Genomic DNA, 71,120 nt, shown 5'->3' with positions numbered 1-71,120 from the left:
AAAATTTTGAGTTTTAATGATAAAGACAAAATAAAGGGTAAAGTGAATTATACCAGGATTGACTTTTTAGTGTAAAAATGTGATTTTTCGTTAAAGTAAACAATACAGTGGGCTTTTCGTTAAAGCTCCCGAAGTAAATATGGGGTGCATATAGAAAATGTAAGGTGTATATTAAGAATGTGGGGTGTGAGGATATTATGGGAAAGTAAATGGGGTGTATTAAGATAATTTTTAATTAAAAAAGCAAATATGTGGTGTATTAAGTATGTGAAATTTATTCAACAATTTTGTGAGGTGTTAATATAATAAGCCAAAAAAAAATTGTTTGATAGACCATATATACTCCTAGTACTACTGTTTAAACGTTAACCTGGGCCCTTACCAACCCATAATAATTCAAGGGCCCAACAGGACTTGTAGGCCTCTTTGGTTTCTTCTCCTTTTTTAGTCTGCAATAACTTTCAAAAGTTAATATTAACAGGTAACTCCCTAAAGAGAGATTATACTTACACACTTAAAATTACTTCTCCACACTTTTTTAATTTTTCTTATCAAGTGTTAGTTGTGAGTATAAAATATTAAAAAATTAAAAAACTATGGGATAAGTAATTTGAAATGTGTGAATATAATATCTTTTCCCAAAATAACGCTACTCCACTCGTTATAATTAACAAGTTTTTTTTTTTCTTAACAAATTGTGATGATCTAAATCGATGTGTTTGGTCAAAGTTGGAGAAATCTTCTGTATGGACATTCCAACCAAAAACATAAGATCCTCATGTATCATAGTCTCACACACACTTGTGGGATGTATAGAAAATAAGGAAAATTAATAAAAATGGCTTGAAAACTTTGAGTTTTAATGATAATGACAAAATAAAGGGTAAAGTGAATTATACCATGATTGACTTTTTAGTGTAAAAATGTGGTTTTTCGTTAAAGTAAACAATACAGTAGGCTTTTCGTTAAAGCTCCCGAAGTAAATATGGGGTGCATATAGAAACTGTAAGGTGTATATTAAGAATGTGGGGTGTGAGGGTATTATGGGGAAGTATATGGAGTGTATTAAGATAATTTTTAATTAAAAAAGCAAATATGAGGTGTATTAAGTATGTGAAATTTATTCAACAATTTGTGAGGTGTTAATATAATAAGCCAAAAAAAAATTATTTGATAGACCATATATACTCCTAGTACTACTGTTGAAACGTTAACCAGGGCCCTCACCAACCCATAATAATTCAAGGGCCCAACAGGACTTGTAGGCCTCCTTGGTTTCTTCTCCTTTTTTAGTCCGCAGTAACCTCCAAAAGTTAATATTAACATGTAACTCCCTAAAGGGAGATTATACTTACACACTTAAAATTACTTCTCCACACTTTTTTAATTTTTTTTATCAAGTGTTAGTTGTGAGTAGAAAATATTAAAATATTAAAAAACTATGGGATAAGTAATTTGAAATGTGTGAATATAATATCTCTTCCCAAAATAATGTTGCTCCACTCCTTATAATTAACAGGTTTTTTTTTTTTTTAACAAATTGTGATGATCTAAATCGACGTGTTTGGTCAAAGTTGGAGAAAACTTCCGTGCGGACATTCCAACCAAAAACATAAGATCCTCATGTATCATAGTCTCACGCACACTTATGGGCACGTCTCAAGAGCATTCTGTGTTTGAGCTGTAGTCAACCATGTCATCCGCAAGCCAACTCCTACAAAAACATAAATATTTGCTATATTTTTATCTCACACAATCCCATATTAATTTCAACTCATTCAAAACTTACCGTAATAAAAAAGCTTATCGAAATTCATCTCGAGAAGTTGATAAATTTTCAGATGGGTGGCGAAACCCTGGTGAATTGCTTTGTCCAACAAAAATAAGTGAGGCGGCAAATTATTCCAAGTCCTCCCTCCCCAATGTAGCTAGCTTTTTTTGCCTTAAACGCAACCAAACCCAGAACCCATCAAATCACTGAGCCAGATTCATCGACCTTACAGCCCTTCCTCTCCTAGCTGCTAAGACACCTGGCTGAGCATTGGCCCGCACTTACAAAAAGATCGTGGGGTTTCATTTAATACAGCAGGTCATCTTTTTGTCAACTTTTTTGACAGAAAGTGTGTTCAGTTTCTAATGAGAGTTCGAAATTACTCTATTTTTTAAGCTATTGTAAAGTTTAAATTTTTTTTTTTTAATAATAATATGTCCCTTTCTTTTTGTACTTATTAAGATAGTTAAAGTTTAATTATAAAACTAATTACTAATATAAGAAGTAACTCAACTTATTTATAAGCTTATGCAATGTCTTTTTATTTTTCCATTAATATGAACTTCATTCTTAACATGCTTCTACATATGTGCCGAATTTTTAACATAACATGTGGACAACACAACGGGAGGATGAAGAGCGCGTGTAACCGTTTGGCTTCATACAAAAGACAACATACTCTGATACCATGAAGAGATTTAAAATTACACCCTAAAATTAGTTGGCAATATAAAAAATGTCACATCTCAGACTCGACTCCGCCGTAGCACGATATTGTCCGCTTTGGGCCCCGTCCACACCCTCATGGTTTTATTTCTGAAAACTCACACAAGAACTTTCTAGTGGGTCACCCATCCAGGGATTGCTCTTGCCCAAGCTCACTTAACTTCGGAGTTCTGATGGAATCCGAAGCTAGTGAGTTCCCAAAAAGCCTCATGCTATATGGAGGTAGGCATGTACATATAAGGCACATCACTCCCTCTCCGTTGGTCGATGTGGGATGTTACAATCCACCCCCTTAGGGGCCCAACATCCTCGTCGACATACTCCCATCACACGACATAGTGACTCTGATACCATTTTGTCACATCTCAGTCTCGACTCCGCCATAGCACGATATTGTCTGCTTTGAGCCCCCGCCACGCCTTCACGGTTTTGTTTTTAGGAACTCACACAAGAACTACCCAGTAGGTCACCCATCCTGGGATTGCTCTCGTCTGAGCTCTCTTAACTTTGGAGTTCTAATGAAATCTGAAGTCAGTAAACTCTCAAAAGGTCTCATGCTATATGGAGGTGGGTATGTACATATAAGGCATATCACCCCCTCTTCGTTGGTCAATGTGGGACGTTACAGTAAATTCTATCACATTCCAGTCCCGACTTCACCGTAGCACGATATTGTCCGTTTTGGGCCCCCACCACGCCATCACGGTTTTGTTTCTGGGAACTCACATGAGAACTTTCCAGTGGGTCACCCATCTTAGGACTGCTCTTGCCCAAACTCGCTTAACTTCAAAGTTCCGATGGAACCCGAAGCAGTGAGTTCCCAAAAGGCCTCGTGCTATATGGAGGTGAACATGTATATATAAGGCACATCACCTCCTTTCCATTGATCGTTGCAGGATGTTACAATCCACCCCGTTAGGGGCTCGACATCCTAGTCGGCGCACTTGCACTACACGACATAGTGGCTCTGACACTATTCTGTCACATCTTAGACCGACTTCACCGTAACACTATATTGTCTGCTTTGGGCCCTAGCCACACGTTCACAGTTTTGTTTCTGAGAACTCACACGAGAACTTCCTAGTGAGTCACCCATTCTAGAACCGTTCTGGCCCAAACTCGCTTAACTTCAGAGTTTCGATGGAACTCAAAGCTAGTGAGTTTCCAAAAGGCCTCGTGCTATATGAAGCGGATATGTACATATAAGACACATCACTACCTATCAGTTGATCGATGTGGGATGTTACAAAAAATAACTCAACTTATTTATAAACTTAAGCAAAATCCATCATATTATAGAATTCATAACATTTTTTACCCATTCCACACCAAATATGTATTATTATCATTTTATTAAAAAAAGAAGTCTATGTCAACAAAAAATGTGTCACTGTGGACCCTGCCTCTGTACAAATATGGATCCTCCCTGCGAATTTAATAGGCCTACCATGTTAGGAATTGGAATAGAAAGATGGGGAGAGAGAGAGAGATAGCAATAATGGTGGTGGTGTGCATAGGAGGGGCTTTAGGGTTCAGCCTTGACTCAGATGTTCCGTGTTCGTCCGGTACGGGACAACATCCCCTCCCACTCTCCTCTACACCAGTGGTCTCACCTATTTACCCCAAAACCCACGTACTTTTCCAAATATCACATTTCTGCCACTCTAGCTTGTTGCTCGAGACTTGACACATAATTTTGTGTAAACTGACCAATTGTCCATAACCAACAACATTGATAATGTCATTCAACTTGCATCTTATCAAATGTATAACATAATAAGTATAATAACTTTACCACGAAAGCATTGGAGACGTTAAAAGTGGAACAAGTCAATATAAATTATATTTAATTTTGTCAATTCTCATGTGTCAAAACTTTTGTATTCTTTAACGTACTCTCTCGTATGAGACCACCATATAGTGTACCACATGTATAGTTAGTTTTGGATTGGTCATTTAAGCAGAAAAGAAATGGCAAAGTCATACAATTCCGCATTGGACCACTACTAATCACACGGAAATTATTTCATAGCTTGCATGGTTTTTTTTATCAAAAAGCCTTCCGTTTCTTGTATCCTTCAACATGTAATATCACGCTTACAAATAGAAGAATTGTGTGTTAGGAGTTGTATCTAGATGAGTTCCAATAACGTTCAGATACTGTGAGACGTATTTTTTGGGTCTGTTTGGCAATGCATCAAGCCACTCGCTCAAGCTGTTATGTTCAAGTTTTTATTGCTACACACCCTTCCACTGTCTCAATGGCATTGTAGTGAATATGACTTTTAACTATGACTCTTATCGTCTCCATGACAATCATGCAGGGCCTTACAAGGGTCCCGTCACTCTCCACCCTTTAACCAAAAAATAAACAAATCCAAATAAATCTCTCGCTCTCTCTTTGATCTTTTGGGGACCGTGTTTCTGACTCAGACCGTCCCTTCCCACACGCTCGCAAGTAAAAACTGCAAAAACAATAAAAGCATCTCCCCCTCCTTCCCTCCCTTCCTGAATTTTCAATCTCCCTACTCACTCTTTGTTTGCATCATCATATAAAACCCTCCCCCAGATAGCCCAGTTGCTAACCTGCGGACCTCCACCCCAGGCGATGGGGGTACTGCGCCACCGCCACAACCACCATTATATAAGGCTATCAACTGTCATCACGGCCTTCACTTTTCTCTTGTTCACCTCAGCCTCATCGGCCGTAACCAGTCAAACCCAACTCGGTAAGCAACTCAGCACACCACCAAAACAACTAATTGCCAACCTCCTTTTGTGTTTTGACTCGTTCAGTAGTGACTCAGTTCTGTTGAGCTTGAGCTCGTGATGGTGAATTGAATTTTTCAGGTGGTGGGCTTCATCATCAAAGTGAAGCTGGGCCAGCACTGGAGCGAGTCGTGACCCACCAGAAGAGTCGACTGGGTTCATCGCCACCGAGTTGCAGATCCAAGTGCGGGAGGTGCTCGCCGTGTAAGGCAGTGCACGTCCCCATCCAACCAGGTGTCTCTATACCTCTCGAGTACTACCCCGAAGCTTGGCGCTGCAAGTGTGGCAACCATCTCTTCATGCCCTAGCAGATTAATTAAATTAAAACCTTTTGTAAGTTAATTTAATTTAATTACACTAGCAGTATATAGTACAGTCCAATTTCATTAGCTTTTAAAAATCTGGTAGTATAATTGTTGTCGTTGGTAATCTTTTTTTCCCCAGTATTTGGTCACTGACTGCATATACTGATTATTATTTTTTTGCTAAACGTGCGGAACAAGTGAAGTGTGGGAATGTAACATTTATATTTTTGCTCTTTTTATTAAGTTTGCATTAATGCAAGTTAAATTATTATGGGACAGAATTAAAGTCCAGGGCATGTAATTAACTGATCACATCATATATGACACGTGTCTTTTATTTTCTAATATAAGTAAAAAAACATAATTGATACGTCACCTTTTAAAGTCCATTTTTTCTAATATATTTTCACTTATTACAACACGTAATAATTTGTAGACATCATAAGCTTATTTTTTATTTCTCTCTCAAGTTTAGAGTACAAATATTTCATTGTGCCTGAAACAAAGACATCTTTATATATGCACAAGTGAAGGTACACTTGACAAAAAAATTCTCTTTACTTGTATAATAACACATGATGTACCGTTCCATCTTCTGGGTACATTTAAAAATATCTCCTACCCGGGGATAAAGGGATTTGTTTTTTTATTTTTTCTCGAAAAGCTCTGAGTTCTCTCTCTCTTTTATTTTTCCTTAAATTTGTTTTCTTGTCTGTAAGATTTTTTAGTATGTTCCAGAGTAAATGATAGAATAACTAAATTGGCAAAGTTTTGGAGCATAGAATAGCCCAGATATTAATAAAATTTTGCTGAAATATATTTGAATATATACGGGATTTACAGCTGGGCCTTTTTCACATATTGCAAAAGTTTGATTGCATTTTAGTTTGATTTTAGGTAGTGAAAATTGGAAAAAAAGAGGAGTTACAGTAGTACTCAGCTTTATTTTGTTTTTGTTTGTTTGTTTGTTTGTTTGTTTTTTGTTTTGGAGGGGGATTTTATTGTTTTTCCTCTATGGAGTGTTTAATTATTATTTTGCTATTTAAGTGGATGGGTTTCCCTCCTCAACGCTTCTTACTACGGCTGGATGTTTACTGAACGTGATTGCATTCCCTGAAATCTGAATAGTACTGAGATTGTTTTGATACAGCAATGAATTATTGCTTTTTGTTTGTACAACAGCAAGGGGGAACTATTGTTTTTGTATTCCGACGGCTATTTAACGTTTAATTTACTGATACTTTTCTTTTAAATGTCGAAAAAAAGTCCAAATTCAAAACTCTTTTTTTTTTTTTTTTGTTAAAATAAAAATTATAGGAGCATACGAATCAGACATGGGTTTTCATTGCATCATATGATGAAGCTTGTTTATTAGAGACAATTGCATGGGAAGGAGAGCAACTGATGAGCAGGAATATTGTGACATAAGATATTAAAATGGATGAGACACTGTTTGTTTGTTGAACATGTCACAGACTCAGCAGTTACTACATTAACGTGCTCACCAAATTCTGTCCATCAAATAATCTTCTTCCCCGTACATTAGTTTAGAGAAAAAAAATATAAATTGTATTAGAAATAAAACTACAATCCCGGCCTTCTCTAAACCTCATTGGCATTTTAGCAATTCAACATTTATCAATTTAGTGAAGCTGACAAATTTAGTATCATTAACATTATTAATTGTTTATATCATTTTAAAATTTACATCCATAGACACTAATAACATTATACATGACTGTTGATGTTTTATAAATCCACAAACATCAACGGCCACCAACACAGTACCCAAATTACCTTTCGATTTCTGTGTATAAAGTTAAAGACTGGTATATATGATCTCTTTATCTGTTGAGGGGATATGCATACGACAGCATGAGGGTAAAATCGTTTTCTTCTCCGTACCTGCATATTTATTTTGTTGCCAAATTACGTTGTCTTCACTCACACTCCATATATGGATAAAATAAAATTAATTACTCCCTTGGAAGTTAGATGCATTGGTTGTTACTTATTCCACTTTCATGTCTTGGTCGTCTTTGGCCAAGCTGGTCAACCCTAGTTTGTTAATTGCAGAGCCTGCAGATCTCGACAGCTGCTGCTTCTGCTTCACATGTGTGCGTGCCCTCTAGGTCTCTGCCACGTATGCATTGCCAAATTTTCAATATTTTTCTGAGAAGTAATAATTTTCCCGATCCCATGCGCCCATGCACGGCTATACCAGCCTATAGGTCTTTCTGGATAAATAGAAAATAAATTGATGATTATCCCATTGTTGCATGCATGTTTGCGTTGTATAGTTGACTTTGTTGGAGTTTTGAGCCTCCTCTCACGTCTAGGAACTCAAGTTCCTAAGAGCAACTCCAGCGTAGGAGTTTGATCGGGGGACAGGTCAGGAAAAAGGGCCTGAAAGCCCGGTGTGATTGCTCCAGCATGGGGAGTTCAAGGGATAGTGGAGGCCCGAGCACCAGGCCTATGAGGAATTACCAGCCCACGAGCCCGAAGTGGATTTGACATCATCCAGGCGTTAGCCCAATTTTTTATTTTTTTCTGTCAGGCGCATGCACCTCACCCGCGCATGGGGGTGCGTCACCCGACACGGTTTCAACACCTACTGTTGGGAAGCCATGTCTATTGGATCTCAACGGCTATATAAAGTAGACCGTTCAATTTGCAGAGGTAAAAAAAATAAAAAAATCTTATTTAATATCAACCGTTGGATCTGAGATCAACGGTTGATATTATTCTCCTTTATAAATAAATTTAAAAAAAAATAGTTTTAAAATTCAGAAATGTTATCGTTGTGCCACGTGGCACAATCTGGAGTGTTGGAATTCAATTGTTTTTTTTAAATTCAACGGCAGAGCTTAATTCATTGAATAAAAAAAATTTAAAAATTGTAAAAAATGAATAAAAATCTGAAATTTTTTTTATGACAAGTGGCGGAACGAGAACGATTAAAAATCCTATCCGAAATTACAAATAAAATTATTTTGTATTATTTTATAACGTTTCGAATAATGACACGTGGCGCAACGAGAACGATTAAAAATCTTATCCGAAATTACAAATAAAATTATTTCGTATTATTTTATAAAATAAAAAAAAATACTAATATTTTATTTTCTATTGTCAGGGCTATTGAAGTGCAATGGTGGAGATGCAAAAGGTGATCACTGTTCATTAAAGGCAGTTACTGTTCACTGGGTGGATAACATACCTGGGGGGTTCCGACGCTGGAACAGCTTTATAGGTCTTTATTTTGGGTTAGTGACCTTTATTGGTGATTAGGTATTGGACTATTTGAAATGAGAATTGAGGTTTGGGCCATTAATTGTGCGGATTAGGTTGATGATTATACTATAATATTGATATTATATTAATATTAATATTAATTAATCAAGACAAGGGCCTTGGTTGGGGCACTTGGGGCCTAAGAAGTTAAAATTAATCAGAGTTCATTAATTTTACAGAGAGTAAACACACAAAGCAATTTGCCAAAATTCTATAGTCCAATGTGGATTGTAGGATTAGATAGTTGTATCATGGTCGGGTAGACGTCATCGAACCACAAGCACAAGAGTGGGACGGAAATAGTATTCGAATGACATAACTTTTGTGCTAGCCTCTATCTGTGATTTAATCAAGTTAGTATCATTTAATTATTGTAATTATTTTTGTTATTTCATTCTGTGTTGCAAGTATTTTTCGTTAATAAAGAATTAGTATTTCAATTTCTGTTGTTTTTATTATTTTTTGAATTGTTCTCCAACAGACTTGATGTTTAGTTACATATCATCAATTTATAGTTTCGTCAATTTTAATAACTAATTAAAATATGATCTCAAACTTCTTTCTAGGGGAAAATGATCCTTTCCAGATTCTCTTTGCGAAGATCCGAGGGATCAATCAATCAATCATATCCGTTTATCGTATATTGTGAGGTCAGAAATCATTTTAAATTTAAAATTTAAAATTGAATATAAATAGTACCTAACAAAAACTAATCGAACGATATACGATGAGCAGACGTGATTGCTTGATCCACCGGATCTCCACAAAGAAGGGTTTTTCCTGCCATTGTTTTTTTTTTTTTTTTTTTGAGGGGAAGAGAGAGGGGGGGGGGGGTAGTTCTTGCTAGGGCAGCATGTAGGTCGTGAAGTTCCTCAATATATTATTTCCTACGAGGTCTTATAGTCGGAGAATTTAAGAATTTCACATCGACAAATCTATAAAGTTAAGTGGTTAAACTTTTAATTCGATCAAAAGCTTTTAAAGTAAATGTTGAAAACTGAAATAGAAAGGAACGAAGTTACCCGAAAAATGTAGTAGCCTTGAGTGGTGAATGATTATTGGGATAAATCGTGGAATAAGTCGCTCTCTTTAAAACGTTTCGCAACTCTGCCCAAAGTGTGCAAGCAGTTCACAAACACCACGTCATCTCCAGGATAAAACAACCAATAATCTTCTTCTTTTGATAAGATTCTTCCTTGCACACCGGAAGAACCTTCGAACTCACACCTTTTCGAAATGTTGCTTTTTAAATCAATATATGTAAAACTTTTTTTTCTTCTTTTGCACTTCTACTATGCGCATCACTTATGTATTTATATATATATATATATATATATATATATATTTTATATATATATATATAAAGAGATGTTGAGGGGGTAATTGGGATTGCAAAACCGTAGCAAATCAAAACGGACAAATCATAAAAGCCACAACGGGACAAAATCAAAGCATAAGTAAATTCAAACTGAAAAAGAAAACAAAACGGGACGATTGCATGTTTCATATTTAGGGGAGATAACTCCTTAGGCCAAAATTAATTGACTTTTAATATCGGTAATAAAACAAAACATAAATATATTTAAATAAAAACATAACTACTCTAACAGTAAAACTCTTAGATCTACATTGTAACTTGTAGGCAGATAGTAAGATCCAAGTTTTAGGCAATATCGAAATGCTTAGTAATAATTTATTTGACTATAAATTCGAATCTTGATCCAGTTGTTCTTCTTAGACTCGAAAAAATATTAAAGAGTAAAAGAAATTGCAATGAAAATAGCGATTTGACCACATATGAACATAATATGTAATGTTCGATGGATCAGTTTCGTCCAACCCAAACATGTAACCCGAGAAAACAATGATGTCGTTTGGTGCTCCTCTTGTTAGCCGTTTACAGCCAAAACCAGCACAAATATGTACGAGCAAAGCCGTACATTACGCTGAATCCACTGTTGCACGAGGTTCCTCCCTCCTCGCATTATGTTATGGACAATTGCTTTTTTACAATTCTATTTCCAATTAGATGAATGCAATTAAGTTTGTAGATAAAATTTACAAATTAATTGATTTATCATTAATAGAAATAAATATGTTTATTAATACTTAAATATTAACTTATTCATCAATTTTCATATTATTTAATTTACAAAATTTAATCATCTTAACATATTATATTTTTAATTATTCACAGGTAAATAAAAAAAGCGAGCTTATTATTAATATTATATTTTAGCTGGATTAGGTGAGACATTTTGACAAGGAGGACGGGGAGGTGGGGAAGGTGGCTCCAACTTATACATTGAAATTAGCCAAAAGACCTACCGCTACTGGTCTGGTCTATCACCTCTGAGGACAGTGAGGTCCCGTCACCCGTCAGTTTGCCCATGCTCACGCACATGATGTATATTCACTCACTTTCTTTTGTTTGTCTGGGTTTCTGCGGCAGGAGAGAGAGAGGTATATTGCCTTTCACATACTATTTTATTTGTTACATATATTTTTTTTAGTTTTTAATTATGGAATCAAATAAATTAAACAAAAGTTTATAAAAGGTTAAATTAGGTGTGTGTGAATAACATTTTTTCCTTAGTAATACATAGGGTTAGATACTACTGGTTTTTTTTTTTTCTAATTAAAATTGAAATAATATTTAGGTACTCACTAATAAGCATTCTATATACTTAATTTTTCATTTTGAAGCAAAAATATTTAACATATGTTTTACTGTTCAAAAAATTAATAGACATTAATTCATTTTTCTTTAAGCTTTAAAAATAAAAAACGTGTAACATTTTTAATAAAGCCAAATAAAAACGTGAGCATTAAGTATTAAAACAGTTTGTCTAGATAAATGTTAACAAAAAAACGAAAATCTTAGAATAATGTTAGGAAGATCAAATTTTTAAACTAAATATGTAAATTAAATAAAATGTCACCGATAATAAATAAGATGTTAATCAATACTTAAATAATAATTCAATCATCAATAGCCACATCATTTACTTTACAAAAATTAATTTAAAATTTTGATCTTCTTAAAATTATCTATAATGTTAATTCCAATCTAATTTCTACCGTAAAAGAAATACATTTGTAGAAGCTAGGGTTGTCCTCTATGGTCTTTTTATTTTTTAATACATTGATATTTTGACACTAGAAAGAGGAAGATTTTAGCAAAATCATATAATGAGCAACCTAATTTAGTATCGAATTTTTCATATACAAAATTTGAACCTAATACTTCTTATTTTTAAGTGAAGAATAATACTATCAGACTGTAATACTGAGTAGTTTGCCCTCTATGTTAAAATTGGAACAAAGAGCAAAGAGAGAGTTTTTGGACCCAGCTTCTCTACCCTCCCAATTCCCATACATTGTCATTCTTTCCTATTTTGTGTGGTCACGGTTAAACTACGTTAATATTTTATATAGATTTTCTTATAAAGATAATAAGACAAAAAATAATAATGATATAAAATATTGATGTTATTTAACCGTGATCGCACAAATAAGAAGAGATGGAGTGTATGAAAACTGAAAGCTCAGAGAAGCCAGTTCTCATGTTTTTACCTGCTATTACACGTTCACCTGCTTTTCCTCTTCCAATGTGGCAAATTTCTGCTGCCGGTAGATTTCACACGCATGCAGAATCCAAGCCGCCCGTTCATTGTAGCATCTAATAGTATTACTAAAGACTTTCGGAGAGAGAGAAAGTGAAGTGATATATTGATTTGACATAAAATGAATGGAGTAGGTGGTATAGACGTCTGTTGACTAATTGATTTAACATATATCATACCTACTTTAATAAAACTTGTCTGAATGAATAATAAGGGAGTAAGGGCCGTAAGGCCATCTTCAACGAAATCTGGACAGAGAGCTCGTTTTAATCTTTTGATCCTTAAAGATATTAATATTTTAATAAACAATATAGGATTATATTTGCTTTAATCTCCAATTAAGGGCCAAAAGGCCATATAGCTCATTTTAGTTATGTCACAAAAATTGTCTTTAATCGACAGTCAAAAGACTAAACATAATTTATTATTTAAATTTAAAAACTGCAACAACTTAAATTTAAAAATAACTTGAATTTAAAAACTACAATTTATATTTAAAAACTACAACTTAAATTTAAAAACAACAAATTAAATTTAAAAACTACAAATTAAATTTAAAAACAACATTAACTTAAATTTAAAAACTACAATAACTTAAATTTAATATCCATAATCAACATCATCTTCATCATCCGCCATCGTAGGAGTATAGTTAGACGTAAACAACTGATGTCGGGTCATAATTAGAATTTAGTCAATGATGAATGAATAGTTTAGGTATTTATAGGGAAAAAAATTAGAATTTATAAGAATTTAAAAATAAAAAAAAGGGCCAAAAAAAAACCAAAAAATAAAATAAAAAAGAATCCAACGGTAACTGGTGTCAGCTAGCCGTTGGATTCAAAAATTTGTTTAAGCATTCCTATCGGATATAACCGACATGATTAATAACAAGGTTATCGATTATATTCAACATGAATTATTACATATCTAGCCAGCCCCTTGGTTCTTTCAGATTCTGTGAGGCCCATAAACCATCTGGCCTAACCCTAAATTGGAGACGATTTTTGTCACATCCTGGGCTCGATTCCACCGTAGCACGATATTGTCCACTTTGGGCCCCGATCACACCTTCACGGTTTTGTTTTTGGGAACTCACACGAGAACTTCTTAGTGGGTCACCCATCATGGGATGACTCTCGCGCTACTCGCTTAACTTTGAAGTTCCAATGGAACCCGAAGCCAGTGAGCTCCCAAAATGCCTCGTGCTAAGTAGAAATGAGAATATACATATAAGGCTTACAGGATCCACTCCCCTGGACGATGTGGGATGTTATAGTTTTCGGGCTATTTTCGGCCCTCTGGATCATTCGGTTGGAGATGGTCTATGTACACTGCCTTTTCACACCCATATATACATTCTCTTAGTTTACGGTCGTTGGATTGACTGGATTAAAAAAGATCAAACAATAGAAATTGATAAGTGATATATAATGCCATCTTCAACTCAAGGCTGGCCAAAGGGCTCGTTTTAGTCCTTTGATCCTCCAAGAAATTAATAATTTAATGAACAATGTAGGGCCATATATCTCCAACCGAATGCTGAACAGATGGCTCATTTTAGCCCTCTAGCCCTCCAAGATATTAATATTTTAATGAACAGTACATGACCATATTTGCCTCCATATCCAACCGAGGGCCATAGGGCTCATTTTAGCCCTGTCACAAAAAACCGTCTCTAACCAAAGGCAAAGGGCCATAGGACCAAACATCATTTATTATTTAAAAACTACAACTTAAATTCAAATCAAACGGCTAAGTGATGTCAACTAGCTGTTGGATTTGAATTTTTTTTTTTGCTATAAATAGGGTGAATATTGGGTTATAATTCAGATAACTTTGAATTCAATTTATTTCAATTCAATCTCTTTCAATTCAAATTTGTAATGAATTCTAACTTTGGATCCTTTTCGGATTCCAACTGGGGGTCCTCATCCAATTCCAAATTGGAAGAAAAATGGGCGCAAATGAGACGAGAAGATGAGGAGTCTTATGAAGAAGTTTGAGTAAGGCGCAACAAACAAAACAGAGCATTAGCCATTGTTATGCCCATGGTGTGTCAGCTAACTGAGGAACAACCTCAATAGGGTGGCTCTGTTGCTGGTCGCTCTTACAAACCTGAAGAACTATCCCACCAGATGGCAATGAGGCTTCTGCGAAAGGTTGAAAAAGCCAACTGTTATGTTAGAGGCGGTTGCCTCAGATGACACATGGATCTGCCATGCTTTCTTTGGAGTCCCTGGATCCCAAAATGACAATACAATTCATGGGCGTTCACCCTTCTTCAATCGCCTGACGGAAGGTAAACCACCTTAATTTTACTACTACATCAACGACCGTCAATACAATATAAGGTATTACTTGGCAGATGACATCTACCCAAAGTGGACGACAATTGTCCAAGCAATTCCAAACCCTAGGAATGACGTGGAAAAGTTGTTTACCTTACACCAAGAGGCATACCGGAAAGAAAGCTTTCAGTATTCTACAAGGACAGTAGAAGATCATCAACGAACCGGCAAGTGGGTGGAGTTGAGAAAATTTGGACTCCATCATGATGTCTTGCATCATATTACATAATATGATAGTGGAGGATGAGCAAGACGGGTATATTGATGGAAAGTCCGATGATCATCAAGAAGATCCAAATAGGTCAAGAAAGGCTCATGCAAAAATATATGATGGGCCTAATTAGCCTTGCAATCCAAGAACTGGTATTATCTCTATAAATAAGTACACAAGACACTATAGAATGATACGTTCCCATGCCACAAACAAATACCTACAACAGGATCTTGTTGCACATTTTTGAGCCAAAAATAGCATGGAATAAGCGTTTAAGCTTTATGTTGTTAAATAAAAATGTTGTTTAAGTTTCATGTTGTTAAATGTTTTATTTTTATTTTTTATGTTGTATAATTTTTATGTTGGTTAATGTTATTTTATGTTGTTTCATATTACTTAATTTAATTTCATGTTGTATAATGGCTTAGGAAGTTATAGGAAAAAAATATAATTTAAAAAATATATGAAACAAATTTTGTAAAATAGAAGTTATAGGAAAAAAATGTGTAAAAAAAATAAATAAATAAAACTGTAAAAATAAAACAACAAAAAAATAACGGCTAGCTGACATCAGCTAGCTTAGCTGACGTCAGCTAGCTGTTGCATTTGAAATTTGGCTTAGAATTCCTGTTGGTTAAATATATTCCTGTCGGTTATATTCGACACAAAAGCTAGAATTTCTGGCCTAGCCCAGGGCTGGTTAGATTAGGCTAGTGGTTGGCCCTTTGGCCCTTTCAGATTACATAGGGCCCACAAGCCCTCTGGCTTAACCCTAGGTTGGAGACGATTTTCGGGCTATTTTCGACCCTCTAGATCCTTTGGTTGGAGATAGCCTTACCATTTCCAACCGAGGGCCAAACGTATAGTATGTCTGAGTCTGCAAGCCTTGATAATCTTGAACAATTCTGTGACATAATTGTTCAGGTTTACAAAGACGAGTACCTCTGCGAGCCAAATCAAGAAGATCTTAATTGGCTCCTTTGCAAAGCTGAAGACCGTGTGTTTCCGGGCATGATAGGGTCATTAGACTGCATGCATTGGGATTGGAAGAACTATCCCACCGGATGGCAATGAGGCTTTAGCGGAAGGTCGAGAAAGCCAACTGTTATGTTAGAGGCGGTTGCCTCATATGACACATGGAGTTGGCATGCTTTCTTTGGATATATCCCAAAATGACATTACAGTTCTTGGGCGTTCACCCATCTTTAATCGCCTGATGGAAGGTAGAGCACCTCAACTTAACTACTATATCAACGACCGTCAATACAATATAGGGTATTATTTGGCAGATGACATCTACTCAAAGTGGGCGACACTTGTCCAAGCAATTCCAAACCCTAGGAATGACACGAAAAAGTTGTTTACCTTACACCAAGAGGCATACTAGAAAGATGTTGAGAAAGCTTTCGGTATTCTACAAGCATGGTAGAAGATCATCAATGAACTGGCAAAAGGGTGGAGTCAAGAAAATTTGGACGTCATCATGATGTCTTACATCATATTACACAATCTGATAGTGGATGATGAACGAGATGGGTGTCACATCTCGGGCTCGACTCCACCGTAGCACGATATTGTCGACTTTAGGCCCTTACCACACCTTCATGATTTTGTTTCTAGGAACTCACACGAGAACTTTCTAATGGGTCATCCATCATGAGACTGTTTTCGTGCGCTACTTGCTTAACTTCGGAGTTCCGATGAACTCCGAAGCCAATGAGCTCCCAAAAAGTCTCGTGCTAAGTAGAGATGAGAATATACATATAAGACTTACAGGATCCACTCCCTTGGACAATGTGGGATGTTACATGGATATATTGATGGAGAGTCCGATAACGACCAAGAAAATCCAAATAGGTCAAGAATGGCTTATGGAAAAATATATGATGGGCCTAATTTGCCTTTCAATCCAAGAACTGGTAGTATCTCTATAAATGAGTACATGAGGATCTATAGAATAATACGTTCTTGTGCCACAAACAACTACCTATAACAGGATCTTGTTGCACATCTTTGGCCCAAAAGAAGCATGTAGTAGGCGTTCAAGTTTTATGTTGTTAAATGTTTTTAAAAATGTTGTTTAAGTTTCATGTTGTTAAATGTTTTTTTTATATTGTATAATTTTTGTATTGGTTAATGTTATTTAATGTTGTTTCATATTGTTTAATGTTGTTACATGCTACTTGATTTAATTTAATGTTGTATAATGGCTTAGGAAGTCATAGGAAAAAAATGGAATTTAAAAAAAATATGAAACAAATTTTGTAAAATAGAAGTTATAGGAAAAAAATAGAATTTAAAAAAAAATATGAAACAAATTTTGTGAAATAGAAGTTATAGGAACAAATGGATTTAAAAAAAAAAAAAAAGGAAACAAATTTTGTAAAATAGAAGTTATAGGAAAAAAATAGAATTTAAAAAAAATATGAGACAAATTTTGTAAAATAGAAGTTATAGGAAAAAATGGAATTTAAAAAAAAATATGAAACAAATTTTTTAAAATATAAGTTATAGGAAAAAAAAATAGAATTTAAAAAAATATGAAAATTTTTTTGTAAAATAGAAGTTATAGAAAAAAATGGAAGTTATAGGAAAAAAATTTGTAGATAAAAATAAATAAATAAAACTGTAACAAAAACAAAAAAAATTCAAAAATTATGGTTAGCTGACGTCAGTTAGCCGTTTTATTCAAAATTTTCCGTGCTATTTGTGTCGGTTATAACCGACACTATTTCTTTTATTTCTATTAGTTATAACCGACAGCAAAACCAACAGTTTTTTAAAAAAAAATTCCAACCATCCCGAGGTTGGTTGCATGTGGTCAGCCCTCTATTGGAAACGGTTTTTGGGCTATTTTCGGCCCTCTGGACCTTTCGGTTGGAGATGGCCTTACCATCTCCAATCGAGGGCCATAGGGCTCGTTTTAACCCTATCACAAAAACCATCTCCAACCGAGAGCTAAATGGTCATAAGGCCAAACATAATTCATTATTTAAAAACTACAACTTAAATTCAAACATAATTTATGTTGTTAAATGTTTTTAAAAATGTTGTTTATGTTTCATGTTGTTAAATGTTTTATTTTTATGTTGTTTAATGTTATTTAATGTTGTTTAATATTGTTTAATGTTGTTTCATGTTACTTAATGTTTTGAAATGTTTAATGGTTTAGGAAGTTACAGGAAAAAAAAAGAATATGTACAATTTTTAAAAAAAAATTAAAAAAAAAACTGTAAAAATAAAAATAAATAAATAACGGCTAGTTGACGTCAGCAGCTAGCCGTTGCAATTTGAATTTTAACCCGGTCCAGGGCCGGCTGGTTGGCTGGTTTGGGATGTCCGGTTAGCCATTTGGTCCTTTTTTGTCCAATGGAGCCCACAAGCCCTTTGGCCTGACCCTCGGTTGGAGATTGTTTTCGGGCTATTTTCGGCCCTCTAACCCTCTAGACCCTTTGGTTGAAGATGGCCTACGGCCATCTCCAACCGAGGGCTTGTTTTAGCCATTTGGCCTTCTAAGATATTAATATTTTAATGAACAGTACAATGCCATATTTGCCTCCATCTCCCACCGAGGACTAAATGGCCAAACATAATTTATTATTTAAATTTACAAACTACAACAACTTAAATATTCAAATCCAACAACTTAAATTTAAAAACAACAACGGTAACTGGCCCAAAAAACCAAAAAAATTAGAACTTAAATTTAATGAATGGTTTATGTATTTATAGAAAAAAAAATTTGGCCCAAAAAAAAACAAAAAAAAAAAAAATTGCTAGTCAACTAGCTATTGGATTCAAATTTTTGTTTAAACATTCCTGTCAGTTATATCCGACAGGATTTTTTGAATTTCTGGCTAGACATGCAGCCAGCTCTTTGGCCCTTCCAGATTCCATTGTGCCCACTAACCATTTGACCTAGAACTCGGTTGGAGATGGCTTTCTGATTATTTTTTATCATTTAACCATCTGAATGCTTCGGTTGGAGATGGTCTAAAAAATAAAAAATAGTATATGAATATCACACACCTCTCACAAAAGCACACTTTGCCATTTACTATTTCAACACTAAATTTTCATTTCTCTTCTCACCCATATATCATCAAAACATTTCCATCCCACGTCTATTTCTAACCCACGTCTCTCTTCTTAACTGTACATAACCCTACCCCGAGATGCTTGTGCACCCATTATGAGTGTAAATTGATCATTTCACTCTTTAAAATAATTGAAAAATTAAAAAGTCAAACAATTTTTTTATAATAATAAAATAACAAAAAAGAAAGGCAGGGGCACAAACATTAGGTTTTTTTTTTTTATTATTTTTTTTATTAAAAAAATGGAAAAAGAAAGGCAGGGGCACAAACGGTAGGGTATGGAAAATTGATTGTATTTGATGGATATTTGTATAGAATGTCAAAAAACAGACAATAGGAAAAATTGACTAAAAAAGGGGTTGCATTTTTGCTTACTACACCATTTGGTAATGTTCATCATTCTATTTATTGTTACTGGATAAGTGAGCTTAAATTTTGAAATTTGTTATCTCTTCACTTATAAGTAAGAGGTCTTAGGTTCGATTTTCGTCAAAAATGAATTTTAACCACTTTATTTCTGGCCCATTGTGAGGTTTAGCTCACCCTCTTTACTTAGTGTAAATAATATCATTTGTTCAAAAAAAAAATTGAGATTTATTTTTATTCATTACTCATCCAACAATACTAAATATGGTGGCTGTACATCACTATTATTTGACAGTAGTGAACAAAAATATTGTTTAAAAAAAAATCTTAGTTCTTGTCTGTAAACTAGGCTGAAAAGACAAGCATACCCTTATATATATTTTTAAATGTTTGTGATTATATCATCTTCTATATATAAAGAGAACCCAAAAGTGAATAGTTTTTGGTGTCACAAGTTTCAACAAAAATATTTGGACAAAAATGCCCCTCAAACAAAAAACTTCAAAAGCAACCCAATGTAATACATCAAATAATGCAGGGGTATTTTATCATTTTAATGGCATTTTTAATAATTATTTTTTTTGTACAATTTTTTATTTATTTTTAAATTAGTACCTTATAATAAGTTAGCAATAACGTGATTCAATCAGCTATTTATTAAATATTATCTTCTCTATTTTTAAACACGTTCAAAACATCTTAAGAAACGTGTAATGCTAGTTATAAAAATGGTTTTTCGCACGTGGATAATAATGTGATTAAATTAGTTGTCAAATGATTGTTTTTTTTTTTTAACAAACGATATTATCTTCTTAATGTAATGGGGAGGGGGTGAGCTTAACTTCACAATGGGCTAGCAATAATGTGATTCATTCAGTTGTTTATTAAATATTATTTTCTCTATTCTTAATGTAAATTTTATAGAGACTGATTTTATTATGTGGATTCAAATGTTTTAATTGGTTTATGAGGCATTTTATTAGCATGATCTAAGAGTATTCATTTACTTCAAATATTTGACTTTCCTTTTGTCAATTTACACATATAAATACATTTAAAACATGTAAATCACACGTAATACTTTGTTATACAAAAAATGCCTTCTGCACGCTCGTGAGAGCGTGCATGAAGGCTAGTTTTTATAAATACATTTTACGTTCTCTCTTTTCCACTCATAGATCATGTGTATTTTGTTAGTGGTATTGTCAAGAAAACTCTTTTTATCAACCGAAAAAATGCTAATTACTATATGGTATTTTAATCTAAAATAATTTAATAAAAAGTTAAATATATAAGAGCGATATTGTAATATGCATGCGAGTCGTGACAAAAGTTGTAATTTTATCTATTAAAGAAGTTTGAAGCAAAATTGGAAGTCATAGGAAATTTGACAGTTTAGTCTCGCTTGAGCCTTAGGTTTTATCCCTAGATGGCAGCTGCAACATTAGAGCAAGTCCACCCTTAACAAATGAGCTAGGCCATAGCCCAATTTCCCCCTAGCTCTCCCACCCCCAACCACCAAAATCCACTCCATCCCATCCAATTAGCTGGTCCAAGGTGGAGGTCAGCTTTGAGCCCAGCACAAAATAGACTGAGCAAGAAACCAGCCTACATGATGCCAAGTTGATGTTAGCATAATGTCAGCCATGTGAATAATTTTTTTTTTTTTACTGGCGCATGTTCGTGACAGCGCACAAAGGGGGTGGCCTGCACTGCAAGCGCATTAACTAGGATGTGGGACTTGGGCCACATGGTGCAACGATGGCCGTTGGATTTCCAACAAGTAGTTTTCTAGACTGTTGGATTTCTAGTAAAAAAAAAATTGAATTTGAAATCTAAGGGCTAGTGACGTGGCAAAATATGGACCGTTTGATTTCTAGATCAAAGGTCTATGTTTTTCAGCCAAAAAATTAAAAAAAATAGGAAAATGTCATAAATCTTACCGTTGGTCATGTGCTCAATTTTGGGCTGTTGGATTTCAATTTTTTTGAAATTCAACGGTCCAGATTATTTTACTTAATAAAACTTGTTAAAAAATACAGGAAAAATAAACTTAAATTTATTTTTTCTATAAATACCTAACCATCATCTTCCACCCTACACCATATTTCAATATTTTCAACACTTTCAACCAAAATTTCCATACACCTTTGTGCGCAAAAAAAATGGCTAATTGGACGCTCATCGAAGATGTTACGAAGTGTATGAATTAGGATGGAGGTAGGGTTTATATGGAGTAGGATGGATGAATTAGGATTCTGAGCTAGTTTGAGTTTGGTGTATGAATTAAGATGGATGTAGGGTTTATATGGACAAAAAAAACGAAAGGATGAGGTTGTGGATAATGTCATGTGGCACTACGTGATTGGTTAAAAATATTTTCAAAATCTTATTGGAAATCTATCCACAAAAATAGTACTTTCGGATAATGACACATAGCGTGACAAGATTGGTTAAAAATCTTATTCGAAATGAAAAATAAAATTATTATTTTAAAAAAATATCTAATACAAATTGACTAGGCAATTTAGTTTAGAAGTGGAGATGCACTTAGACAGTTACTATTCATTGCAGTCAATTACTAATGATTTGGGTGGATTGAATTGACTCTTGACTAGAGAGGTTTTTAGGGATGAAGTTGCTTTTACATTGCTATAAAGGTAATGAGGACTTACAAGACTTGGGCATCACGTAACCCCGCCCTTAAGTACAGACAAAACCCATGTGGGTTCCAGTAACCATATTGTACTACAAATTTCTCTTATTTTCTCTTATTTTCTCCATACCTCCATCTTCACTTTTCTGATTGCAAAGAAATGCGGCGGTGCATTCTGGGTTTTAGGTTTGTGGTTCACCCCTCTCTCTGTCCAGATAAGAAAGTCGAGGCATTCTGGGTTTAGGTTTGTTGGTTTCTTTCTCTCCACCTTCACCTTTCTCTCCCTGTTTATCATATTGCAAACAAAGTCTTGCCATTTACATGCATGGTTAGTTATGTTGCTAGAGAATAAGAGGCGTAATTAATTTTGCTTAGCTCTAACTGAATCTAAAAATTGTTTTGTATACAAAGTGCAGTGCTTGGTTTCATTAAAACACTACAAGAAAAATGAGCTATGGGTACAAAATAAAGGACACAATTGAGAATTTTGTGTCTGTTTGACCATCAAAAGACTGAAACAGTTCCCATTTCATAAAGGGCATCATTGATTGTGCCTATTGTAAAAAAAAATAGGCACAAATACATTATCTGACAGCTTTATTTAAAAAAATGGCTCTAATATATTATTTGTGCCCATAGTTTACTTCTAAAGACACAATTCTTTGTTCTTTATTATTTTTTTTCAAAAACTTGTGGTCCACATCCATCCAACACTCTCTTTTCCACTTAACTCACCCACTTCTATCCAACTCTCTCTCTCCCCCCTTAACCCACTGACACCCTTCGTAATTATCCCCACTATCACTCCCCCTTAGCCCGCCCTCAACCATCCAACTCTATCTCTCTCTTCCCCTAACCCACGACACCCTTCGTAGATCATACTCCCCTCAACCCACCCACATCCATCCATCTCTCTCTCTCTCTCTCTCTCTCTCTCTCTCTTCCTCTCCCCTTAACCCACACACATCCTTCATATTTATCTCTTTCATATTTCCTTATTTTTAGTTCTGGCTCTTCCCTCTCTCTTCTCTCTAAAACGACCAAGCCGGACTCGCCGGCCAAGTTTCGACCAAAACTGGGTCTCGACCCAATAGAGAAAACTGATCCTCTCATAGTGAGCTTCCTATCTATGTAAGTGGGTTTCTTCAATTTTAACTTTTAGATGTGAAAAATTATTGAGATTTAGGACTAATTCGGTTTTAACTTGGCATGTTGAAGATTTGGTTAGTGGTTTTGTTTGGGAGATTGAATTCAAGCTGAACTGTAAGAAAGTGGTTCAAATTCTTGGATTTAGGTAAGAACCCGAGAAACCCTAACCCTAAACGTAGCCTTCTTTCGATTTCTAAGAGCTTGGCTTGTTTTTTGTGTGTTTTTATGTGAATTATTTGAAGGGTGGTGATTTTATATATGAAAATCTGAACTTTTTGCCTGGAATTTAAGTAGGTACAATTGTATGGAGGAATTGGTTAGAAGAGATTGTATGTGTACCAGATCTGGGTTTTTTCAAGCCGCACCAGATCTGAATTAGTGTTCTTTTTGCGGCTTGAGTTTATATATTTTCAGATATGAGTTATTTATTATTGTTTATTTTCTGTATGCACGTCACAGTTTACTCACTTGGAGACTCGCTCCTATCGTACACAATTTTCATGTACCTCCCTGTCTCTCTTGTTCTATCAATTTTTGTAGTTCTACATTTGTGTGTTCTGTTTGTTGATTAAATTTAATGAATTAGATCGATGGTTTTAATTTTTTAATACTAGTCATTGACTTTGGCAATGAGAGGTCCAAATGCTGCATATATCATCCAGATTAGTTCGTCTGTGGAGCAAATGGAAAGATAATGTCATAACAATGTTGTATTGTTTTCTTGGATGGAGAGTTGATTGCCCTGTTTTTATGTGTTTGGTAATGCAGATACGAGAATGTAACTGTGGTGGAGAATATAGAGAAGATGGTAGGATCTTATCTTCCAGCAGATAAGGGCAGTTTTGTGGTTTTGACATTTAAGATATTTAAGTAGGGTTTCTCTTGCAATTGTAGAATTTGTTAATTTTGGAAGCATGAATTAAATGTTTGGGATTAACTTACAATGCTTCCTATCAAAACCAATTAAAACCATTTTCTGAATCTAATGTTACAATGTTGTGCACTCTCATTGATAAGCAGATTTTCATTATGATGAATTTTCAGTCTTTCTCAAAATCTCCATAACTAAAATTCATGTGGCATTCGGTGTGAATTTTGTCGGATTTGTCTCATTGCATTGTATTGATTTCTTGTATTGTTACCATGCCCGTCAAATTTTCCTTTTTATTCCTAACTGTTTTCACTTTCAAGGAAAAGAGGTTTCTTGTTTGATGCCTTGCAGGAGAGCTGTGGTTTTGACAATTGGGGCAAATAAACATCACTTATGAAGTATGTTTGTTACTTGTTTCATTATTAGCAAATGAACATAAATTTAATTTGTTATCTTCATTTAACTTCTTGATGATCACATTATGTTGATAATAAAAGGTGAAGATCGGATTTGAGTTTTCACTCCCTAAAACACTACGATGTCTAATAAGGAGTACGTTTCTTACTGGATGATTTTATTGTTAGAAATGAACATATGTTATTGTCATGTTGTAGCTTCTTAACTGTTTATACACAACTAATAGTGGGGAAGGATTTTAGAGGGATGGACTATATATTACATTGGTACAGCCTACAAGTACCCACTTGAGGGCTTTGTTGCAAGTTTTTAGTTGTAGTTAAGTGTTTAGGTTGCTCTTAGGAGAGACTGAACAGTGAGGAAACGTGCAGTCTTAAGAAACTAAACAGCTCCATGAATCTTATCTTTCCGTATGGAAACATGGAAGACTTCACTAAAGCTAAAAATTAGATTTGAAAATACTTATTTATTAGCTTGTGCGTTGTAGAGCCTATAAGGTTCTTAGCAGTTTCTAGCTTTCTTAGAAATTAATGTCATAACAATGATTGTCCAAACTTCTATTGTTTTGTACATCTTGTTTGCTGGTAATGATGGTTTTACTGCTTAATTTAGTTGCATATTTTGTTCACTGTAATTTGGTATAACAAAGTAGCAATGCATCACTGCTATTGAGTTCTTAATGCCGATTGAAAGTTTTGGTCCTTGAACATGACTGGAAATAGGTCCTTTCTTTTTTTATTTTTTTAATTTCATTTTCACTTTCATTTGGATTTCAGGAGGATGTGATTGCACCATCCACCAAGTTGGAAAAAGAGGTGAATCTTTGATATGGCAGATCTGGAACTCTTACGTATTGATTTTAACCAACTCCTTTTTAGGTGTAATTTTGGACTTATTTTGTTTTGAAGTCGACTATATTTGTTTTGGCTTCTGATGAGGTGCAAGGCTTGCTGGGGAAGATGCATTTGTCCAAAAATGTCTGCTTTCAAGTTCTTTTTGCATTAGAGATGAAATATGTAACATTACAATATGTGTTTCTGAGATTGAGAATGTGTTGTAGGCTTTCTACATTTTATGAAAATTTAAAAAAATAATAATAATTACAGTTTTTTCAATTTTGATTTTTTTTTAATATTTAATTCTTGTTGGCACAATTATAATATAAGTGTCAATATGGCTGGAAAAGGTCTTCTGATAAAGTTGTCAGAAACAGGCACAAATAATGGTCCATTTGTGCCTGCATCTTTGAGCACCAAACAGTGTATTGTGCCCTTTTAGCAATGGTGACGCCCATAGAGGGCACAGATAAAAACTTAGTAGCTGCACTGTTGCTATTGGTCTATGGGCACATGTCTTGGTGCTCTTTGGCCTCAAAGGGCACATAATTTATTGTGTGCAGTGCCCATATTTTTTGTAGTGAAACATTTATGCATAAAAGATAATAGAAAAATGCCCTTTCATTTGAACTACGTTTTTGTTCATCTTTTCTTGTGTTCCTTTTATGTGTCAGTTCTTGACACTGTTTATAACAAAGAAAGGGTTTGTTGATTAGTTATGAATGTCAGAATACACATTTTTCACATTCTCGAGCAACTCTTTGTATTACTTTCTTTTTAGCCATTTTTTCATTTGTGAATTTTTAATTTTTAATCACCTATGCTAATATTTCTACCAAGCATAAGTTCTATTACAAGTCACCGTATTTTAAGAAAGTAAGGGTTTCTTGATTAGTTATATATGCCTGAACTTACGCTTGGTAAAAATATTAGTATAGGTGATAAAAAAAAATTAAAAATTCACAGATGAAAAAATGGCAAAAAAGAAAGTAATACAAAGAGTTGCTAGAGAATGTGAAAAATGTGTATTCTGACATACATAACTAATCAACAAACCCTTTATTTCTTATAAACACTATCAAGAACTGAGTCATAAAAGGAACACAAGAAAAGATGGAAGAAAATGCAGTTCAAATGAAATGGCCTTTTTCTATTATCTTTTCTGCAGAAATGTTTTAATGAAACCAAGCACTGCACTCTCTGTATACAAAGCAATTTTTAGATTCAGTTAGAGCTAAGCAAAATTAATTACACCTCTTATTCTCTAGGAGCATAACTAACTATGCATGTAAATGGCAAGACTTTGATTGCAATCTGATAAGGAGAGAGACGTGAAGGTGGAGAGAAAGAAACCAACGAACCTAAACCTAGAATGTCTCCACTTTCTTTGCAATCTAGACAGAGAGAGGGGTGAACCACAAACATAAAACACAGAATGCACCGCCGCGTTTCTTTGCAATCAGAAAAGTGAAGGCGGAGATATGGAGAAAATTTGAGAAAACTGTAGTACAGTATTGTTGCCGGGACCCACATGGGTTTGGTTTGTAATGGAGGGCAGGGGTTGCGTGATGCCCAAGTCCTGTTAGTCCTCATTACCATTTTAGCAATGTAATATTTCGAAATGTAACTTGATGTAAATGGGTGTTGGCAGTAGAAATTTTTCAGTGTACTAGAAACGCAAGTTATTATATTACATGTCATTATATTAATCGTAGAAAATACACATCTTTTAACTTGTATCATGGCATGTGATGATGTACTGAATTGTGTTTTCGTTATACTGAAAAATCTTTTCGTCTATCCAAAAGTAACCGAATCTAAAACTTAATTAAGAGGAGCGGGAAACTTGATTAAGAGGGGAAACTTGGAACAAATCCACTTCTAGCTGAAATTGTGGTCTTGTTATTGTCATGTGCGTTTAAGTTATGAATTTATCTACTCGACTTATCAATCTATAATTTCTCCTTTTCTTTTTATTGTTTTTTACGTTGTGGAATACATCTTATTTTCCCTACAACAAAATAAAAGTGCAAGTTTCTTTTCTTGGTTAGCTTACAACTTGCTTTGCAATTCGTTTGAGAATGTGAAGAATTATGGTTTGGAATAATGATGTTGGTGAGCACTTCCAGAATTTTATCAAAAATTCAAATTCTTTCCTTCTTGAAAAATCTTGAAAGTATTTTATGAGAAAGAACTTACGATTAATGTATTTCTCTATAAAACATTAAAACACTATTTCAGAATCAAAAAAACACTTTGATAATATAAAAGTCAATTAGTTAAAATGATTCACTTTTAATATTTGGTCACTTTTTTTTTATATATATTTACAACATATCCACGACATCAAAGGACACAACTATGATATAACGATGAAATACTCAAAGTAAATTATTTTAGCAACTGAATGTCAGAAGTTGATTATTTCAACCAAAAACTCTATATAAAACAACCCACATATGGAAAAGTGACACACAAGACCATTAGGGGTGGTTCGGGTCCGGATCCCAAACCAATTCCTTTCGGGACGGAATTTCAAAAACCGAAATCGAACCAAAATTTCGGTATTCCCAAAAATTTTAGGTATGGTTCAAGAAAATTAAAAAAGCTTAAAAAATGAAGATATACTACCTATACAATCAATAACCATTTGAGCAAAATACAAAATTAAAGCATGAAACACAAAAATCAATTAAATTTATACAAACAAAACTTAAAAAAGTAAAGGGTATGCGGAACTAATTAAACATGAAGGAGAGAACGAGTCGAGACAAGAGAGAGAGGCAACGTGAGACAGTGAGAGTGAGGTGACTCGGGTGAGATCAAGAGAGTAAGGGTAATGAATGAACGGTTAAGATTAAATCTCTACCAAATTCAACGGTCCACGTAATTTCTAAACCTAATTTAAAATTAAATATATGCTTCGGTTCGATTTGGGATTGCCAAACGAATGCATATGGGATCCCGAATCCCCTACCGAACTATTCGGGTACCGAACAGTTTAGGACTTTTGGTTCAGGAAGTTTTCAGTTCGGTTCGGGATTTTTGATATTTTTTTCACGAGCAGAAGGCAGCTCTAATTACTACTCAATAATTACAATTTTTCAAGCACATCTTATTATGCTATATATGCTACTCATGCTTAACTTCGTCTTTAATTTCACCTCTAATTTATTGGTTTGGTTTTTGTTTTTGTTGGGATTTTTACATTATAGGACGCATGCTAATTTAAATTCAGCATAATAATCTTCATTTTGTTGGTGAACTGAATCATTTCAGCACTAGCCTGAGGTTACGTTAGTAAATGCACCAATGCGTTTTTTGGGCTGTCCGGAAGTGGTTTTAAATAGAAACGATTTCAGTAAGCACTTGTTATTTTCGTTATTAACTTCAAGGTGCTTCTTCTACAAACGAATTCAATTAGAAATACTTTTGATGTATGTGCTTATTTTAGAAAAGAACTTCAGACGGGCCCATTTTCGGCCAATTTTGACTTTAGGCTTCCTCTATTATTATTTTTTTTACTGAAAATGTGACTTTACCCCTTCAAACTCAATTTTTTTTACATAAAACCCACAATAATATATTTTTCTAACAAAAACCCAATGACTAGGCTCCATCTAAGCAAATTACCTAATTGAGATTGTGTGTCATATTTAATATTATTTGGATTCCCCAAATTACCCTCAGTTAAGTCATTATAGCAGTTTATGTTGATATCAAAATTAAAATGGAAAGCTTTTTTAATTTTCTTGTAACGTGTGTAATGGCTTTGAAATTTTAGTTGACGTAGGAATAAAAATTCAAAACGTTTTGAATTCAACAATAAATTTTCAGATTAATATACCCTATTGCGATTTAATAAAAACCATGCTTTTGTTTTCTTTAAAACAAAAAGGGGTAAAAAATGATGTGTCTAGTATGTTTTGTTTTATTTTTCGAACATCAATGTACCTATTTTTTTTGTTTTGAAAAGATTAGTGTACCTACTTAGTACTAATAGTTTTGGTCATTTTGAAAAATAATGCACCTGTTATTAAATTCTTGAATCTGGAAAATATAGGTAAATTAATTTATGTAGGTAAATTAGTATTAGATTTCATACATGTTTATCATGGATCCTGAGCCTCTATTAGGTGGCATATTGTTAATATTTCTCATATAAAATGTATTTATCATTTAAATTAGTGAATCTACAAAATATAGGTAAATTAATTTGTATAGGTAAATTAGTATAATATTTCATACATGTTTGTCATGCATCCCGAGCCTCTATTAGTAGGCATATTATTGGTATTTCTCATATAAATATACTTATTAGGCAAACTATTGATGTTTCTCATATAAAATATATTTTATTATTTACATTAGTGAATCTACAAACTATAGGTAAATTAGTATAATATTTCATACATGTTTATCATGCATTCTGAGCCTTGATTAGTAGGCATATTATCGATATTTCTCATATAAATACACTTATTAGGCATACTATTGATATTTCTTAGATAAATATACTTATTATTTAATCAACAAAATATAGGTAAATTTGTTGGTATAATATATTAACAGTATAGGAGCTTGTTGCTCATCATAATTAGGGTGAGTTATGATAACCTTTATTGACTTAATTAGGGAGTTGTGGCATAAGTTGTAAATATATTGTAACAATAGGTCACTTATTTGCTTACATGTCAGTTTGTTTGAAAATTGGGTTTTATTTAGAGATTTAAATTTATATGGGTTTTTGTTTATGAAATGTAATTTGTCTGGGTTTATCTCTAAAGAACCCTTTTTTTTATGAAGAACTCTACATATGCGTCTTTGTTGATTTATTCGGTTAAGGATTCAGTGATACTCCGTGGGAACTGGCACCCAACAATCTGGTTCTTTCGTTGAGATTCTAAATCAGAGATTACAAAACTGTCTATGTTTCAATTGATCTTCTTCAAACAGGTTTACATTGGTCCAAAATCTCAAGTGGCCTTGAGGGTTGGTTTTTGGGTTAGGCTATGAATGTTTGAAAAAAAAAAAAAAAAGTTGTTACAATATTCTAGCTACAGACATTTGTCTAAACTAATGGAAAGAAAATTTGAACCGCTTACGCAACATAAACGATATGAGAGCATGAATGAATTCTTTACTTTCATTTGTTTCAAAAATAAAATGATTTCTTTATGATGAAAGAAAAACGATCCACTTTTCAAATGCCATGTAATTGTAAACCACAAAAGAACTAGCTGTCCAAATTACCCCATGGCGCACCCAACAAAAGAAAAAGAAAATCAGTTGTTGTATAGGGGAGAACATTGCTCGCAGAGTTTCCTTGCACGCTGGTGATGCAGCTCCACACCAGCAGCCTTTTCATCGATCACTTGTTCGTCCCCACGCAACATTCTTCAGATAAAATTTCTTCGTCTACAGCAGCTGAGTCGTGTATCAAGTAGCTCAAGATTCTTGTGGCTATTCAGTATAGTTTCCAAGCACCGTACGACAGGAAGACTGACAGAATCAGTAGACGCTTTAGATGCGGAAAGCTTTCAGCCATATATGACGCTGCTACGTCGTCCATCATTTGGTATAGGCCGAGTTCATTTATAAATTAGCAATGCATTGAGAGATCCTCTAGACAGATGGGATCGACATGTACTGCTCTCAAATTCTTACAATAAGGTATCGCCCCTGTGATACAAAGATCAGGAGGACCCTCAGCACTATACCTGAACTCTTTGGGTACATTCAAGTATTCCAGTAACGGTGCTCTGCAACGTCGTCAAATTAGCAAACAGCATGTTGTTCTGCAAGCAATAACACAAACCAAGTTCGAAAAATGAAAAGGATTTTCATAATTGTAAAAGAAGAAAGGAAAAAGTAATTGGCCGTACCTTTCAGCAATCCAAGTGAGGAGTTGCTGACTGAGAATTGCCTTGGGCAGATAAAGTTTTTTCCAATACCAGTGCGTTCGCCATTTAAACACAATCCTAAGAAAATCGAACAAACGTCTCGGAGAATCGAATTCCACAACTAAATCCATGAAACGTAGATCCATCGCACTATTAGGAGTAACCACATCAAGGAATGCCATCAGCCATGATTGGCACAAACAGCAGACACTGAAACCATAGAACCCTCTCCAGGATACTCACCAAATTAAGTATCATGTGGCATCTCATTCCACGATCATAACGCTGTTGAATTTGCTCTCACGATTGTATCATTATCATTCCTCTTCCTCACTTTTGCATGGCAGTCAGACTGTTGAAATATAAGTGCTTTTAGCTGAATAAATTTGTATTTAGTTTCAATTTACAAATTTAAATGTGAGCCATTGGATTACATTCCAATTGGACAACTAAGATGTAATCTTAGAGTTAGTGATTTGTGTTGACACATGTAACTATCTTATAGGGTAGATTGCATAAATGGTTGGATTTGAGTTTTGTATCATAGAGAGAGAATCTCTCTCTCTAACGGTAATATACCTCTCGCACGTTTTGTGTGAGGTGTGAATGAATGAATGAAGGCAACTTTCTGTGAGAACCTTCTCTTTGCACCTTTCTGAGATTTTTCCAAAAATCATCATCACCCTTTTCAATTCATTCCTTACCACAGAGATCATAGTCTCTGAGATTCTAACATGGCCTCAGAGCTAGGTTTGGTTGCTTAACACTGGGCGATTGAATTTGTGAAGGAACAATTTAAAATTTGAAGAAATTGATTGTGAGATCTGTGTCTAACATGGCAGGATCTGGTGGTGGTGAGCTGAGAGCACCGATCTTCACCAGCGAGAATTATAAGTTATGGAGCATAAGGATGAAGACTATTTTCAAGTCTCATGGATTATGGGAGTTTGTTGGAAAAAGAGTAGAGTGCTCAGATTCGAAGAGAGTTGATGAATCTGATGCAAAGAAGAAGGAGAAGGAGGAATCGAGTGATACTCCAACTCTCACGGAGAAGCTCATGAAAGATGCTAAGGCGCTTGGGTTGATTCAGGGAGTAGTTTTCGATGAGATCTTCCCTCGGATCTCTCACGAAGAAACCTTTAAGGGAGCTTGAGATATCTTGATGCAAGAATTTCATGGCGACAAACAGGTTAGAAGTGTTAAATTACAAGGTCTTCGTGAAGAATTTAAATATACCAAGATGAGAGATGATGAGTCCCTATCTGTTTATCTTACAGAATTGTTTGGTCTGATAAATCAAATGAGAAGTTATGGAGATGAACTGTCTAGAGAGAGGATTGTGCAGAAAATGTTGATTAGTTTACCCTCTGCGTATGATCCTATATGCTCTGTGTTGAACACTCAAAGGATATAGATGTGATTGAAGTTCAAAAGGTAATTGCCTCATTGAAAAGTTTTGCACAGAGATTGGAGAGACATAATAAGAACAAGACTGAGAAAGCATTTGCAAGTCTAAGTGTGAATCCCAAACCTGCCAATTCTTCTGGAAATCAAGGCAATCGATACTAGAAGAATTGGAAACCAAAATTTAAAAAGTGGGATCAAAAGCCTGCTTATCAATCTGGGAAGCAAATTGCAGCTGTAGAAGGTGGTAGAAACCCTTGTAGGTACTGTGATAAATACCATTATGGAGAATGTTTTCTTAAAGGCAAACCTAAGTGTCATTGTTGTGGGAAAATTGGTCATATTGCAAGGTACTGCAATAATAAGAAAGGTGCTCAAGGTGTTCAGCATCTAAATTTTGCAACTCAGGTTCTTCCCACACCAACCATGTTCTATGTAAATAATGCAGTTGACAAGAAGTCTATTGAAGATGTATGGTATGTGGATAGTGGTTGTAGTAACCACATGACTGGCAGAGAAGATGTGCTAGTTGATATCGACAGAAGCATAACTGCAAAAGTAGAAATGGGAATTGGACAATTGGTTGATGTTATTGGAAAAGGAAGTTTGATGGTGGACACTAAGATGGGAATGAGGTATATCAAAGAAGTAATGCTTGTCTCAGGTCTCAAGGAGAATCTACTAAGTGGTAGATGATGGAGCATGGATACTTTCTGATTTTTGGAGATAAAAAGGCTGAAATTTATGATGATTGCTCTCTCTCTTTAATCTGGTTGCTAAAGTACCAATGAGAGGAAACAGAAGTTTTCCTTTGAAACTTCACACATATTTGCATTTTGCATTAAAAGCAAGTGTGAGTAAGTTAACTTTGATCTGGCATAGAAGAATAGAGCATCTGAATGTCAATAGTTTGAAGCTGTTACAAGAGAAAGAAATAGTGCTTGGGTTGCCAGAAATTAAGAACGCCAATGAAGTGTGTGAAGGGTGCATTCTTAGGAAACATTGCAAAGATTATTTTCCAAGAGAGACAACAAGTAGGGCCAATATTCCACTGGAATTGGTACACATTGATGTTTGTGGACCAATGCAAACTGTTGCAAAGGCTAGAAATAGATACTTCCTCACTTTTATAGATGATTGTACTCGGATGTGTTGGGTTTACTTTATGAGATACAAATCTGAGGTGTTCAATGTCTTTAAGAAGTTTAAGGCTATTGTTGAACTGCAAAGTGGGTATAAGTTGAAGAAACTGAGAAGTGACAGAGGATGAGAGTATACATCCATTGAGTTCAACAGGTTCTGTGAAGAAATGGGAATGGAAAGGCAACTCAATGTGGCATACTCACCACAGTAGAATGGAATGGCTGAAAGGAAGAACAAGACCATTGTGGAGATGGCTAAGTGTATGATGTTTGAGAAGAAGATACCACTGGAGTTTTGGGTTGAGGCAGTTAACATTGTAGTATATGTCTTAAATAGGTGTCCAACTAAGGCTTTGGACAAGAAAACTCTATTTGAAGCCTATAGTGGAAGAAGGCCAGGAATTAAGCATTTAAGGCTGTTTAGTTCTCTGTGCTATGCACATGTCCCAGAACAAAGACATAAGCTTGACTTGTCTAGCACAATGTGTGTGTTTCTAGGGTATGGAAGATGTGAGAAAGGTTACAAGTTGTATAACATTGAATCTGAAAAGGTGATTATATCCAGAGATGTAGTATTCAATAAGGAAGCAAGTTGGGATTGGAGTACATAGAACGAATGTAGTATTTCAGTGCCACTCACTGAGATGTTTACTGAGAAAGAAAATGAGGCTAGTGAATCAAGCTTAACTCGAGCTGAGATGTCAGAAATGGATGGTGAGGCACTAAGAAGCATTGATGAAACATAAGTCAGAAGTGGTACTATTGGACAAAGTGAAAGTTCAGGTCCACAGGATTTCGATCATACTCCACTGAAATATAAAAGCATTGCAGAAATGTATGAAAGATGCAATTTGTGCATTATTGAACTTGAAACTTTTGAAGAAGTTGTTAAGGATGAAGCATGGCAGAAAGCAATGGAGAGTGAAATTGCAATGATAGAGAAGAATAATACTTGGAAGTTGGTTAGTAGACCATCTGATAAACCAGTAATTGGTGTTAAATGGGTTTACAAAACCAAGTTAAACCTTGATGGCTCAGTGCAGAAAAACAAAGCCAGATTGGTTGCAAAGGGATACTCTCAAAAGCTTGGAATAGATTTCAATGAGACTTTTGCACCAGTTGCTAAGCTTGATACAATCAGAACATTGGTTGCATTGGCTGCACAGAAAGGGTGGAAATTGTTCCAATTAGATGTGAAATCAGCTTTTTTGAATGGAGTATTGCATGAAGAAATGTATGTTGATCAACCTCCTGGATTTGTGATCAAGAACAAGGAAGATGGAGTTTACAAACTCAAGAAGGCATTATATGGTCTTAAGCAAGCTTCAAGAGCTTGGTATAAAGAGATCAACTCTTACTTCACTAAAGCTGGTTTTCAAATGAGTCCTAGTGAAGCAACACTATATGTAAATATTGCATAAAGTGGAATACTCATTGTTTCTTTGTATATGGATGATATCATATACACTGGAAGTTCACAAGAGTTGATGATGAAGTTCAAAACTGAGATGATAAAACAGTATGAAATGATTGACCTTGGGATGCTGCACCACTTCTTGGGTTTAGGTGTGATACAAACTGACAATTGCATTTTCTTGCACCAGAAGAAATATACAAAGACACTACTGGATAAATTTGGTCTCAAAGAATGCAAATCAGTTGCTACTCCTCTTGCAGTGAATGAAAAGTTGTCTAAGTCAGATGGAAGTGAACAAGCTGATGAAAGATTATATAGGCAGATAGTTGGAAGGGAAAGGGAAATAAGCACACTTGATTATGGTATAGCATATGAGAAAGGGAAAGAAGCAATGCTTATTGGCTACTGTGATAGTGATTGGTCAGGAAGCGAGGATGATATGAAAAGCACATCTGGATATGCATTTAATCTTGGTTCAGGTGTATTTTCTTGGGCATCAATCAATTAAAGCAGTGTTGCACTATCCACCGCAGAGGCTAAATATGTTAGTATAGCAGAAGCCACTGCACAAACAATTTGGCTGAGATTTGTTCTCTCAGATTTTGGTGCAGAATAGGTTGATGCTACACCAATTCTATGCGATAATACCTCAGCTATGGCCATAACCAAGTATCATGTGCATCATCATAAGACAAGGCATATAAACAAGAGATTTCATTTCATCCGAGATGCTTTGCAAGATGGAGAGATCGATTTACTGTATTGCAAGACTGAAGAGCAAACTGCAGATATTTTTACCAAGGCATTGGCCAGGGATCAGTTCGAATACCTGAGAAGAAAGCTTGGAGTAATCTCAACTAAACACTTAGAACGCAGTGTTGAAATATAAGTGTTTGTAGCTGAATAAATTTGTATTTAGTTTCAATTTCCAGATTTAAATATGAGCCATTGGATTACATTCCAATTGGATAGCTAAGATGTAATCTTAGAGTTAGTGATTTGTGTTGACACATGTAACTATCTTGTAGGGTAGATTGCATGAATGGTTGGATTTGAGTTTTGTATCATAGAGAGAGAATCTCTCTCTCTAAAACGGTAATATACCTCTCGCAAGTTTTGTGTGAGGTGTGAATGAATGAATGAAGGCAACTTTCTGTGAGAACCTTCTCTTTGCACCTCTCTGAGATTTTTCCAGAAATCATCATCACCATTTTCGATTCATTCCTTACCACAGAGATCGTAGTCTTTGAGATTCTAACACAGACATCGTAACTCGCTGCATGACCGTTGAACGTATCAAAGTTACCATCATATTTTTCAAACTGAGATGGAAATTACTTGGACTTTCACATCTTGAAGGCTTTCTTTCGATATTAAACCCAAATAGTCTAATTGCAGTGCCATGGTTACCTGCAATTTCACAGCTTGAAAACTTTCTTTCGATATTTATGTACAGTGGAATTTTGTTGGGTCGTATGGAGAGCCTTTCACAAACCCAAGTAGTCACATCGTCATTGTCACATATCTCCATCATATTGCACAACCCCAAGTTTGTCCTGTACTCATAAAATACTTGATCTCACAGTTTCTCGCATTAAAACCTAATCGTTGTGGTATTATATGCACCAACTCTTCATAAGTAACGTTCTCGATCGGACACAACCTTTGATTTCACTTGACCATCAATGTATTTGGTGTCAACCCATCTACCATTGAAATTCAATACATCACCAAACCTAATCATTTTCTGAAAAAAATACAACAAAAATAATCAGTAATAAACAAATTTCATATAACCAACGAATGATGCTAATAACAAATTTTACGTACGTCTAGAAGGATACAAAGAATGCACAATTTGAAAATTAGCTTCATCCCCTTCGTCTTTTCCCTTTTTTTAGGACTACACACTAATTACTAACCAATTTAGAGAGATTGATCAAAGGTTAATACGTTATATTAAAAGTTGACCACCAATTGTTCAAAGGTTAATATGTTTCACTTTGAAAACATATTAATAAAAAATAAATTAAAAGTTAATGTCGCATTTTTAGAGTATATTAACAAGGACGATCAAACGTTACTTCAAGCTGTAAATTGAGCTTCTAAATTACGCCGAGCCGCTGCCTTTTGTCCTCGTCACTACACTTCTAAATTGAACGAACAAAAAATCGACCTCGAATATAATACTGTCGTGCATGCATTTTCCTCGAGGCTGCAAGTGTAATATTATAACAACAATTATGTCAAGGTCTCGACCCAATCCTCCCCACCCAACCTTTCTCAGCTTTGCTAGGGCTCCCCTCCTATACATAACACAAACTTCCCCCATCGTTAAATTCTCTATTCTTTCAACTCAATTATGAGGCCCTATTTCTCCAGAACCTTAATTCTTAAGGTTCGTCGGCTTAATAAGCTACCCGTACGTAGCTGGAATGGGAAATTGTTTGAGACGCAATCAGGCGATGGTATGGGCAGGAGCCTGGGTCAGGATCAACGGCAATGATGATCATGCAGGGTCTCTCCAGTTACGAATTGTAAATTATTGATCTCCTTCACATTACATTCTCGGAGATGTAAAATTAGATGTAAATGTGGTTTTTACATCACAAATTTGGAACTCTTCATTAGAAATGCCCTAATTATTAGTCTAATATGAAGAGGGCACTCGAACTTGGTCGCTTAAAGAGGAATACAACATTAGTTACTTCTTATTCGGACTCATCTCCACAACTTCTCTATCCGATTATATTTCAAGAACACTGAACCTCCCAATGGTGAGCAGAGCTGCATTTCTCTTTTTTTTTCTTTATTTTTTGTTTTCTTTTGAGCATGATATCTTGTTCCCAAATTAGTTGTCGACCTTGTGGTCGTCAATAGCTCTTAACTCTTGCACTGTTAAAGAGGCCTTGATGTCTGCATTTGATGCGGATAATACGGGGGATGATGGATTTCTTTACATAGCGTGCACTGGAAAAGAGAAAGAAGTCTACGAATAATCTGATGTGTTACCAGTCAGATTATTACTTCGTAGTCGGTTGGTGGACATACGTCTGTTCTTAATTTGTGCCTCTATGTAGAGGACTGGGAACAGAGCTGCTGCAAGGAGTGATGTAATTCCTGGCAGGGTCAATAGGAGCTGTACTGAAAAGCTAGCAAGCAAATTAACTCATCGGAAGGAAAAAAAGGAGCGATGTAATTCCTGGCAGGGTCAAAATCTGTTGATATTTTGTTGCTCTACTGCGTTGGTATAGAAATTGCAATGCTAGTGGTTGCAAAAGGTTCTTTTCCGTGGCACTTATATTTTTGATGTTAATGTCTTTTTGTTTTTGGATGAAATGTTTTAAGCTGTAGACATGGTCAAGAAGACTCGTACTTACAAAATTAGGACCAGAGGTTCTTAATACGTCATGGATTATTGTTTTGCTATTTCAGATGACTCGAGAAAGGAAGATCTAAAAACCAAACGTTTATGGATCCTTCTTCTCTATAAGAATTGAACGAGCCAAGTTCGACCTAATACCTTAACCATGTAATTTCTCCAACATTATTTTCTATTGCCACATCAAGGTGACAGGATACGAACCTGTGGCCCTCTGTACCCAAAACAGATGCGCTAACCATGCAAAGAATCTGACGGCAAAAGATAGCTAGTTTTGTTGTCGATGCTTCCTGATGGTTTGTTTTTTTATTATTATTATTTTTTTTTTTTTTTTTCTGTAGTTGCATACCACTATATTCGCAAGAGTAAGAAGTAACTAATGTTGTATTCCTCTTTAAGCGACCAAGTTCGAGTGCCCTCTTCGTTTTAGACTAATTAGGGCATTTCTAATGGAGAGTTGCAAATTTGTGATGTAAAACCACATTTACATCTAATTTTACATTTCTGAGAATGTTAACATGAAGGATTTTGCTCCAATGAAAAAGATGTAACCCAATTTCCAAAAACGTAAAAGAAAGATGCCAATATACGTTTCTATTTACATCTTCCATTAAAGATCAATTTACAATCTGAAATTAGAGAGCTTTCCAGCTAAGAAAAAAATATACATGCTCTTATAATATCAGCTACAAGGCGCAATAGAGAATAATCGCATCACTTAAATTCATCCATCATGGGTTTAACCATAACCTAAACATCAACAAAAACATACAAGAAATGCCAAGGAGACTCTTAAAAGTGGAACTTTCCATATGAACTCTCTGCCGGCTTATCTTTGTGGCAGAGTTCTCGTGCCAACATCATAAAGCAATGTACCAAACAGATAAGGTGGCGGAGAGTCCCGCTTTGAAAGTCTCCTTAGCATTTCTCAAGACATAAATACAGAGATTTTAAAATGTTTCATGTTTTTAAGCTCGAAATTAAGTGAATAAGATACCCAAGAATTAGACATAAACCGACTACCAAAACAACTAACTAAATTTTCAATTCAATGCCATGCATATTTTTTTTAGTACATCGATATTTTTACACTAAGGGGAGGGGGAGTTCGGCAAAGCCACACAATGGGCAACCTAATTTGGTATTGAATTCACCATCCACGAGATTTGAACCTAATACCTCTCACTTTCAAATAAAGAGGAATACCATCAGACTGTAAAATCGAATTCGCCATACATTTAATTTCAAATGATATCATTCATCTCCCGATCAGTTTTTAAGTCTTAAACTATATATAGAAAATACCTAATAAGAGTTGGCAACAGAACATTTCACATTGAAGTCGCAATGCCATTGATTCTCAAAGATCAGTTTCGAGTCTTAAAACTACATACCATCTAAGCAGCTCAGATCATTGGCTCAGAGCTCTTCAGCTGGTCCAGCCTCCTCTCCCTTTTCCACTGTATGTGGTTCGAACAAACCCGTCTTTGTCCCTGCCAGGAGCTATGTCACTCCTTGCAGCAGCTCTATTAGCGTTAGTCTTCCTCCTGACCCTGCGAGGAATTATGCCACTCCTTGCAGCACCGACCACGTGTTTCTGTTTTCCGGTGTAGGTCCTGTGAAGAAATTTATCTTCATCCTTAATCTCCGCATCATTTTCAAACATCAAGGTCTCTGCAATGGTGCAAGAATCAAGGAAAACACAACCATCAATAATTTGGGAACAACATATTGCTTAATAAACAAGAAAAGAAATTGCAGCTTTGCTCACCAGAGGCAGGTTTAGTGTTTTTGAACAAGACAAAAATACGCTGTCCGACTTCAAACTTGACAAATGCTCCGAGACGCATATCACCACGGACATAGTATCTGCAGTCGGAGGCACAGGATAGGTGATAAAACCGTGTGAGAACCCATTCACTTAACAAGTGTGTTTTCCCTTCTGTATGCATAGGAAATTTGACAGTTTACTCTTGCTTGAACCCTAAGTTTTATCCCTACCTGGCAGCTGCAATGTTCCTTCAGAGACATTCGATAAAAGTATACCTCGTTGCAGTATAATTGTAGCTTTAGTGATTAAGAGCATTTACTCGTACGCCAACCAAAATAATCGAGGTCGTATTATGTTGAACCTCCCTAGCTAACGTCACTTTTACAAATGGAAGTCAATTATTTAGAAGTGGGATCTTTCATTTTCAGTCATATAAAAAGGGTACCATTGTAAGTCCAACACTTTTGTTCTACTCTATATATCCATATACCAAACTTTAATTAATTCAACGGAAGACAATTTTTTTCAATTACGATGTCGCCTCGCGCTGATGATATAATCACACGTGAAAATAACACTCTGTAACTGTAACCCAAGTTTTTCGTTTAAAAGAAATTAAATTGAAGGAAGGATAATACAAGTTGTATTTTCTCATGTAACCCTGTCCGTTTTAATTATTATATTTGACAATGAGGAAGATGTCGAACCTTGGAACCTCTCCAAACAAAGAGTAACTTCAATCAATCAAAGATGTGGATAAAAATTTACACGTCTTTTATTTCATGGGCACGAAACACCATCGTGGAGGTGTACCCATGCCATGTAAATTCTCCTTCAAACAATTAGGGAAGACAAATCCATGTAAATCCTCCTTCAAACAACTTCAGTTTCTTATGGGCAAAATAGTGAATGACATGCAACCAGAGAAGTTTACTTGAACCACAACCAAAATAGAAGAAACCACGACCTATAAGTTTCTTCATTCCTGCTATCATGACAACATTCGACAGTCGCTTGCGAAACCACAAATGCAATCCAAGTATACAAGATGGACAGTAAATAGTTGCTCATGATAAACTTGATTTGAGACCATAAACCTACAAGTGAAGAAAATTTCGAGACTTAAACTTCGATCATTGATGCTGGAATCCTTCTGATCATTCTGTCTCAATTGGTTCCTCTTCATCATTATCGTTCTCATCTTCAATTTTTTCTGCATCCGTGGTTTTTGCCTCACTATCGTAAGTTGCTGCTGGAACGGGTAGAGATGGTAACACTTCTACCACCATATCTACTAGATCTTGAATTTTATCTCCTAGACGGTTATCGATATCCTCTATCATCTGTGAGACACCATAAAGAAATTAACAAAGCAAATTTGCAAGTAAGTTGACAAGTTCCATAAATTACAATAAAGCAGGAACGTTACACTAGTTTCTCTTAGTTTACAAGTAGGAAAATTATACTAGGAGCCTATATGGCACAGAGGCAATGGCGATCTTATGTCATTACACAAAGAAGGAGCCTACATTTACTATGTTTTCATGGGTGACTGGTGTCTTTAGTAAATTGGTGGATTTATTGAGAGAAAAGGGCGGTGGTGTACGACTTTGTAGCTGTTCTGCTCAGCCTTACTGTCATGGTGTGGGTTTGATTTTCAAAATTTGCACGTGGCATTGTTAAGCCTGAAAAGGCTTCGTTATTCGAAAATGGTAGCTCTCTTTTGAGGTCATTGCACAAAGGAACATCAAGACAAAATGCATTCGTGCGGGCTCATGCTTAACTGCAATAATATTTACTACATGTCGTGAACCAAAATGATATATGAGAAAACAAAAGATAATGTGTATGCACCAAGAACATGGTAATCCAACAAGGTGTTCATAGATTCTCTAAGCACAGACAACAAGAAGAGAAAACGCACTAGACCATTCCACAATTTGGGAAGACACTAATTCATCATAAACAGTAGACACTGAATAAATCCATGAATTCTCAATTATCACGTTAGCGAATAAGGCAGCTTTGTTTTGATCCCAAGTCTTGAAAAGTTCAACCTTAATGAAAACGCCATGGTAACATTGTTAACTCAGTTGTACACAGAGTTGATAATTTTCTGATATCAATGGTCACAAATAATTATTTCAGGTTGACAGACTACAGAATGGAGAAATAAAATACGCGGTACCCAGCCAATGATTTACCGTACTTACATAATGTGAATCAGTAAATTCATGTCAAGCAATAGAAAGCATAGCATTCTGCTCATAATTTTTCTCTGCGCAAGATATAGTGTTCCTAATTTTTTTTCCCTAGCCCACTTATATGCGGTTCCTATTCCACCCACAATGCAGGGTACAAAGACAAATGCAATTAGCTGCAGATACGGTGTGATCACATAAACCCGATACACGAAACAACAGGCATCATGATAATATACACAAATCATAATATAAATGAAACAGAAACCATCAAGAAAGAAGCATCACAGTCATTACTAGAATCAATGAGATACGTAAGAGAAACAGATTATCAATCAAAGTAGTATAACACACCGGGAAGATTCCAACGACGTTATATGGCCTAGAGTTGATGATATTGAGCACCTCAGCTTCTGCAAGGTCATATTCCTTACACTTCTCCTTGAACTCATGAATACTCTCTCTTGTCTGAGTACAAGCAGGAGTCGCAACCAAGTAATCAAAAACCTAAGCAAGGGAAATAAACAACACATCATTTCTCACAACAATACTGATAAAAAAGGGAATGGGTGGTGGAAATATAAATATCATTACTACCTTATACTCAGATGGCGCTACATTAGCAAGAACCCGTGCTAGATGTTTTGAAGCCCCTTTGGACTTTAGAAAGTTGAGCACATCAAAATTGGTAAGCACACCGGAATTGGCCTGTAAACTGCAAAAAATTGTTTAAATGTGGAATTTATAACACCACCAGCATTAAGAAAATAATAATACGAAACTTCTACAAAAGCCTTAAAAACGGACTTTCATATAAACTAACCTAATTAGAAATAAGTAAAAAGTTAAAGACATACATCTTCATCCCCCTAAAATCAGAGCTTGAGGCTGACAAAAAATTGTAATAACAGAGCGCTCCGATACCCACAACAAGCCAGCCGGTGTTAATCTATTTCAGCAAAAAGAAGAAGCTGACGGCGAGATGAGAGACTGACGGCCGAGAGAGTCGCGGGTCACCGCTGGGAATGAGCGACAGAGTTTGAGAGAGTGATTGAAGACCGAGAGAGAGAGAGAGAGGAGGCTGCTGCGCGACGCGAACTGGGAAAACGGGAGAGAGCAGAGAGGAATCCGCGGACAGGGTTAGGGACTTGGGTTGGACTGCACGGTAGAAGTGGAGTCGGTGTAGAACGATGCCCTTTAGAATGGGTTTATAAATTGATAAAATAATTACAAAACGACATCGTTTTGAAGAACTTCGGTTCAGTATGGTTCGGTTTCCAAACCCTAGAAACTGAAACCGACCCAACCAAATTCGATTCGGTTCAATTTTTTCAGCCTTAGTTTAGTTTTCGACCCCATTTTTCTGATTTCCAGTTTTTTCAACCCACCCCTAATGGGTCGGGCCTTAAGAAATATAAATTCATTAAGTTATTGTTAGAGATCCATCTAACAAATTTTAACTCAATCAGCACACACTCGTTTTGTGACACCTAGTCTCCATCAAGTTACGATTTTACTTAATGAGGTTTTGAGTTCGAATTTCATGTAGGGATTTATAAATTTGTTGGTTAACTTTCCATTTGAGATTTCAAGTTCAATTCTCCATCTCCCACAATATTGCTTTATCTAAATCAAAAATTTGAATCTCATGAACCACAATTATTTGACAAAAAATAAAATTGAGCTCAATTGCATAACCATAATTATTTGGTGTATCTATATGCATTGTCACTTTTACTTAATATAAGTAATATCCTACTTTAAACTAATCTAAATTGTAGGAAGAAAAATTCAAACTTGAGTGCATATAAGGGAGTACGTCCGCTCCAACTAACATGACTACGTCTGGTCAAGTCTCTGCATCACCTCCGCTCCAACTAACATGACTATGTCTGCTCAAGTCTATGCATCCCCTTGAAACTCAAAAAGCTAAATGCAATTAATTGAAGCATCCTTCTCACATTTGTAGTGAAGCAACATATCTACAATGCATCTAAAATTCACAAAAGAAATTCAACACTTTGAAGCTCTATTGGCAAAGTCTCAACCCCTTCTCTTATAGCCAATAGGTGGCTACTATCACCTTCTAAATGAGCTTTTATGAAAGCAACCACAACCCCTCCAACAAACCTCCTCATGGGCTCCCTAGACTTCCCATTTTTGCACAAACAATACGTTGCTTTCCCTCTAATCCCTTTGGTCTCATCATCTAGCATGTCAAGATGGCCATAATCCTTTGCCACAAAATAACATGCCGATTTCCGGCATTCGTTGAAGAAGTCCTCATGGTTAACACCCTTTGGAGCACAAGGAGGGAATAGAGGGTTCTTTTTCACTTCACCCAAACCCGAACCAATCACCATCACTGCCATGTCAAGATCAAATGAATGAGGAACATAGGTTAGCACTGGCGGAGGAGTTTGTTTCCCCTTGTCCATTCCGTCAACTGGGTCAATGCCTATCAAGGCTGAAAACTTTAAGCTGGTGCCAGTTTCTTCTTTCCCTAAAGCTAGTGCAAATGAAACCTTGCCTCCACGGCTATGGCCGGCAAGTGCTAGCTTGCTTAAATTTGCATGAACATTGCGTGGAAGCAAGGGTTGAAGTCCATTAGATAACCAGTTTGTTATTGCAGCTGTGGACTTGATCTCATCAGTTGTGTTTGGTCCAGCTATGGTATATAACTGTCAAACACAGAGAACAATTAATTGCCAATAAAATAGAATTAAATGCATGCTAAAAAATTATAACATCTTAATAGCGTGACAATCACGCTTAGAAGTTTATCGTGAAAGTACAAGTTATCTCTAATCTCTTATATATAAAGCCAGCACCCCAATTCAGGGTTACGGCTTCGACAAAAAATAATATGATGAAAATGCCCCTTGGCTAAAAAAAAATAAAATCAAAAGCAACAAAAAAGAATGCACAAAATAATGCAAGGGTAATTTTGTAAATTTATTTTTAAATAATTTTGTCATAAAAAATGCCCAACAACTTTTCTATGCATCTATACATAAAAGCGAACATAAAAGGTGAACAGTGATTTTGGTGTCACCAAACTTCAACAAAAATAGTTGGACAAAAATGCCACCAAGACAAAAATTTCCAAGGCATCTCAAAATAATGCATCAAATAAGGGGTATTTTCATCATTTTAACAGTACTTTTTTTAATAGTTAGTACAATTTTTTTTTTAAAAAATAATTAGTATCTCACAATAGGCTAGCAATAATGTGATTCAATTTCTCTATTTTTAAACACGTTTAAAATATATTAAGAGGCGTGTAATGCCGGTTATAAAAAAAGGTCTTTCGCACGCGAATAATAATCTAATTAAATAATTAAATAAGTTGTCAAATGATTGTTTTTCTTTTCAACAAACGATATGATCTACACTAAGGATAGAAATGTGGGCTTAGCCTCACAATGGGCTAACAATAATGTGATTCAGTCCGTTGTTTATTAAATATTATTTTCTCTATTTTTAAACATTTTTAAAACATTTTAAGAGGTGTGTAATGCATATTATAAAAAAGATCTTTCGCACGTAGATAATAATATGATTAAATTAATTGTCAAATGATTGTTTTTTTTTTTAACAAACAATATTATATACACTAATGGAGATGTGGATGGGCTTAATCTCACAATGAGCTAACAATAATGTGATTCAATCAATTGTTTATTAAACATTATTTTCTCTATTCTTAACGTAAATTCTATAAAGACCGATTTTATTATGTAAATTCAAATGCTTTAATTGGTTTATGAGGGATTTCTTCTAGCATGATCTAAAATTATTCATTTACTTCAAATATTTGACTTTCCTTTTATCAATTTACGCATATAAATACATTTAAAATGTATAAATTTCGCGTAGCATGCCATAATTCAAAAAATACCTTCTGCATGTGCATAAGCGCATGCATGAAGTACGCGCATACATGAAGGCTAGTTCATCTTAATGTGAACAAAAATGTGAATGAGAAAAAGCCAGCATTTGAAGGAATAGGATTATCTCCTCTCTTTTTTTCCCTCCACTTCCCTCCCCTCCTATTTGAACAGCCACGGTTAAGCCATACTAACATCTTATATTAATTTTTTATAGAAAGAGAGACAAAATAAAAAATGTGAGATGAGGGAATGGAAGGGGATGAAAAAAATAAGAGGAAAGAATCTTAATTCGTATTTGAGACCCTAGCACGTCTAACAAAGGATTGAGCCACTTGGGTGTATTTAGTTCATACAAATGTGCCAATCAAAACATGCCACATAAAAGACGCCAAACCCCTTTAATTCCATAACTTGTCTAGTACTGAAAATAAAAGCTTTGATATTTTTATCTTTGGTTCCTTGACATCTTGGTACTCACGATAAGAGTAATTTACATTAGAATAAATTTACCGCTAAGTAATATCTTAATCTAAATAATAAATTACTTTGTGAAGAAAATTTGCACAAATCAACGCATTATTAGACTAAAAAATATCAATTAACGATAACTTGATGAATGCAAGTCATTCTCTCCTACCAAGACAGCCAAAGCCGCTAGTGTGTGCGACATACATCATTTGCCATGCAGACTAAGGCAACTACTGACAGTGGGTGGCACAAGTGGCTAACAACATTGAAAGTGACATACACTTTTTATCTTGCAGACTAAGGCAACTATTGACGGTGAATGGCGCCGAGTGGCTAACAATATACTTTTCTCACAAGGTCCGAACTTTTTAATCCTCTTATACATTACATAATAAATTTGCCAATAAAAAAATTATCATCATATGATTTTATCTATAATAATTAATTAAGTAGAATTTATCCTTAATATACTTTTGTCATGTAATTAAAAAATTTGTACATTATTTTCTTTCACTTTTCTTTAATAATAAAAAACTAACTTGTGTTTTATTTTCTTCCACAAAAATATAAGTGTATTTCAATAACTCTCTTTCATTCGTGCTCTATTTTTTCATGAATAGACCCTATACCATGATTTCGTGGCAATTGAAGATTATTCAATTAGTAAGAATGAGATGATGATTTCAATTAAGTTTGAATATTAATTGTCAAACTCTGTTTGAATATATGGTCTAAAAAATTATAATTTTTCTTAAAATAAGTAGTGTCTTTTTATTAAATTTGCATAAGGCTTTCAAAATATCAGAAACGACCCAAAGATCATGAATATTTTTCATTACACTCTAATGATAAGAAAGTGATTATTCCGTAGCATTTGGATTAAAGTCAAAGGAGAGAACCAAAGCGATAGAAATAGAACATGGATCCTCGCCGGATCTTCTTTGTGAGGATCTAAGAATCCGTCAATTTGGCCGTTTATCGTACATTGTGCAATCAAAAATTATTTAAAATATTTTTATTTAAAATTAAACACAAACAGTACTTAACAAAAACTAATCATATGATGTAAAATGAACATATATAATTCACGAATTTTCAAGATTCTCATCAAAATGATCCGTATCCTGTTAGATAGAAATAAAGAGAGGAGTGCAGCAAAAGTAAAAAAGGTGTAAAAATCATTACCCAACCAATATCGATTGTATCACTAAAACAAGTATTAGCAAGTGTCATTTACCACAGTGATGGAACTAAATTGTGTCTTTGCATTTTGGTATGGGTTCAAATCCGCCTACTTCCTAATCTATCAACTAACCACTAATCTTGTCGTCTTAATACCCAAAAAAAAAAAAAGGAAAAAAAAAGATCTATCAAGTATCAACCTGCAAATCCCAAAAAGATAATCGGAGATAATGGGAATTAATTAGTATGCTAATAAAGCTAATCCTGCAAGACTAAAATTGAGTAGCATTGAATTGACCATAAACAAACTTCGCTTTGTGTAATTCTTACTGTTTGATGTGAGAGAGAGAGAGGGAGAGAGAGAGAGAGACCTGAGGGGCAATGACAATGAAGCCATGAGAAGCGATGTGGTTGATAAGCTGAGAGTAGAAAGAGTTGGAGAGAAGATAACCATGGAGGAGCAGCAACACTGGGAACTCTCCAGCAGCTTCACAAGGCATGCCAATCAATAGTGGTTTTGGAGGCGGTGGGTTAGTAGGAGGAGAAGTTGACGACGACGACTTGGTTTTGCTGCTGCATCCACTCCTCTCTGCTGCTTCAACTCTCTGGAGGACAACTTTGAATTTTCCCATCTCAAAAACATTTGTACCAGAGATGGCAAACGAAGAAGAAGAAGTGGAGGAGGACATGGCTGTCATTGAGAGAGCATCTAACTTTTTGTGCGCAGAAGCTGTAGGATAAGGGCATCAATTTATGACCTCATATGTGACAAACTGAAGGGCAAATGCGAGTGGGAAAAGGGGTTCAGTTTTGTGACCCAGATATTTTGACACTGAAGTTGGACTCTTGTACATTTCATATATGGATGCACTCGGACAAGACTCTAAGGAATTTTGTATTGGGCTCAAATTTATGATGGGTAATGTTGGGCTTTTATTTTCAATTCAACGTCATAACAAACTTATTTTAATTAGAAAAACGATAAACACATGTCATTTTTTATTTCTTGCACAATCTTCTTAAGAATGTAGGTTGTTTCTGTTTAATTTATTCAATCTAATGATGAAAATAAAAAGATGTGATCCAAATGATAATTAAACTTTAATGACGTCAAAAGAATTCATAAAGGAAATTTTTATTTAAACTTATATCTCTCTATACAAATTTTAGTCTCTGTGCCTATGGGATCAACTAAAGTCCTTTTAAGCCTCTTTAAATGCTCATGCATGCTTATTTCTTTAATTTTTCCTTCATCTTACATTCGTACTAAGTGATGACATCTAATTTGTAGAAGTATGAAATAAGCAATAACTTCTAATTCGTAGAAGTATGAATGCAAACCTAGAAAGGGAAACAATGACCACTACAAAATCTCTCACAGAATTCAGTAAGATTGCCCAAGCTTGTAACACTTGGAAAATATATTTTATATACATACTTATATATATATATATATATATATATATATATATATATATATTATAGGAGTAAGATTATTTAGTTTAAAAAATAAAAAATAAAAAAAATAAAAAAAATAAAAAACAAAGAAACAGACAAAGGATGCTCTATACGTGGTAGACATCCCAACTCTTCTTCTTCTTCTTCCCAACCATCACATGGTGAGGAACCAAGATATCCAGATTCTGTCCATAAATGTTCGGGGTGATGTAGGTAGTCTAAAGCCTGGTTTGGTACTGAAGTGATTCTGAAAAAAGCTGGTATCAAAAAAAGCTGGGAGCTGTTTTTGTGTTTGGTAAACATTCAGCTTCAGTTTTTTTTCACAGTTTTGGATGAAAAAAAGCCAAAAACAAGAAGCTGCAAAACCCAGCTTTGAAAAACCGGCTTTTTTTCACATCTGTTTTACATAAAAGTTTACCAAACATTATAATACTGCTTTTTTTTTTTCAAAAGCACTTTTACAAAAAAGTTTACCAAACACTCTGCTGCTTTATTTCACAACTGCTTATTCTCAGAGCATAGCAAAAGTAGCTTTTTTTTCAAAGCACAGCAATACCAAACCAACCCTAAGGGGGGTGAGTAAGCATCCTAAACAGAGATGCAATGATGGGATTAAAGGGAGTATTTCTAACTCTCTTTGAAGAACTAGAGGAGAGTGAGAGGTTTCGGAGAGGGAAAAGTGGGAAATCGGAAAAAGGGAGCTGAGAGGGTGCTGGTGTATTCTTCGATTGGTACAAAAGGTTAGCTTAAATTTGTTAATTTTCTATTTTCTTACCATTGCAACTTTGAGTTCTAGAAAAACTGCAGTTTTATGAGCCTCATTTTGGCTCTTGTTTTCTCTCAATCCATTACATGTTTTTCAAAAGTCTTCTATATATTTGAAATTAGACATGACAAGGAACAAAGCACAATTTATTTCATTGATTTTGGTTGAGATCTTCTATGGAAAATATGATGTGAAAATGTGAAAAAAAATCTAGAAATCTGCAGATTTTCTGCAAATTAAACTGTTTGTGAACTCAATTTTGGAGCTTGATTATTTTCTTCTCTTAAATCCGTTTTGGGAAACTCTTATTAGATTAGAAACTAGGGTTGTTAAGCTTTAAAACCCAAGTAATTTCATCCTTTTCCATTGAGTTTTGAGGGATGAAAATGGGGTCACAATATGGGATTAAGCTTGGTTTATCAAGAGGTTGTGACAGGGGTATATTTGGGTAAACTTTTGATAGGTTGAAATTGAATCTTTTTTCTAGTTTTAAGTTAACTTTTATTATTATTATTTATGTGATTTTAGGTATGGGAGTGACTCCGGACACTTTGGAGGCTTAGAGAGGTACTCTAGTTAGCTGGACTTAAGGTAGGGACTCTATTTCCCAATTGTAGTTCTATATCATGTTTAATCTTTGTGATATTAGTAGTTATACCTATTACAATAGTAATGAAATGCTCGGATGGAATGGAAACATTTGTTTGTCATTGTTGTGTTATGGACTGATAGTTTCCTCTCTGATGTATGTTATATATCTTGATTTTGTTAAATGTTATTATGTGTTGATTAGTGGTTAAGCTATGGAAAAATTTCTGGATTGAATATGTTGAGGTTTACAATTGTATCAGTGAAATTTAAATGCTCAGGTTGCATTTACATGTTTTAGAGTCAAGTGTTGGGTTGTGTAAAGTTGGTTAAACAAAGTATTGAAAACTTATATATGTTCAATGCGTAGGGTGAAAGGCTTGAACATGTAGTTAGGTGTCGGGGGAAGGGCCCATATTAATGAAATTGAAACTACTAATAAAATTCGGGGCTAAGGGAGGAATGGGAGTTAACTTATATTTTATAGTGTTCGGAACCAAGTGGTATAAGCATGGTATGGGACGTGCGGGTTTGGATGTGATAAATATTAGTTGGCGGGATTAGAAGGGAGTGAGTTCTTGTGTACTTATTGGTCATATCATTTGTATTTACCGTTTTGTTTGATGCGTGGCACTTTGATTTACTGTGATATATGAACTTAAAGGGTGCATGGTTCCTATTGGGCACGAAATGCTAATACCCTATTAGCTATTGCAGGTACCAGTATGGAGGAACTTGATAATGATCTGTCTCTAAATGGATAGCCATATCATGTGTGTGAGCTTGTTTCCTAGTTGTACTTAGAATAAAGTGTTTTAGTATCTTAAGAGTATGTTGTAAGTGTTGAACTCTTTAAACTCTTAATGTATTAAATAAACAGGTTCAAGTGAACTTTTAGATGGCTCTGGTTCCATCATACGTTTGTTGTAAAAAAAAAAAATTTAAGATACTATTCATGCCCTAATTCGATTATCATCCTTATTTTCGAATTTGGGGTGTGACAAAGCTCTTATCCACATTTGTAGAAAAAAAAAATTGTGTATAATTTTATTAGAAAATCAAGAGGGCATATAATGTCTAAGAGAGTGTCTTGAATAATAACAGAAGGCTCCTCGAATCAACAAGAATCAAAATATGAAAATAAGGCCAACTTGGCCAATCTATGTGCCATTATTTTGGGGTTTCAACAAGGGTAATGCTAGCGAGACTAAATTTACAAATTAAATGATGTGTCACCAATAGGAATGAGCGCGTTTATCAACGTTTAAGTAATAAACCAATCATAACCTTTTATATCCTTTAGTTTTCAAAATTTAGTCTCTAAATTTAATATCCCTAATATTACCCTTTCAACAAACACGAGAAGCAACTAAATTGGGTAAAGCCAGTCCTTATGTTTTCAACCACTAAATTGGATAAGCAACTAAATTTTCGTATGGCAAATAACAATAATTACTTCTACGTGTGAAATTGCAATAAATATATGTAATATGCGTGTTTAATACTATCACTCGGAACCTTCATTTATTAATTTCACATTGAGAAAATTACCATTTAGTCAAAGTGTGCAAAGCCTTAAAAGCAATTCACACCTTATGCTTTGTTCATACAACACTCGCAATGAACACGTATTCTCCTTACCTCACATTCTTTCTACCACTAATAACAACTTACCGGCCCTAATTTTACCCATATATATACCTCCAAAATCTCCCCTATTTTCCCTCACGTTCCCACGCTTTCTCTCCTTTCAAACTACGCACAAAAAATACCTTCATCTTCCTCTCTCTCTTCGCCTTCGACGAAACCCTAGCGATTCCATTCCACCATCGTCTGTGAACTCGTGACATCGTCAATGGCTCTACCGTTCGGGAAGGGTGGTGACGTGGAGTCGGGGCAGAATGGGCAACTTTACCCGAATCAGATGGAGACCCCTCAGCTCCGATGGGCCTTCATTCGGAAGGTTTACATGATCGTCGCTTTTCAGCTGCTTCTCACCGTCGGTGTCGCCTCTGCCGTTGTGTCCATCCCCTCCATTCCCGGCTTCGTCAGATCCGTGTCCGGCACCGTCACGTTCGTTTTCATTATGGTGTCCACCATTGGAGGTAATTAATTAAATTAATCAACTCCCATGATCGTGAAAGTTGATGATAATTTGTGCATTTTTAATTTTCTTTAGTTTTGAGGATGTTGCTAATTGTGTTTTAATTGGTGCAGTTGCGATTGGGTTGTACTTTTACCACAAGAAGCATCCGTGGAATTATGTGCTTCTTACTCTCTTTACGATTTTACTTGCGGTTACGGTGGGATTCACTTGTTCCTTCAAAGCAGGTATTAAACTATTTATCTGCGTTTCTGTTAATTGTATTCGTAACATATTATGCTCTTGGAATATCAATGAATTTGGCACTTGATAGATTAAATTTAGATTGATCGTCCAAACGGTTCATTTCAACTATTCGTCTTTGGAATTTTGTTTGAATGGGTTGTCCAAATTAACGAATTTCTAATAACATATCGTGTCAAATGTTACGATAGGGATCGTCCCTAACATTTCTGTTATCATGCATTTCGTTTTCAATCTATGATTGTCTTTGTGACCACCTTTTTCAAATCATTTACGTAACTATATTTCTTTCCTTTTGGGTGATATGTTACGTTGTTAGACTGTCAATTGACATATTGAACAATTTACTTGACATGTTAAATTGATTGATTCCAACATAACATGCAAAAACATGCGAAGCTGTTTGATAAGAAAACTTTCCCATAACAATCCTCTTGCCAAACGGTTAATCTAGGATTATCACATAACAATCCTCTTGCCAAATGATTAATCTAGGATTATCAATCACATGAAATTTGTTTGAATTGATAACACATCAAACAATTAAATATCCCATTTAAACAATCTCTGCTCATTACTAATTTATTTTGTGTCGCCGGTTTGGGTTGTGTATTCGACTGAGAATCTTTAATTTTATTTAACTGCACATTGCTGTCAAGTTGCATCTCATTTAGTTTTGATTCGTCATATGGTAATCTGAAGTATGTATAACTTTGGTGCCAACAGGGAAGAGCGTTCTTCTAGCTGTGATTCTGACTGCTACGGTTGTTGTCGCCTTAACTCTATACACATTCTGGGCAGTGAAGAGAGGCGCGGACTTCAGCTTCCTCGGGCCATTTTTGTTCGCTGCAACCCTCATGCTTTTGATGTTTGGTCTCATCCAGGTAACCAAAGCCTTCTTAAACCTTACTGTATGCATGCATGTCTTAATTTCACCTTCTTTAATTGGATTGCTTTGCTTCTCATATTTCACTCGATAAATATTCTTGCTTACAACTGTTATATACAATCACTCTCTCGCAAAAAAACATGTCGCTTGTCAATACGGGACAAATTTGGTCCGGAAAAGATTGGAAAATGCTTTCACTTGATCCGTACACTACATTTTTGCATTGAAAAACCGACAATGCTATCTGCAATTGTACAGGACAGTTGTAATTAAGAACTTCCTCTTAGCCAAATCATGATCTTAACTTTATCTTCCGGAATGTACATACAGAAATAGATTGGCGAAAATGCTTAATAGCTCAACTTTTGTGTCCCAAGCCCATGTACCACCTGAACTACGCTATTGCATTGGAAAACCGACACCATGCTATCAGCAATCATATATGACGTTTGTTATTAAGATCTCTTGTTATCCAAACCCTTAGTTATGATCCTATCTTTTTGGTCTGTTTTGGAATGAACATGCAGATATTGTTGCCTCTGGGGCCGTTTTCAAGGATGGTGTATTCTGCAATTGGAGCTCTCCTGTGCTGTGCTTATATTGTGTACGACACTGACAATCTGATAAAGAGGCTCAGCTACGATGAATACATATTCGGTGCACTCTCCATATACATTGATATCGTCCAACTCTTCTTGTTTCTGCTCTCTTTGATCAGCGGTGGTAAGTAAATATTGACGACCAGCAACTAGAGCGTAAGCAGTGCAGAGAGGCCTCCTTTACTCATCTCATCGTGCGAAGATGAAGTTTTTCTATGATGGTTTCGTCTATAACAACTGTATTCACCCATTTTTGCTACAATAGCTTGATCTACAACAGGATCAACTTGGTTAACTGTATATGTTTCGAACTATTCACAGAAGGATATTTACACATTTATTTTTTAACTCGGATCTCTTCCACCATTGAGAACAATGGCGGTACAAGGATGGCAAAGTAGGATGGGGTGGGCTATTGACTTAGAGTCTTGGACAATAAAAGCAGTTTGGGGTAAGGGCTAAAACAAATTGGGCTGGGTTTGGAGTGCATCCAACCCTTCAAGTTGTTCCTTCTCAAATTGTTGTAAGAAACAAGGCTTTGTTTGGGAACATGTAATTCGATATAATAAATGTATCAATAAAATCGAATGTGACATTTCTCTATAAATATTGATATCTAGAGAGGAACAATTTGAGCATGGAAATTGGCGTTAGAGATATCCGAATTGTCAATGCATAATATCTATTTGCATGATCCTTTCACATCTCTTTCCCTATAACAATCAACAGAGTCCATTCACGTTCAAATTGTCAATGGATATAAATAAATATAATGAAAGCTCTCTCTCATTCATTACTCCATACTACATATAAATCTCTTTCTTTGTAGGCCGCCATTTGCCTTGTTCATAACATTTGTTTTCTCTTTTGTCACATTCAATCCAGTTCAGTTTAGGCATAATCCATTAAAATTAAAATAAAAAATAAAAAATGGTTTTGTTGTTGAGATTTTTTTTTTTTTTCTTCAGCTAAATTGTTGGTTTCGTAGAAAATCACATGCTTTTTCTTGCTTATTAAACTTGTTGTCTGAATTCCATCATAGGAACTCTCTCAAATGATTTTGACATTTATACCTCTTCACCAAGTGCTTTTATAAAATTTGTTTCTTTTATAAGACGCAACTCTAAACTATTGAAGAGGAATTCAAACTTGAATATAAATGACCAGCATCTTAAATTGTTTACTTCTACTCAAATTTATAGAGTACATTTTTTACAATAATTGAATGATACTGAGCATCATCGTCACAATAGTTATCATTTAATTATTATAATATAATAATATTAAATACAAAAATTTCAAAATTTAAGCTCGTTCGAAATACTTAAAATGATGCTAATGCTTGCGATGACTAAAACTTGCTAGTAAGCAAATCATCGTCAACACTAATTTAGTTGGAACATTCTCCGACTAACACAGCCTCTTATTCTCCTTCTAGCTAATTAAATATTTCTTAATCCCTCCCACCGTTCATTTAATCCAAATACCACTTCTTTATCAAGTGGAAGATAACAACACCAAAGACAATCATGGATTGCACAACCTAGAAGAATAAAACCTTACTAAATCCCAAAAACCCCCAACAAGGGTCAACAAAGCACCAAACCCACAATAATAAACAAATTAACAAATCAGGACAATGTTTCTGTCTTCTATGTATCTTGTTCTTTACTCAAACTGAGATTCCTTCCCTTCTTTTTTGACTGCCCCAGTCCAAGATCCTCCTTTTCTTTCCTTATTAACATGGCACTACAAAATCACATGCTCTTGTGCCCTTCTCTTTCTTTTCCATTAAAAATTCAAGAAAAATATCCAAATTACATATAATTATATATATATAAATATTCCAGAATACTAAAAGACCAATTGGGATTAACTTTTACCCTTAAATAAACCTTTTTACAACAGACTAAACTCACAGTAAATACCACAGCCAGAAGTTTACCAAAATATCCTACTCCCAAGCTCCCAAACTCCCAAATTTTACCCTCACAACATGTAGGTGAAAACCCCATCTAGATCCTATGTCTATTGTGCCTCTCTGCAACAATGCTGAGGAGCCTCGACACGCCCAGAGTCCAAATGTCGTACTCCCTCTGGTTCCGGCACTCAAACTCCACAACTCCGCGCATAACAGTCTTGAGCCCAAAGTAACGCCGGTGCTCGCCCCCCTCGAGCAAGTGGCGGCCGGGCCAAGCCGGCATGTCCTTGATCACTTCCAGCACCACATCTGTAAAATTCAAAGGCAGAAAAGAGAAAGAAAAAAAAATTAAAGCCGGCACTTTTGATCCTTTGCCACTTAAGTGTTTATAGCTTTTGCGAATCCCCAGATGGAACGAACAAAGGCGGCCCCCCCTCCACCTCCATTCTGCTCAAATAATTAGCCAGAGACAAAAGCAGTCACTCACTCTTTTTCTTTTTTGTGATGGTCCCAGCAACATGCCTGCTCTTCATCTTCAGCATAACCTGCACAAAAAGAAGCTCCTGAAAATTAAAGAGAGACAAAAAGAGAAAAGAGGAAAGGGTTGGATCCACTTCTTTCGTCATTCTTCTCTACTTTGCTGTTTAAACTTTTATCCCATCGAGTTTACATTCATGACCAAAAGTTCTATTGATGCCCTAATTATTGGCCCTACCCTATAAGAAATAGGAAACTAATCGATAGACGTTGTGCACGAAATTTTACCTGACCCGTTCGATGGATATAAACAGAGACGATTTTCCAATGAAGATCACCTGGTATTCAGCACAGCAAAAGATAAAAGAAACTCAGAATTAGATTCCATCTCAAGAAATCATCAGACAGATGTACCAAGTAAATTCAAATTTTCGCTCGCAACGTGGCAACCAGTAATTTAAGCACAACTAGGAAGTGACTAGGAAGTGAAAAGTAATGTCGAAATAGATATTTCCTGCTAAGACATAATTATTCGAGAGTCCATCCATTCACTCGAGATCAAAGAAACCTTACCATCTTCCAAGTTCCTCCCATGTAAAAATTCTTACAAGTTATAACTCAATTTTGGTCATGGCACTATATGATTGCAAACATTTTAAAAACAATAAATAGCAACGAATGAAACAAACTGAAATTCACCTCCGCGGGTGCGCTTGAGGAGCTCACAACCCTTTGCAAGCAATTCTCTACTGCAGATGCCGAGAAAATTCTCTTCAGGGACAAGTTCACCGCTGAAACTACTGTTGGAATTACCGTTGCTTCCATTACCAGCCACTCCTGAGCCTTTCTCAACAGGAATAACTGCAGCTATATTCCACACTTCCTTTAACGCCCTCGCCTTCAATGTCGCCGCACCGCGTAAGGCTGCAATCCCACACCACAAACCTCAAGGGCATTATGGTCCATAAGATATAAAAGTAAACACTTTAATTGCAATCATACCGCTAGCAGGACCAAATTAAGGTTCTGTACCTGTTGCTGCCGCAGCAGTTAAGGTCATGATATCGCCAGCAGACCGGACGTTCACGGCAGAGCTGACAACCGTAGCAAGGTGTTCCCGCTCAGCCCCCATGGCCTCAGCCGCCTCCACACACTGGGCAGCAACCAAGGTGGCAGCAGAGGCCACAGCCATGTCAGTCTTCGCCATATGCTCATCTTTCCCCGACCCGGATGAGGCGGCAGTGGCGGCAGCAATGGCGGCGATGGCAGAAGCCACCCCAGCAACAGAAACAGCAGCATGAAGCTGAGCATTCAGGGCTCTAGCCTCCTCTTTCTTCTTCTCCCTCCTATCCTTAAGCCACCTGCCCACCGTCTTACCACCACCAGACACGGGGGCGCCGCTAGGAGTGGCGGCTCTGAATTGGGTGTTGTGGTGGTTGTTAGAGCGTCCATACTGCATCATATCAAAATCCAATGTCAATTGTGATTTGGGTTTTTTATGGAAAAGGCCTTAGTTGTGTATAAATTCACTGAAATGTGAAACCACCCAAGAACAGATGGGTGCGGTGAGTAAATAGTAAAAACTAATCGCACACCCACTTCCTCTGCAAGTAGTGCCACTGTCGGTTCATTACTTTTTACAAAAACGGATTTTTGGGTCACACCCACCGTGTGGTTAGTTCTGCATATAGACAGAAATCCGGGACTCTCTGCGAATATCGAAATTACCACCAATCTAATTAATTTTAGTGAAGAACATCGAAAACATGCAGATTTACGAGACGGGTTTTCTGGATTAGACGAAACCGAGCAGCAAGTCATTAACTTTTTGCATTGGAAAGAGCGAGAGAACAAGGATTCGGTAATCTACTGGGTCGGATAATTAAAGGGCCCTTGGATAGCGGGAAAGCTGGGGACTTTGTTCGACCGGGTCAGAGTGAGTCAGACTCAGTAATACTCGTGCTCTGCACCCCAGACTTAGTACACTACCCATGTGGTTCGTATATATTCCGGCAACCGCGAACGGTGGTCGCCGGCAAAGATTACAAAACTCAAATAAATACAAAACAGAGTTTACCGACCTTAACATCGTCGATTTCGGAGGGGGAGACAGGTGGGCTGTCGGTTAAGGAACCGTTGAGAGGACCACTGCTGTGCGACAGCCGGCCGGATGTTCGTGGAGATACCTCTTGCTGCATAAATATAAATTAAAAAAAATAATACAAATAAAAATTAATTAAATAAAAAAATGACTTGGAGCAGTTTCTATTTACATGATGAAGAACCAAGTAGAAGCCCAGAAATGGAAACTTGAAACTTCAAAGAAAATGGTCAAATTTTGAGACCAAAACAAGAACGTGGCAATAAGCCGACCTAACCCAAATACAGAGGAAAGAACCAAACAAAAACTGAGACATGAGAGAGCTAAAAAACAAGACCATGAAGCAATACAAAAACAAAAAATAAAACGAGAAACTAAGACTAAAACTTCTCCAAACAAATTTCTAGAGAATCAAACACGGTCAACCCAAATTTTTTTAAAAATCCCACAATTTGTCTACACATTGCAAAGCTAAAGTCTTTGCTAAGCTTACCGACTGTGACATGATACGCTCCATGACGAGCTGAGAGGTCTCGGAAGATGCAAAAGAAAATGGGTTGCCAGAAAAAGTGGCGCTCTCGTCTATCTCCCCGGCAAGGTCCTCTGGTATGGGACCACCGCCACCGCCATTGACGGCAGAGCTGAGGTTGAGGTTTGTGAGTTGGGTCTGGCCAGGGGGTGGGGCCAAGGCTTTGGAGACTTCGAGAGCTGAGACGCTCCAAGAGCGGGAAAGGAACTCCATGGGCTCGCGGGGAGTCTCCGGTGGCCGGAACACGGCGGCCTGTACCGGGTCCATTTGAGTTGGGGATGTTTAGCGTGATGTCGGTGGTACTAAATGAACCAGCTCGGAGGAAAGGGAGTGGAATGTTAAAGAGTGAGAGGTTCTATGAGAGAATGGGAAGGTCGCCAGCTTTATAGAGAGAGAAATGCACAAAGCATGCGGTCGTACAGAGGATTGGATTTTAGTAAAATAAAATTAAAATAATGGACAAGAGAAGTTTTGTTGGCAAAAAATAAAAAAAAATAAAAAATTGATTATTTGATGTGAAAATATAGATTTGGAAGAATTACGAGCGAGGATCCAAATAATATTCCAACAAGAAATATGTTGTGACTTGTATGCAACTTGTACATTTGTGACAAATTTATTTAAAACTTCTGTGGTAAGAGTACTAGTAACACGAAACTTGTATGCGTTGCAAACAATGTCACAATCTTTGACTAAAATGGAATTTAGTAGATGAGGTGTCGATTCTTTTTTGTTAAAATTAGTTTTTTTTTCAAATATGTTTAACATCGTAAATACATAATAGGGGTAGTAAAGTATATCAATGCACAATACCTTAGGGATAAATAAGTGTTGGAACAAGTGTAACATAATGAATTAGGATTAGAATGAAAATTTATCGATTTCTGTAAGGTAAATTACACAAAATTACCTCAATTATGAATCGAACCACAATCTCATATCTCCTGTTTTAAAAATTATAATGGCATACCTCATCTTATGAATTTATTACAATGTCATACCTCCGACAATTTTTTTGTCAATTTATCTGTTAAATGTTGACGTGACTTAACGCATAGCCCACTCCCTAATCCAATTGGATTAAAAAATTAATTAAATATCAAAATTTAAATATCAAAAGTTCATGTTGCATATGAGAATATTGAACTACAATACCCGTTTAAAAAATGACTCCACAAGTTTAGGGTTTAGGATTTAGTCCCACTCTTCCTTACCTCATATGTTGAAAATAATAGTGGAATATTCAAAAGATAGTTAAAATTAGTTACTGATGTTGAAAACGGTAAATGAACAAATATTGCGAGAAAATGTTAGAAAACATCGCAATGAAAATCTTCCGGTACGATCATACGGCTTGAGGTTGAAACGTGTATGAATTTATATGGGTCGATCCAGTGGTATTGCTTTAGCAGTTGTGCTCTGCGTTTCTCACTCCAAGGGAACATGTGGGGTGTGAGAGTTCATTTTCTTAATTTGGGATTAAATTAATGGATCAGGATCCTCTCCTAACCCTTAAAAACTGAGTCTGCTGAGCAGGTAATTGTGACCGTTAAAATTTGATCTAACAGCTACAATTATTATAACTTTTAGAGGGCCTCCTCTATTTGTAGCCTTTGGATCAAATTTCAACGGTCACAATTGTTATAACTTTTAGAGGGCCTCCTCTGTCAGCAGGGTCAGTTTTTAAGATCAGGAGAGGATCCTGATCCTAAATTAATGACAAGTTGATCATCAGACACTATCCGAGAGCATGTCCTAATTTAGGGGGTACACAATTTTTTTTTTATTTTTTACATATTTCTCTCAATTTTCGGCTGTCAAAGTGAATGAATTCAAGAAAATCAAAAGACAAAAATTAACTAGAGCTGTGTGAGAAGTAAAAAGGAGTGTATGTATAATACACTCTTAAAGAATTAAACATTCTCTATCTAATAAAAAAAATTTATGTCTCGTTATAAATAAATGAATAGAAAGTTAACGTTGAAGAATTTTGGAAATTTTCACCACTATTCCTCTTTACTGAGAGATCTTAGATTCGTATCTTGAAAATTTGGGATGCAGGTAGAAAAGATTTGGAGGTCCATTTAGTTTGCAAATTTGGTTTAACAATTTGGTTAGCCTATCGTTATCCATTTCTTATTACTATTTTGAAACAGTAAGTAATTTGATTTATCTTAACTATGCTATTGTCATGATAGTTAGGGTCTTACTCTTCAAATTCTCCATTCTCCCTTAGTGTGTGTGATATAATCCCATATTGTGTGTGTATATATATGTGGCATATAAATCCTAGATTTAAGGTCCCTCATTATGTTACAATATAATAATATGAAACGGCTACAGTAAAAAGTTTTCAAAATTTTTTATTGAATAAATGAATAAAAACAATGTAATAATATGAAATTATAAATAGCAAAAGAATGTATCCATGGTGTTAAAAAATTGTAAATAAGCTATATAGTAATGTACCCCAAAATTCATATGGATACATTATTTTGATTGAAATTTTATTATACCAAAATCTTAAAATAAAATTTTATTAATTTGAATACTTTAATTGAAAAACAAAATATTAAATTTTAGTATTAATTTCTCTCTATAATATTACAAAGCTTGATAATTCGTCTTACACTTCTCAGATTTTTTTAGTTTTTGGGTTCATTTTACATAAAAAAGAGTACATTTACAAAAAAAAAAAAAAAAAAGGGGTACATTTTGCATATAAAGAAGTGGTACATTTATAAAGTAGAATTGGTACATTATGGATAAATTATGGGTACTAAAATAAAATAAAATAAAAACTAGACTACAAATAAATTGTGACATCCCACATCGCCCAGGGGAGTGATCCTTATATGTATATTCCCATCTCTACCTAGCACGAGACCTTTTGGGAGCTCACTGGCTTTGGGTTCCATGGGAACTCCGAAGTTAAGCGAGTATTGCGCGAGAGCATTCCCAGGATGGGTGACCCATCGGGAAGTTCTCGTGTGAGTTCCCAAAAACAAAACCGTGAGGGCGTGGTCGGGGCCCAAAACGGACAATATCGTGCTACGGTGGTGGAGCGGGTCCGGGAAGTCGTCCCACCCGGGCGGGGATGTGACATAAATCTTTTAAAGAAAAGGGCACAAAAAGAAATTAATATATGGGTACAACTTAAAACTAAAAAGAAATTTAGTACAAATTTAAAAAAGGGTTGTAAATTAAAATTGGGTACAAACTAAAAATAAAAATATATGATACAAAGTATAGCCGTAAATATAAATATACCAAATGCAATGTTTCTAATACTAAATTAATATATTTTAGAAATTTAATTTAATTATGCTAATATGTAAATATTTTAGGGAATTGTTATTGATACTCCAAAAATCTCATTCTACACTTCAAACTTTCTATATTTGGAAAAAAAAAAATACACTTGTGAGGAGTGTAGAATGACATTTTTAGGGTGCGAATAACACTTCTCATATTTTATTATTGAAATAATGACATTCATTAAAACCTAAGGACCTTGATAAAAATTACAAAGAAATAAGGTTTTAATCAATAAAATAAAAGAAAGAGGGATGAGAACCTAATTTCTCATTTAAAAAACATGTATGATGAGAGGCATTAGAACAAAGAGGGGCCGGCAATTGGAGCCCTTGAGGGACCCCAAGGTAGACCCAGCGAACTGTATCTATCTGGAGAGATAAATGAAATGGGAGCTATAAACATGCAGTTGCAGAGATGGAGAGTTGATGAGAAGGAACCTGGGATATGGGAAAGGCTAAGTTATCACCCATTCAATAGGTGAAGGTGATCAATCCTTGGCAGTCGCACGTTCCACATCCATGCAAGGACTATGAACTCATTGAATTCGGGGTTTTTATAGTACTTCGGAGCATCAGATATTTGAGACTTTTTAATTGTTAAATTTTTTTTAAAAATACAAAAATTAAGATTTAGCGGCTAAAAATTTAGGAATATAGGATAGAGTTTAGAATACTGGGGAGCATCATAAAACTTTTGAAATGGACTTGACCAAATTTGTCTCCATTGGCTTTGATTTTGGTATATTATTTAAAGATCAGTTCAAGTTTCAGATTCAGTTTGTACTATTATTATTTAACCATTTTACAGCACTGGAAGTATCCTATTCCATATTCATACTCATACGCACCTGTACCAATCCATACATATTTGCATGGGTTCAAATCAATGACGGTTCAGCATCATAAAACCTTGAGTGTGCGTTTGTTTTACCGAATTATTTCGGACTGGACTAGCTTAGATTAGATTAAGATGGACTAACTTAGTGAAGTGTTTAGTACAGTGTCGGACTAACAAGCAGGATAATTAACAAATTCTAATATTATATTATATTATATTATTTAATCCAGAATTATTAATATTTTATTTTCATCCTTATTTTTTATCCCCCTATTCCTCCCTTACCGTCCCATTCTGTCCCTCTTTTTCTCCCTCTTTTTCTCCCTTTTCCATTCCAATCTTTTCCTTCCTAAATTAAACCTCTCGATTCCAGCCTCTCTCTCCTCCCTCCTCGATTTCAGTCTGTATCTCTCTATCTCTTGATAGGAGCATATTCATGCGACTTAAAAGGCTTGTTCTCGTGCATTTACGTTATGTTTCTCTAGTTATTTTAGTCCTTTATGCTTCTTTTGTGTGTTTTCAGGTTCTAAGGGCAAGGTATGCAAAAGGATGCCTTTTGGAGCATTTTGGAGCAAAATCGGACTTGGATTGGATAGCTTATATTTGGAGCAAAAGGAATGGACGAAATTAAAGACCAAACTATCATAACCACCTATCATTACTTATCATCACTTAACATATCATTCATTTATCACTTAGCATATCATTCATTTATCAATTATCAAACCATTCACTTATCACTCACCACATATCATTCATTTATTACTTAACATATCATTCATTTATCATATCATTCATTTATCACCACATATCATTCATTTATCACTTATCATAACCATACACTTATCACTTATCATACTCATACTCATCTACACATTTCAACCATTTAAAACATTCCACATGCTTTCACAACTTAATTCACATGCACATTCATCCACCTTTCTCCAAAGAACATCTCACATGCATTTCCACCTTCCTACTTCATCATTTCACCACCTTCTCCATCTTTATTCCACATGCATTTATCATAATTCACCCTAGCTACCACCATTCACACACACATGCACTTATTCTTTCATCATTGAACCACCAATTCAACACATGCATTCACACACCCTTTAATCATCCCCCCTTTAGGTTATGATTTTATTTCCTAACCCTACATGCATTATTTATTAACTCTTCATCATGCATCCACATTCATTCCAACACCAAACACACACATGCACTTATTCTTTCATCATTGCACCACAAATTCACCCACATGCATTTCCAACCATTCACACCCCTTTAATCATTCTCCTAGCTATCATTCACATGCTCTCCCATCCATTCTCTCCCTATATAAACCACACACACTTCATTCATTTGAATCATTCAATTCATCCCACACTTCCATTTCATTCAATTCCATCTCTCCATTCTCACACCACAAATAAACACTTCCCCTTAGAATCCAAAAACCATCTTCCATTTCCATCACTCCCCACTCCATTCCACACTTCCATCCCCCCAACCAACTATCCCTAGACCTTATGCTACAATAAAGAGGAAGATAAGAGGGCCTAAACGTTCATACAATTCAAGTTTGAGTTGTTGGAATGTTTAGGTGTTTCTTTGATTTCAAAGTTTAAATTCAATTCTCTTTGTTTTGTACGTATGAGGAATGGAAGAGAAGAGTGCCTAAACGTTCATACAATTCAAGTTTGAGTTGTTGGAATGTTTAGGTGTTTCTTTGATTTCAAGGTTATGAAGAACTAAACCCCCTTTAGCTAGGGGGTGATTCGAAACTATGTTTATATTTGCAATATGAATTGATTAACTTTCGTTGGAATTTCATAAGTTGTGGATTCAATTTGTTTAACTGTTTGATTGATAACTTATTTATGTATGTTTATTAAGAATGCGCGCTTAATTTTCATGCATGAATTTGACGCTAGAATATAAGTGAATTTCACCTAATCGTTATGAACTTATATTCACAAGTAGTGGAGGTTGCTTATAAACAATCGCGTTAAACAAATTCTTGGCATAAGTTTCATGCAATCATAGTAACGAATGCCTCGTCAACACTTATAGTTTTCATGATGCTTAATGATTCTTGCTTGTATCTCTATTATGCAATTCATGTAGGGAACTTGTGAGGAATGCTTTGGGTTGTCGAATGATGTCATCCAATTCAATAACATTAGGAAAACTTGACGGTTAATTTAAGCGGACCTAATTAACCCGGGGTGTTGAGTTTCATAATTTATCGAAAGACCAACTGAGAATCAATTTTGTATGCAAGTATAACATGTGTGGAGATGAACCCCTTGGCTATTCCATCATCCATATTTTCATCTCATTCATATTTACGTTTTGCCTTTAATTACAATTTGTCCATTTAATTTAATCTCGTCCAAACACAATCCCCCCTTTACTTTATTGTCAAATTAGTTAGAAATCAATTTAGTTTGTGTTTTTAAAGAATTTTGAGTCTTTTGGTTTGTCTTAATGTTTTAACGTTTAGTTTCACATTCTTTGAGTCTAGTTTAGTGTTTTATATTGTTTTTACGTTTTTGAGTCAAAATCCAAGTGATTAACAAGCCCTCCTAATCCCCGGTCTAGAACGATCCCTCACTTATCCATTCTACTACAATTGTCAAACGAGGGTTTAATTTGAGTGTCAAGTAATTCTCACATCAAATTTTGGCGCCGTTGCCGGGGATTAGCAACTTTGCTAATCTCTTGGATTGTTTTATTTTCGTTTGTGTGTATATATTTTTAGTTTTATTTTGTTGATTTTAGAAGCACAACATGGCACTTGATAATGTTTATCTTTTGTCACAGCTCATGGAAAGGTCCCAAATGCAAAACGTTGATATAGTTGATCTTCAATCAAGGAATAACGTGTTTTCCAATACTTACAATTCGGATTGGAGTGATCATTCAACTTCTATGTGGTGGGAACCTCAAAATGTTCAACAAGAAAGATATTGGGAGCCACCTCATATTCAATATGCCCAACCAAACTCAAATTCGTCAATAGATTATAATCAAATTCTTAATGAATTAAACTCTTTGGTGCAGGGTTCACAAAATCAACCTAAGGAGACTCACCAAGAAACATATTGGCAACCATATGAGGATTCATATGCACCACCACAGCCTTCCCCTCAATCTTCACATCCAAATTCAGGTATATCAAATTATTATAAGGAAGTTATTCAACAACTGAATTCTGTGGAGCAGGGTAAGGAAGCTCAACCATTTCAACAAGACGCATTTTGGCGACCAATTGAGGATTTCTATCAAGCAAAAAAGTTGGCTGAGTGGAACAGTCAATTTAGGCAGAATGCAGAATGCATGGAACAAATTCAAGAACAAATGGTTGAAGATGAGCCCATGGATGAATTGCTACTGCTCGAAGAGGAGGAGGATGCACAAGGCACGGCAAGGGAAGAACAACCCTTGCCGCAACCTCCCAATATTCCTACACCACCCCATTCAAGTAAGGTTGTTCCAAATTTAATTATTTCTAACTTTGTTCCCCCAAATGCACCCTTCCCTGGCAGGTTCATGCAATCCATGAAAGATGAGGGGAAGAAAGACATCTTGGACACCTTTCCAACAATTCACGAGGAAAAAGTGGTTGAGGAGCATCTTGAATTCATCAAGGAGGAAATTGGAGTGGATCACACAGCCACAACCTTCAGAATGTCCAATCTGAATGAAAACATCCCTTGTGCATTTGTTGAATGTGCTGCGACTTTAGAGCCAATATTGCAGCCCATAGGTAAGCCACCAACTCAAATTCCAATTCCCACTTCAATTAATCGTGTGTTACATTCTTCATTGCAGGCACCTACTCAAATCCAATTTGGTGAAAGAGTTTACATGGATCTTAGGACAGATCTCTATTCCACTCCATACAAAGATCCAATTCTTGAATGTTTTGAGAAGCATTTCGTGGAGGATGTACTTAAGTTCTTATTGGAGCATGTAGGTAAGCCACCAACTCAAAATCCAAAGTCGTTTTTGACTAATATGTTGTTGATGTCAATGATTAGGGCACCCACTCTTGAAATTCAACCATTGCCGGAACATTTCAAGTATCATCATCCATTCAATGATCAACTCCATGCCGTGGGTTCCATTAAGGCATGATTGTGTTCTTCGTCCGGCTGCAAGACGTTAAAGAAAGCGCTACTTGGGAGGCAACCCAATACAGTGAATAAAACAAAGCTTTTTCATTAATTTTCGAGAAATTACAAATGTATCTAACAAATGGAGCTTCACAAAGGTTGTTTTTGTTTTTGTTTGCGTGAAGACCCACCACGAGGCAAAACTCTAGAAGCGGAAGGCATCGAAGTAGGAGGCATCGGAGCAAGAGGCATCGGAGCAAGAGGCAACGGAGCGAGAGGCATAGGAGCGGGAGGCATCGGATATAGAGCATTCCAGGCCCCAATACTTGGCGGAATGCTGGATGACCCAGGAAAAAGGTGCCCCTGGAAGAAAGACGCAAGCCGTTGACGGTCACTTTGCATCCGACCTTGAGATTCTTGCATCTCATCAAGCTTCCTCTTCATGCCCGACGAATAGTTATTGGCAAGCACATGCAAAGTTCTATTCTCGTACTTAAGTTGTTTGATCTCTTGTTTCAGGTTCTCCACCTCCGCCATCAAAGATTCAACCTGACGGGAGCGAGCAAGGAGGCGTTGGCCCATGTTGGACACAGAGCCTGCGCACTGAACGCTGAGAGCCAGGGACTCTTGAACGGCCAACTCATCGGACCGTCCTGAAAGCAGCTGACTATCTCTGGGAGTGAGGAGGTTCCGAGCTACTATCGTAGCTGTTGTGGCATCCTGCATCACGGAGTCTTCACCTGTAAGAGGACCGTTAGAAGATAAGAAAGAAGGGCGCCATACGTTACCTTGACGCGGCACGCCCGTATCACTGCGGAGACTCAATTCTAAGCTAAGGTTCGATGGGTTTGCCATTTTTCAAAAGTGTTCAAAGAGAAGGGGTGGACGGAGTAAATTTTCAAAAGGGCCGGAGACGAGTATCAAGAATGGGAAATCTTCAGAGTGTGTAAGTTGGCAGTGATCAATAGCTCTATAAAAAGCCAAGGCAACGCGTCCACCGATTCAAAAAGCCAGAATTTGAGGCGTAAAGTTCGGCGACGCTCCCTCGGCTTTTTCAGAAAACGCGTTCGACACGTGGAGGCCACCATCACAACTACACGTCTTTAGCCGACAAGCGCAAAGTTCGGCGACGCTTTCTCTGCTTTTCAGAAAGCGCCTACTCAGAAATCGAAGAGGCGTCTTCAAAGATCGAAGAGTCGTCACTATTTCAAAAAGCTGGATTTGCGGGATCAAAACGTTTGTCGACAAGGGTAAAAGAACAGTACCACCACTTGCTATTGGGAAATCCCTATATTTGTCGACTTTCATCTTTTATGGCAAGGCAAACCTGAAGAAAATGCTCGACTCTTCCTCACCTCTGAGGGCGCACTCCCAGCAAAGCCTTTCGAAACACTCAATTCTTTCTTCTTCCCCAAAGATGATACCAGATGCCTGGAGTACAGATGACCCAGGAGGAAGCAGCACAACAAATACATGTGCTGATTCATTCACCGCTTCTTCAAAAGCAAAGGTATCTCATATCATCAAGGTCAAAAGCAAAGGTATCTCATATCATGCTCTTTCCCTGCCTTTTCCTTTGTCTTTGTTATTACTTGCATGGCAAAGTGAAAGAAGCAATCAGCCGACACTTGGAGTCTATCTAGACTCTATTCCCTGGTTGCTTACCTAGCTTTGCTGAGCTATCCTCTAACCCTCTTCAATACGAATTGGAGAGATTGAACAAAGAAACAGATAAGAGAATGAAGCTCAGACCTTCGGGGGAGACCAAAAGAAGCCTGCTGCCCAGTTCAAGAGTAGCACAAAGGAAAATCAACGATGGAGCAGCGCAGTTCAAGAGTAAGCCTGTGGAATCACAAAGATCCAAGCCTCAATGCAATTACCAAGGAGAAGATGGAATTTACACTCTATAACCAGATTTGTGTCTCTAAACTCTTCTCTTTGTTAGATACATTCTGCTATGTTTAGTATGTTTAGTTGCTGTTTATGTGTTTACGTTCGTTTGGTGTGCTTTTAAGCTTAAAACATTGAGGACAATGTTTGATTTAAGTGTGGGAGGGTAACTAAGTATATTTGATGCAAATTCGTTGGATTTTATCACCTATCACTTCACATGTTGTTTCTCACTGTTTTAAACTGTTTTAGTGTGTTTTGACTTAAAAATTCGAAAATCACATAAAAATTTGAAAAACATGTTTTGAAAAGCCTAAAAAGAGTGTTTTGAGTCGTTTTTGTGTCGTAGGTCACCTTCCAACACAATGATAAGGATTTGGTTTGTAAGTGCATGACTGTTAAAAAGAGTTATAAACATAGAGAAAAAGTTGATTTACTCTTGGTATATGCTTGGTTATGGTTATAATGTATGACTTCACATACAATCATAAAAGAAAAATTCGTTTTTGTAACATGCTTGAAGGAAGGAACTCAAACAAACGCTACAACCCTGAAAGACTTGAGCCTATAACGTTCTTTAGAGAGTATAATCTGTGATTTCTTGTTTTCTAAAGTCGTTGCATGATCTCATTATTCTTTGCTTGGTTACTACTTAGAAGGCGTTTCATCATATAGTTCCAAATGCTAGAACTCATGCCCATTTCATTCAAAGCATGTTATTGATTTGCATAACACATATTCAAGAAGAAGTTGCGTAGTGACCACCACCATAGCCAAATAGCCTTACTTCCCATATTTTTTATTTGTTGTAAGTTTTAACCCCGTTGAGTTTTGTTTAGCCTGTATTCTTTGTTTACCCACATTTTCCTCACCTAGCCTAGTTTAGGACAATCCACACCCTTGTTCTTAAAAGATAGTGAGCATGACTTAAATGAATTCCTTTTTACATTATGCAAGAAAATGAGTGTGGGGGAAGGAATGCTTGTTCTTAAGTATGTTTTGAGACAGTAAAGAAAAGAAAAACAGAAAAGAAAAGAAAGAAAGAAAGAAAAAAAAAAAAAA

The 71,120-nt window shown here is 35.7% G+C and overlaps 7 protein-coding genes and 1 long non-coding RNA gene across 9 annotated transcripts; 5 read left to right on the top strand and 3 right to left on the bottom strand.

Moving 5' to 3' along the window:
- Positions 1-4,858: 4,858 nt before the first annotated feature.
- On the top strand, positions 4,859-5,890 carry LOC103935866 (EPIDERMAL PATTERNING FACTOR-like protein 5). The gene is made up of 2 exons (XM_009345672.3): positions 4,859-5,226; positions 5,348-5,890. The coding sequence occupies exons 1-2, from the start codon at positions 5,106-5,108 to the stop codon at positions 5,572-5,574; spliced, it is 348 nt and encodes a 115-aa protein (XP_009343947.2). The 5' UTR covers positions 4,859-5,105; the 3' UTR covers positions 5,575-5,890.
- Positions 5,891-23,693: 17,803 nt separating this feature from the next.
- LOC125471500 lies at positions 23,694-26,160 on the top strand. Its single transcript, XM_048571942.1, has 5 exons — positions 23,694-23,826; positions 24,093-24,132; positions 25,389-25,427; positions 25,521-25,668; positions 26,123-26,160. The coding sequence occupies exons 1-5, from the start codon at positions 23,741-23,743 to the stop codon at positions 26,158-26,160; spliced, it is 351 nt and encodes a 116-aa protein (XP_048427899.1). The 5' UTR covers positions 23,694-23,740.
- Positions 26,161-35,345: 9,185 nt separating this feature from the next.
- Positions 35,346-38,313, top strand: LOC125471499 (uncharacterized mitochondrial protein AtMg00810-like). Its single transcript, XM_048571941.1, has 3 exons — positions 35,346-35,793; positions 35,968-36,161; positions 38,170-38,313. The coding sequence occupies exons 1-3, from the start codon at positions 35,346-35,348 to the stop codon at positions 38,311-38,313; spliced, it is 786 nt and encodes a 261-aa protein (XP_048427898.1).
- A 2,907-nt stretch (positions 38,314-41,220) lies between these two features.
- On the bottom strand, positions 41,221-43,839 carry LOC103935865. Of its 2 annotated transcripts, none has more exons than XM_048571479.1 (4): positions 43,526-43,839; positions 43,266-43,383; positions 43,023-43,175; positions 41,221-41,810 (listed from the first exon to the last, which is right to left on the bottom strand). In XM_048571479.1, the coding sequence occupies exons 1-4, from the start codon at positions 43,531-43,533 to the stop codon at positions 41,625-41,627; spliced, it is 465 nt and encodes a 154-aa protein (XP_048427436.1). In that variant the 5' UTR covers positions 43,534-43,839; the 3' UTR covers positions 41,221-41,624. The 2 variants fall into 2 exon arrangements, with proteins under 2 accessions (XP_048427436.1, XP_048427437.1); XM_048571480.1 differs by having other exon boundaries at positions 41,221-41,564.
- A 743-nt stretch (positions 43,840-44,582) lies between these two features.
- On the bottom strand, positions 44,583-49,039 carry LOC103935863 (chlorophyllase-2). Its single transcript, XM_009345667.3, has 2 exons — positions 48,583-49,039; positions 44,583-45,349 (listed from the first exon to the last, which is right to left on the bottom strand). Exons 1-2 carry the CDS (start codon positions 48,907-48,909, stop codon positions 44,669-44,671), a joined length of 1,008 nt encoding a protein of 335 aa, XP_009343942.2. The 5' UTR covers positions 48,910-49,039; the 3' UTR covers positions 44,583-44,668.
- A 1,201-nt stretch (positions 49,040-50,240) lies between these two features.
- On the top strand, positions 50,241-51,941 carry LOC103935861. The gene is made up of 3 exons (XR_665537.3): positions 50,241-50,409; positions 50,964-51,026; positions 51,741-51,941. It is a non-coding gene; the product is annotated as an uncharacterized LOC103935861 (long non-coding RNA).
- Positions 51,942-52,730: 789 nt separating this feature from the next.
- LOC103935860 (protein LIFEGUARD 4-like) lies at positions 52,731-55,206 on the top strand. The gene is made up of 4 exons (XM_048572202.1): positions 52,731-53,128; positions 53,241-53,354; positions 54,097-54,254; positions 54,787-55,206. Exons 1-4 carry the CDS (start codon positions 52,879-52,881, stop codon positions 54,988-54,990), a joined length of 726 nt encoding a protein of 241 aa, XP_048428159.1. The 5' UTR covers positions 52,731-52,878; the 3' UTR covers positions 54,991-55,206.
- Positions 55,207-56,667: 1,461 nt separating this feature from the next.
- Positions 56,668-60,284, bottom strand: LOC103935859 (VAN3-binding protein). The gene is made up of 7 exons (XM_009345665.3): positions 59,851-60,284; positions 59,338-59,448; positions 58,289-58,709; positions 57,956-58,180; positions 57,545-57,594; positions 57,267-57,324; positions 56,668-57,088 (listed from the first exon to the last, which is right to left on the bottom strand). Exons 1-7 carry the CDS (start codon positions 60,151-60,153, stop codon positions 56,874-56,876), a joined length of 1,383 nt encoding a protein of 460 aa, XP_009343940.2. The 5' UTR covers positions 60,154-60,284; the 3' UTR covers positions 56,668-56,873.
- Between the last annotated feature and the right edge of the window lie 10,836 nt (positions 60,285-71,120).

The sequence above is a fragment of a genome, unplaced genomic scaffold (genome assembly GCF_019419815.1).
Source record: "Pyrus x bretschneideri cultivar Hongxiangsu unplaced genomic scaffold, Pyrus_bretschneideri_v1 Contig6, whole genome shotgun sequence".
Lineage (NCBI taxonomy): Eukaryota > Viridiplantae > Streptophyta > Magnoliopsida > Rosales > Rosaceae > Pyrus > Pyrus x bretschneideri.
This window is presented reverse-complemented; position numbering and strand designations above follow the sequence as displayed.

Excerpts from the sequence above, each read along its gene's own strand:
- LOC103935866 (XM_009345672.3), top strand. The coding sequence starts at position 5,106 with ATGGGGGTACTGCGCCACCGCCACAACCACCATTATATAAGGCTATCA. Across the intron at positions 5,227-5,347 it reads AACCAGTCAAACCCAACTCG|GTGGTGGGCTTCATCATCAA; the intron begins GTAAGCAACTCA and ends TGAATTTTTCAG.
- LOC125471500 (XM_048571942.1), top strand. The coding sequence starts at position 23,741 with ATGAGTTATTTATTATTGTTTATTTTCTGTATGCACGTCACAGTTTAC. Across the intron at positions 25,428-25,520 it reads CCACCAAGTTGGAAAAAGAG|TCGACTATATTTGTTTTGGC; the intron begins GTGAATCTTTGA and ends TTTGTTTTGAAG. Across the intron at positions 25,669-26,122 it reads TCTGAGATTGAGAATGTGTT|TTCTTGACACTGTTTATAAC; the intron begins GTAGGCTTTCTA and ends TTTATGTGTCAG.
- LOC125471499 (XM_048571941.1), top strand. The coding sequence starts at position 35,346 with ATGGATGATATCATATACACTGGAAGTTCACAAGAGTTGATGATGAAG. Across the intron at positions 35,794-35,967 it reads TGCATTTAATCTTGGTTCAG|CTATGGCCATAACCAAGTAT; the intron begins GTGTATTTTCTT and ends ATAATACCTCAG. Across the intron at positions 36,162-38,169 it reads ACCTGAGAAGAAAGCTTGGA|TTGTCGACCTTGTGGTCGTC; the intron begins GTAATCTCAACT and ends TTCCCAAATTAG.
- LOC103935865 (XM_048571479.1), bottom strand. Across the intron at positions 43,176-43,265 it reads TAGCGCCATCTGAGTATAAG|GTTTTTGATTACTTGGTTGC; the intron begins GTAGTAATGATA and ends TCCCTTGCTTAG. Across the intron at positions 41,811-43,022 it reads ACGTCGTTGGAATCTTCCCG|ATGATAGAGGATATCGATAA; the intron begins GTGTGTTATACT and ends GGTGTCTCACAG.
- LOC103935863 (XM_009345667.3), bottom strand. The coding sequence starts at position 48,909 with ATGACAGCCATGTCCTCCTCCACTTCTTCTTCTTCGTTTGCCATCTCT. Across the intron at positions 45,350-48,582 it reads TCATTGTCATTGCCCCTCAG|TTATATACCATAGCTGGACC; the intron begins GTCTCTCTCTCT and ends TGTGTTTGACAG.
- LOC103935860 (XM_048572202.1), top strand. The coding sequence starts at position 52,879 with ATGGCTCTACCGTTCGGGAAGGGTGGTGACGTGGAGTCGGGGCAGAAT. Across the intron at positions 53,129-53,240 it reads TATGGTGTCCACCATTGGAG|TTGCGATTGGGTTGTACTTT; the intron begins GTAATTAATTAA and ends TAATTGGTGCAG. Across the intron at positions 54,255-54,786 it reads TGATGTTTGGTCTCATCCAG|ATATTGTTGCCTCTGGGGCC; the intron begins GTAACCAAAGCC and ends ATGAACATGCAG.
- LOC103935859 (XM_009345665.3), bottom strand. The coding sequence starts at position 60,153 with ATGGACCCGGTACAGGCCGCCGTGTTCCGGCCACCGGAGACTCCCCGC. Across the intron at positions 59,449-59,850 it reads AGCGTATCATGTCACAGTCG|CAAGAGGTATCTCCACGAAC; the intron begins GTAAGCTTAGCA and ends ATATTTATGCAG. Across the intron at positions 57,595-57,955 it reads CCTCAAGCGCACCCGCGGAG|GTGATCTTCATTGGAAAATC; the intron begins GTGAATTTCAGT and ends GCTGAATACCAG.